The sequence below is a fragment of the Parus major genome, chromosome 9 (assembly GCF_001522545.3).
Source record: "Parus major isolate Abel chromosome 9, Parus_major1.1, whole genome shotgun sequence".
Lineage (NCBI taxonomy): Eukaryota > Metazoa > Chordata > Aves > Passeriformes > Paridae > Parus > Parus major.
Window position 1 is genome coordinate 8322777 of NC_031778.1, and position 71939 is coordinate 8394715.

The 71939-nt window shown below is 43.6% G+C and overlaps 2 protein-coding genes across 5 annotated transcripts in view; both read right to left on the reverse strand.

Moving 5' to 3' along the window:
* The window catches only part of WDFY1 (WD repeat and FYVE domain containing 1), a 23571-nt gene extending 16485 nt beyond the window's left edge, over positions 1-7086 (reverse strand). Inside the window, exons 1-3 of the mRNA XM_015638080.2 lie at positions 6866-7086; positions 824-891; positions 24-97 (exon numbers count right to left, since the gene is read on the reverse strand). Coding sequence (XP_015493566.1) covers positions 24-97; positions 824-891; positions 6866-7002 — 279 coding nt within the window. The 5' untranslated portion in view covers positions 7003-7086. The remainder of the gene's footprint in view (positions 1-23; positions 98-823; positions 892-6865) is intronic.
* A 7204-nt stretch (positions 7087-14290) lies between these two features.
* SERPINE2 (serpin family E member 2) lies at positions 14291-37846 on the reverse strand. 4 transcript variants are annotated; one of them, XM_015638105.1, is made up of 10 exons: positions 37786-37829; positions 24246-24520; positions 22926-23042; positions 21547-21774; positions 20420-20617; positions 17728-17926; positions 17503-17603; positions 16411-16497; positions 15742-15825; positions 14291-14959 (listed from the first exon to the last, which is right to left on the reverse strand). In XM_015638105.1, the coding sequence occupies exons 2-10, from the start codon at positions 24499-24501 to the stop codon at positions 14922-14924; spliced, it is 1308 nt and encodes a 435-aa protein (XP_015493591.1). In that variant the 5' UTR covers positions 24502-24520; positions 37786-37829; the 3' UTR covers positions 14291-14921. The 4 variants fall into 4 exon arrangements, with proteins under 4 accessions (XP_015493591.1, XP_015493589.1, XP_015493590.1 ...); XM_015638103.1 differs by having other exon boundaries at positions 22926-23045; XM_015638104.3 differs by lacking the exon at positions 37786-37829 and adding an exon at positions 24677-24776 and having other exon boundaries at positions 22926-23045.
* Positions 37847-71939: the final 34093 nt, after the last annotated feature.

The following is a 71939-nucleotide window of genomic DNA, read 5'->3' on the forward strand; positions in this document are numbered from 1 at the left end:
AACCTACATTCAGAAGAACTTACCATGATAGCTCCATTATCCTGGCCAACAAATATCCGTCTGCTGTCATGATGATAAGCCATGGCAGAACATGGTGCTGTCAAAAAAGCAAGTACATTACAGTATTTAAATAGAGGTATTAGGATACACATGACTTTAATAAAAGTCAATTCTTTCACTCAGGACAAAAGCTGTTTAAGTAGTTTGATAGAAACTAGTCTGCATAGTTAACATCCCTTGGAAAGACAATTCAATTCCCACGTGTGAAGCTGAGGACAGGAACATGACTACTGTAACTCAAGATATACCAACAGGAATCATATGCAAACGTGATTTCCTGCCACAAGGTGCAACTTAGCAAGAGGAATTTTACACAAGCTGAAAGCTGAGCTAACAGCAACAGCTAGTTACACTTAAGAACTTGAGCTCACTAAAATGATTTCAAATGGAGATCTGAAAGAGAAAAATGCACACCTTGGAAAACAGAATATTCTTATGTCTCAACTTTCAGTTAGTGATTAGAAAAGCTCACATAATTGGGAGACAAGTTATTTGCCATCATCTGAGGCAACTCCAGCTGCAAATCCACAATGATTTATCTGGTGAAGGATGTGGTTCTGACAACACTGCCACAGATCTCAACCACCATGCAGCTAGTTTCAAATCAAAGTCTGAGCTAGACTTGCTGCAAAGCTCCCAAAATCAAAATCATTGAGGAAATACAGCCCCTGGGGAAATGAGAAGGAGGTATTCATACACACAGCACAGGTACAAAACCCATACTATGCCTGGCCACCACTTACCACATCCATATTGTACTTACATGCCATGGTGTGATAGATGCTGGGCCAGTACTGCCCACTGTCCCTCTTCAGCCATACTCGGATTGTCCTGTGTCATGGGAAGAGCAGGGAGAAGCCAGCTGTAAGTGCATCATCCCTTGCACCACTTCATTACCTATGGATCACTCCACTCCCCTTAGCTTTTGTGCTACTCAAATATAATAGAGGAACGACATAACAGAAATAACAGCACTCAAATACTGCTCTAACGTAACAAGAAGATTAGCACTAAGAATAGACACCACTTGGAAAAGTTTTCTTCAAAACTATTTACACATGGAGTTTCAGTAAGTATGAAATGGAAATACTCTTTCAGCTCACCTCAGAAATTGCTACAAATTGCATCCCTTTACTTCCTTCTTGTCTCTGGTTTATGTAAGTCAAATTCAAACTGCAGAAACTTTCTATCTTTTGCAAAGCAAACCACAGTTTGTTTATAGCAGATTAAGTGTCTGATACGTTTAAAAAAAAATTGCAAGTAATTTAATCATGGAAGTCCAAACCTTTCCATTTTTACAGCATCTCTGTAACTCACCCTTCAGCAAGCCAGATACAGAATATTAATAACAGAAGCACCTCATCTTCTAAACCAGTACATTACTGACATCTCCATCCCCAAATATTAAGAATATCCAGAGGACAGCATATCTAACTCAGTATTAGTTCCTCTAAGCCATGCCTTCTAATCCCTCATGTAAAAATGCAAAGGACAAGCAACATTAGTTGCTGTTAGTTTGCCCTGCTTCTCTTCCCTAAATATGATCAGGATGATGAGCCAGTCAAATGGAAGCCAAAAAGCTGACAAGATGATTTGGACAGAACGCTACGATTCTTTATAAAATTGGCTTTAGTTTGCAGTCTTCCAGAATCATCTCTTGGAAGGAAATGGTAAGTGGTCTTGAGAATATTTAGCATTTTACTACTCTGATGACTGTCAGATCCTGGGTGGAGGGATATAAGAGTATCAGCAAGGAAGTGGAAAGTATTGTCAATTGAAAACATTCCTACAACAGACACATCAAAGAGACTCTACATCAAGAAGAGCACACATATAAGACTGTGTTAGGGGTAATTTAAGTCCTCTTGAAATTTCCTCTCCAAACCATTGTTTGCCTTTTTGTTACTATTTAAATCGAACTTCCTCTTTCCTAAATGATTTGTAAATAGATGTACCTGGAAACACTGTCAAGAGGCTTCACTGAGCTGTTCTGTTTACAATTAGCTAATAAAAGTTCTGGTATTTAGAATTCTCTAGAAAAATACTAGGGGACTGATTAGTTAAACATCATGTAGGATCAACAATAAAGAGTTAAACAAAAAGAGCATGGGAGGGGACCAGTGTCTTGCAACACAACCAGAACTTTTCAGAACTTTTACTGCTGAAGACAGAACATTAGCATTCTAATTTTGCTATCCATTTAAAGGCTTTTATTTAAACACCGCTCAAAAATGAAGAAGAAAATACCCACCCTTAATGTACTACTTTTTGAAAACTTGAAAACAATACAGCTGAGCATATACTGCCCCAAAACAATGATTTTCAGATTTTAAATCAAGTTACTTTTTTACCAGTTTTGGGGTGTATGTACATTAGTCCAGTCCACTAAGTATTTTGCATCAAGACTGTTTCTTAGAAGCTATCACTTCCTCTTTACAATAATCATCAGCCTGCCTAATGTCAGTAAGTCACCACTTCAGAAGAGCAGTTGTTACTTCTTGGTAACATGAATATGGGAAAAACAATGTTTTCAAGTCATTCTAATGATGCCAACCTACCCACCTTCATCAGCTTTTTAGCTTGCTTTTTAAAGCAGCTCCATCATACTCAAACTAATCTGAACATCTCAGATGGTGGCTTCCATCCTTGCTAATTTAACTCTTTCACTTCTAGACAAAGTAATGTAATTATTTTTTGTTTTTTAAAATTACATGATAAGTTATCATGGTGATCAAAATCATGCATTGCTTTTTCAAAAGTAGACTTAGCTTCCTCTCAGTATTGTGGTTAATTATACTGAACTAAAGGAAGCTAAGATTCATTTCTTCTACAAAATTATTTAATGGGAGCATAACTCCTGTGTTGATCATCAACAGTACAGTCTCTCAGTGAAGTCGAGAGTCTAAGCAAATAGCTGCAAGAGTTAGCAAAATTAACTTCTGAAAGCTTCTTATTTTGGTTAAGTAAGATTTAGACTCTGCTCGCCTCATGCTTGCAAAGCTGTCAGACAGCTTTATATCTAATTATATAAAGCTCTGACTGAGCAAAACTTGAAGAGATCGTTTCACAGTAGTCAGCGAGTGACCTGTGCCAAAATGTCACTTCTCCCTGATTCTCTCTCCTACAGACCTATTTTTGTGATGCATCTCCTTATGGTAGGACAAATTAATTTGTAAAATACTAGTTCTTAAAAGAAGTCCCCCAGTAATGCTGCTCCCACTATCTCCTTCAACCAGTCAATTGCTTTGTTAGAGCCTTTAGCAGTTTCCTCAAAACTTGGTCTTTATTTAATGACAAATTCTGTGCTCAGTACTTGGAAAGAGCTGGCTACAACTCATTTCTCCTTAAGCATTCCTTACTAAGGGTCTAGGAAGACACCTGACAGCAGTCTCAGTAAGGATGTAAAAATGCTGAAATTCATTAAGGAGCAACCAGAGATAGATACAGGCTTTTTAAATTCTAGACTCAGGTCTCTGAGAGTGGCAGGAGGAAGCCATACTTTAAAAATTAAAGATTAAAAATTACCTCCAAACTTCCCTAACATTCAATATTGAACCAGAAGCTGCCTTCAGCTGGGCAGCATAGACATTTATACAAACACAATTCAAAGGAGTTTTGGCATAGGATTTTTTAATGTAATATAAGGAAAAACACTCAAAAGCCATCTTCAAGCAACGCTGACTGTGGCTTTTCCAATTTCTAAGAGTTTTTATTGTTTTCAATCGCTGTTTCATTTACAGAGTTCATTTCCTTAGCAGTGCTAGAGGAAAAATTTGGAGTTTAAGAGCAGAGACAATGCTGTGTTCCAACAGCGCCTGTGCTCCTGCCCCCTGCAAACCAACAGCACAGGTGCCAGGGAGGGAGAAGTGATGAAAGACCAGCAGTCAAATCCAAACCTGTTACAATACCAGCACTGCTGCAAGGTTACTACACAGCTACACCAGCCCTGTTCCCACTGCATCTTCCTAACTCCTTCAAAACACCAACAGCTGCTTTCCTACCCAAAATCAAGCACTGACAGTTATTTTCCTAGCAAGGACAGAATTCTGCCTCTTTCTGGTAGTTTAAATAAATCAAAAATATTTATACTGTTATCAACCTTGTTCCCAAAACAAAATTAGGAATCTGGTTTAACTGCAGGGCAATGGAAGCTCAAAGACACAGCTGATAGTTTTTATCAAATTTCTGCTAAAACTAAAACATGTTTTGACCAATATTTAAGTTTCATAAGCAAAAAAACAACAAAAGCTAATACTGTACTTTAAGCAGCTACAATGGTCACCAAACACCAGCAATGAAATGTGCCAGGACTCCAGAGCTCCTGTTAGCATGTAGTAAATACATTACTTTCATCTTGCATTTAGGGTCTTGTACACAGCTTATCATCTCTGAGCATTCCAAACTGCAGCTGGGAAACACTCCTCTTGCCATAGCTATTTGTCTGCTGAGGGACACACTGCAACAATTCCCAACATTGTCTTGCAGCCAGGGTCAGACAAGATGCCAGCAGGGACACAGAGTTAATCATCCTTTCTAGATAAGTTCTGAGAAAGCTTCACAGATGGCAAGTGTCCTGCTGAAACATCCGATTGTGGAAATTAACTCTTTGTCTCCTGCAGGTACTCCTGTTTCTTTTTTCATCTTTAAAATGAAAAAAAAAAATCATGGAATTTTGTTGGCATTCACAGATCTACTATGAAATTTTTTGTATCCTCTGAAAAAATAAAATCATTACTTTCCATTCTAGGAAATATAATTTAAAATAGAAAGAACTACAATGAGTAATTCTAACAGGAGAATAATCTGCAACATTCACAGAGAATGTTTGTGCACCAATGTTTTCCTCACTACCCAACTTGTAAACACATTCCTCTGACTGGTTATTATGAAATACTTGACAGCCTTAGCTGCATTAAGATGTAATAAAAAAATACTTCAGCTCTACTCTTAGTACACAACACAGCAGCTCTTTTGCTCCTTGTACTCTGCACTTTGCCAGCAGCATAATCAGTTTCACAGTATTAACACCTACACCCCACTTGTAGTGAACAAACAGGGGAGCATTGTTTGACAACATGCTGAACTGTAGGTGAAAGCTTTGATGTACTGTAGGAGGTATCCCAGATTAGAGGTAATAGAGTGCAACAGTTTCTGAAAGTTTAAAGATTTAAGTAATTTCTCACGGTAAGGCGGGTGCCACAAATTCAGCCACGAGTCCTCATACTCACTTTGAAATTACACACACCAAAGGTGGGTGGTGGCCTCTGCTCTCCTTGCACAGGTCTGTATCTGACATCAGAGCTTGCCCAGATAAAGATGCAGCTCCATCCTTGGCTCTTATCAGCAGTCTAAGCATGCAGGCTGCTTAACCTTCGGCATTATACCTTGAGTTTAAACGCTGCCACTGTCTGCCACAGGCAAGCCTCTGCAAGCCTGTACCATGAAACTCTGTGAAGGCTGAACTCTGATACAGAATCTTAAAAATCACTATTTCCTCTTCTCTCCTTCAGGAAGCCCTTCAAAGCAATCTGAACATAACACAATCACACCTAAGTGACTGGAAGGAAAGGAAGCTGCCCATTCCCATCCAAAAGCTGCTATCCAACATGTACTGCACAAAGCCATCTCCATAGGAAGGGATGACACGAAATAACCACACAGCTGATCTGTTTGCACTTTTTGACCTAAAAATACATTGCAGAAAACCCAATTCAGATAATACCATTACTTTGCTGATTCTAAGCACTCATACCCTCCTATTTCTCACAAGGTCAAGCTTTCCAAACAAAAATTAATGCAAATAGTAATGCAAATTTAATTTTAGAAGTTTTATAGTATAACAGTAAAATTAGCCCTGCACCAAGCTACACCTCAAAGAATGCACTTTTGTACCTTTAACATCATTCTGTCAAACGGAGCCACAGTTTCTTAAGAAGCATCTCCCACCCCTCTTCACATTTAAAAGACACTTTCCACATAGCACGGGTGAAATTACATCTCTCGCTATACACTGTAGACCCCTCACCACTCTCACGGCCACAAGCCTCTGTACTACCTGCTTCCTCATTTCCACTTTCACCTGAGCTCATCTGTCTGCTTAACGACATTGCCAGCTTGTGGCACACGTTTTCACATGCTGTGCGAGCCAGCGCCGAGAACCAGGGTCAAACTCTAAAGACACTTTCCCTTCCAAGCAGAAAGCACCGTGCTCAGCAGCTCATCACCCCCTCTCCCCTCAGATCTGCCAATTCAGTCCCCGAGCGGCTTCAGCCACAGGGAAGCAGGTTTGGGACCAGCACACCGAGCCATCAGAATGGGCTCGTTCCGACCGGAGCAGCTCGGGGAGCTCCAATTCTCCCGGCAGGCAAGGGAAGCAGTGACACACCGCAAGTGTTTCAGCCAGCAGAGCGGAAGGCCGAGGGAAACATATTCCCTCACTCCTGGTTCTGCTCATAACCTCTGTAGGACCCATTCACACACAGGGCGAGCTGTGCTTTCCAGCTGCTCCGCGGGGCCAGGACAGCGCGCACGGAGCACAGCGGCTTCTCCCCGCCGGTGGGAAAGTGACAGCCCCGCGTCCCGCACCGGGCGGGCCGAGCCAGTCCTCCCTCGCAGCTGATGGCATCTTCCTCCCTGGGACGGCGTCTCCGCGGATTTCCTTACGGCTGCAGGAACCGAGTCCCTGCGCGCCTCCCGGCAAAGGCACAGCGCACACACGGATCTCCCTCTGCAGCCCCCGCTTCCCCGGCTCCCAGCCCAGCCCCACGGCCCGGCCCTGCCCGGCACGGAGCGGGCCCCGGGTCACCTGTCCTCGCCGGCCGTGATGACGCCGTCCTCCTTGGGGATGAGGAGCGCGGCGCTCACGGCGTCCTGGTGCCCCTCGACCTTGCTGAGCAGGACGGGCCGGCGGCTCTGCGGCCGCGAGTGAATCTCGGCAGCCATGGCCCGTAGCGCTGCGTGTAGCGGCGCCGCCCCGCCGGGCCGAGGTGTCCCGAGTAGCGGCGCAGCCCCAGCGCGCTCCGCTGTCGTCACGGGCGGGGCGGGCCCCCGCCAGCCGTATTCGCTAGAGAAGAAGGGCTAAGGGGCCGTATTTCGTAGAAGAGCGGAGATCTCAATCTGGCGGTGGGGGCTCCGGCCGCCTGCCCGGGGCGGGACGTGTCCCCTCCGCTATCCCCAGGCTCAAACACGAGTGTCCGTGGCCTGGGCCGCGGAGCTGGCTGTGTTCTCCCGTAGGCTCTGTCCAGGAAAGGTCGTTGCTGTGACCCCGACTCAAGGAGCCCAGCTCGGTGCCCATCCCCGCTGGCTTGGGGCCACCGCAAGGCAGCAAAGGAAAGGCTGATCCCCCTGGAGTAATTAACCGAGGGATATGGGTTGAGGCAGGATGTGTAGTCACAGGAAATACATTAGCTCCTTTCTGTCTGTTAAAGCAGCTGTAATCCTTTATCCTATAAATTCTTAAGCAGCTGTTTTCTGCTGTTATTTTTTCTGTGTCAACTGCGTGGGAATGTTGGCCACATAGCTGGGTAACAAACAGCAGTCTGTGCTTGGTTTTTGGTCTTATACCTGAACACCAGCGCTTGGACATAACCAACACACACTGGGTTTAACTGAAAACCCTCACTGGGAGCTGTGTATCCAGCTCTCCATGCTCTGGATGTCCCAGACAGAGCTGAGCCCAAGGACATGAGCTCCAAGATAAGGTGCAGACAAACCTCCTGGAGCAGAGTGCTGGGGATTGTACCATTTGATAAGCTGTCACAGACCATGTCACACACCATAGGATGAATGAGACTTCCCCAGGATCCTGAGGGAGGGCAGCAGATAGCAATTATCTTCCCCCAACCCGTCCCAAGAGAGGAATTTTGTAGCTGAGAAAGCCAGTAAGGGAGATTGGATCTATAGCTAAGGAAACAGACACAGGAAGAAGCTTGAAGCTTTAAAGATACACGTGGTTAAATGCACTTTGTTTTGCCTCAGTTTTTGCCTGCTTCCTTGTTTTTCCTTTGTATTTCCAGAGTGACTTGGTCACTGAGGACAGGAGTTATTACTCCAGGTCTGGCCTAGCATGTCATCCCAATCAACAGGCAATGATCACTTAAGTAAAATACCTGGTGTAGCTGGATCTAAAATCCTTCAAACAGTATTTCAGGCTTGACCACATTTGCTGTGCAGGGTTTCCCCTGGCGCCTGGCCCCAGAGGACATAACTAGTCAGAAAGATAATTTGTCATCCAAGCAGACACCAAAAGGCACCCTGACTGCCCAATTGTTGCCCGATCCGAAGAAAACACAAACAACCGAAGTCGTCTATGCGGTGCTTTATTGAGGGCCCAGGAGCCTCTGGACTAGCGTCCAAAGACAGAGCCCCATTTCACAGAAAAATCACAGGGTTTTTATATGTTTACTACAAGATTTCTTCATCACCACAATTTCTTACTTTCCTTTCACTACTTGGTACGATTATGTCTCTGACCTTTAAATTTTGCCAAAAGGTACATTCCTAGATTATCTCCTAGCTACACTGCTTACATTGCAATATCTGCTATATAGTTCATCTGTGGGTTACATGTGGCCTACCAAGCCTTAGCATAACTACTACTAATGTCAACTAAATCTTAATAATACAGTTTATTGAATCAAATGGCAACACAATGATCTGGTTATTATTCAGACTTGTACATACCTATTTCTCAGCTTTTTGAGCCTGACCTGCTTATCTCCTGCCAGTTGTCAGAAGTGAGTTTGGCTCTCTGCCTGGGGAGGGGAAGACAATGTTCTCCACATACAGAGGCTTCTCAGCAGGGATTCTGAATGAACGTCCAGCTGTAGGACGGCATATCCACAGGGAAACATTTTCAAGAACTACTATCCAAAATTTTATTTGATGACTAGCGGTTATGAGCTTTTTTTAACCTTCCATTTTTATCACATGAGACATTCCCTCTGGCCTCATCATCTGCTACTCATCCTGCTGACCTTGGCTAGGGACACATGGTAGTATTTCGGCTTGGAGGTACATCCTTCTACCCGCTCTTCCGTCTCCCAGGTGGGGACCCCGTCCTGCAGGAGCAGGAGATGTGCAGATCTCCGGTGGTTTCCTGCTCTCGCACCAGGGGCCCGCCGCGCCCCTGGCTGAGGGACCGGCAGCGGCTGAGGGACAGGCTGAGGGACAGGCACCGGCTGAGGGACCGGCACCGGCTGAGGCACAGGCTGAGGGACAGGCACCGACTGAGGGACAGGCTGAGGCACAGGCTGAGGGACAGGCTGAGGGACAGGCTGAGGGACAGGCTGAGGGACAGGCACCGGCTGAGGGACCGGCGCGGGACCGGCAGCGGGCTGCGCTGCGTTCTCTGGGCCGCAAGGGGGCGCTGCGGCCGCGCCGGGCCCGCGGCTGAGGGACGGATCCGCTGGGACACAGGGCCGGGGGTATGTGGGGGATAGGGGAATATAGGGACAGAGGGAGATAGGGACCAGGGATATAGGGGCAGAGGGAGATACGGGGTGATGGGGACAGCGTACTGGAACAGCAGGATATGGTGACAGGGGCTATGAGGAGAGGGGGACAGAGAGGCAGGAGGATATGGGGACGGGGAGAGGGGAACATGGGTAAGTAGGATATGGAGCAAGGGATATTGGGATAGGAGGACATGAGGAACCTCCTGCTGAATCACCACCTTGTGCAGAGGCCAGCCAGGCAGGAAAGTCACCTGTTCAGCCCCTCTGCTTGACCCTGGTGCTTAGAGGACACTGTTAAGAGCTACCAATAGGGAAAAAGCCCAAAAAACAGAACAAAACTGTTCAAATACCATCATTTTGCCCCAGAATGGATTTAGATGGGTTTGGGGGGCTTTTTTTTTTTTTTGGTTGATGGTTTTGTTGTTGTTTTGGTTTGGGACTTTTTAAGCCCAAGGTGGAGCATTGAGGGTGGCACTGCTTCTCAGAGGGACTGACAGTGCCCCGTCCCCCCAAAGCCCCATTGCTGCTGGGGACAGCTGGCAGCCAGCCTGGTCCAGGGGCAAGAAGGGCCAGAGGTGACACTGGGCAGCACTTCCCACGGGCACACAACTGCCAGCAAAGCCTTGAACAGGCCAATTGCAGTATCCTCACCTCAACCATTTCAGGAAGGGAGAAAAGCCCAGGTTGGTCAGATACAGCAAAAGATACATCTCTGCCTTCCTCCTTCTCCACCACCCGTTCTGATCCCAAACCAGCCAGCACGTATTAGTCTGGAAGTGAAACAAACGCTGCCTGTGATCCAAGGAGACAAACCCAGCCCTTCTGTCTAGGACAGGGTGGCTCACAGCCAGTGTAATTAACTGATGGCCACAGGCTCCAGGTGCTCAGTGCCCCAAAGAAAAATCATCTGATCCACTCCCTCTATTGCACAAACATCCTTCAGGAGCTTATACACTTAATTACAGGAACATGGTGCATTAGGAGCCCAGATCCAACATTCAAGGGAGATGCCATGGACTCAGCAACCCAAAAAGGCTTGGGGAAGATAATCCCTGGATCAGGGTTGATTGTGCATTGGCAGCATGTTGGAATGGAAATGACACCCTGTTAATGCACAATGCATGGCACATGCATACCAGACAGGGCCCAATCTTTCTTCCAATCTGTATAAGTTATCTTCACCATGGCCTTGAAAGCAAAAATTAGCATCCCTGGGAACTTGAGCCAAATCTGAAGAAAAGAGAGGACAGCACAGCACTGAGGTGGCAATACACACCTATCACTACTCCAGCAGCACAGAAAAGTGTAATTTAGTAAGCGAACAGTGCCCACCTGGCCAGAGCAGCAACCCCAGAAGCAAGAGCAAGGTGCTATTACCAGCACCACCCTTTCAGGGAAGAGGACAACTGGAGCTTCTACCTTTAGGTTCCCCTACAGCCTTTAATAGGGGCTGATCTCCTCCTGGGTGTCACATCCAATACAAGACCATCGGCGCATCCTGGCACCACAGTAATAATGGAAATTATTAGCGTTAGACAAGTTTCAACGACTGCAGCTATTGGTATTATTATTAATATAAACGCACACAGGTTGAACTGGTGGGGCTAAGCTAAAGGGCTTTTAAGTTCTTTGAAGCATGAGGGAGAGTTTTTAAAATGTTGCTTACAAAAGAGATATTTGAACTTCTTGCTCTTTTTCATCTTTATTAAGCCACATTGCTGCTGGGAGGCAATGCAGCCATGTTTTTAAGGGAGAGGTTGCTGTCAGAATAAGGCTGCCAGCAGGGAATGTGCTGTGATGCCAAAGGGTGAACAGCAGTTATCCTTTTACATGGGCTGAGGAACTGGTCCTTCCCTACACTCTTCACTCTGAACAGCAAACAGGATTTGAAATCAACAGTGTTAATGAAATGTGGAAGTTGTAAAAGAAAGCCAGCCTTTTTAGAGCTCTCTGAAGTTAGAAAAACAAAGTTAAGACATAGTTTGGCAGATTAATAGCCTGCTATTTTACCTGTTAATTACTTCATGACTAACTACTTTCTTCATTACATACAACGTATTGCAAGGTTTACCAGACTCTTTCTCCCTACTAATTCTCTAAGCTAAAGCAACTGTAATCACAAGCATTTTCCAGTCATTCCCTGCCCAGGGTTTCAGTCTCAGTGCTGAAGAGCAGTCTCTCAGGGCTTTCCACATGAGAAAAGTTTACAAAGGATGTGCTATCTGTGCTTTTAAAGACTGAGAAACTGAGGCATCTGTAGAGAGCAGCCAGGAACAGCAAACAGTAAGACCATTTTTAGCAGCAATTCTGCAACTCCTGCTTGAAGTTACCCATCCATTATTACAATAAGTCAAACTTTCCACATTCACGGTCTCTGTTCTTCCTTGAGGATAGTCCTCCTATCCTCAAACATCAAAGGGCCCAGGGGCCCAAAACAATCTCAGTTTTGCCAGGATGACAAAGTTTGACTGTCAAGCACTGAGAGTAAAGGAGGAATAGGCTCAACCAAGCAGCATGAGCAGAATTGACAATCCTAAAGACAAATATGAGCTTGAAAATTATCATGCAGCCTCTATTGACTGCAATCACATTCTCCAAAGCCTTTCAAGGGCAGCTAACAGACTGCTACACTAAGGGTTAATAGACTACAATAAACACTGCCTTAATGGTAAAGCATCACATTGAACTCATTACTCTGTCAAGTAAGACTGGAAATTTGATATTAATCAGCTCCCAGGGTGGAAGAGCACAGTGTTTTTACAGCACTATTAAAGAGGAAGTTTTTAGCAGCTAACTTAAGCCCCACCTTCCAAGGCTTTTAACTCATTTCCCTTCACTCCAAAGCTCCTTTACCCAGTTTATAGGCAAATACCACCAGCATCTTAGTTCAAACCTGCATTTAACTTCTCTTTTCCAGCACTGAAAAAATGGTGCTGCCTAGGAGTGGCAGAGCTGAAGTCCCTTTTTCTGAGTGGTGATATATTTTCACCCCTGTAGTGCACAAAATTGAAGCTCATCAGGAGTAGCTGCTATGTGTGGCATTCCCCCTCAGTTTGCTCAGAGCTCAGCTTGGGCAGGTAGTCCTGGCTCCAGCAGACTAAATAATCATTGTTTCACCTTTACCAAGCCACCCTCTTTACTGTCCACTTTTGGGGAAAAAACCACGCCTACTGTTCATGCTCTGAAGCAATCATCTTATTTTGTAAATTATTTCAGGACTAACAAGGGACTGACAGATGTTTACACAGGAACTGTGCTAAAGCAAACCTGAAAGTTTATGTCACTGCATTTTTTCTTGCCCAAACCTAATCCCAAACCTGCTTGCTGCCCAGAGCAGACACTGCTGCTGTGTGCAAGTCTTTTGGGAGTTCAGTTTCAATGCCAACCCTGTATTAAATAGAAGCAACTGGAAAATTCTCATATTGCAATTTTATTTTGATATCAAAACAGCAGCTGTTACTCTGAAATACAATCCCACAGTGCTCCAGAGCCCAAAGATGACATGTTGCACCTCAGTAGCCAAAAAAATACAATGTGTATGTGAATTAAGTTCAGCTCAAGTCATGTCTCTGCTGTTTCTATGAGGCAACATTTCTCTATTCTTGCAGGACAAACCAATGCAAATGTCACAGTAATTGTTTACAGCCCACTAACTATTCTGTTGTTACTCGTGCTCCTTACCTCCAAGAGATGCAAGCAACTGAAGGCAGGTGTGGCTGGGTTAGCCAGGAGAGCTCTCCTGCTCAGCACCAGAATCCTTAGTTGCATGAGCCTCATACTTTTTGGTTGTTGTTTTTGGGTTTCCTTCCCTACATGGAGGGCTTGCTTTCAACAAGATGGGAAGACGAGGCCATGCTAGTTTCTCCATTCTCCTATTGCAGGAGACCCAGCCCTCAGCATGCAGCAGGAGCATCCCTTTCCTAGCTTACATGGATTAGGTGGTAGGCAGCTCATATATCCCATAAAACACCTACAGATTTATTCTTCTTGATGATTGCAGTGTTCAACTCAAGCAGGAAAAGAGAGGCAAGCAGATTGCCTTTGTATCTGGCAGCATATTATGAGCTCTCAGCCTAGGGCTTGGACTAGGTTAGGACTGGCCACGTACAACACAGTCAGGTATTTTCAGCTGGGAGCATTTTCTCTTCATCTTGTTTCCTTAAATGAAAAGAGGCTCAACACTCATTCACCCTCCACTTTATGGACACATGCTACAGTCACCTATTTCCACCAGGGCTGAGTGTGCAGGAATTTCTCCCCTGAGACCAGCAGACTCTTCTCCCTGTGAGCGTGCCCTTCAGAGCTGCCAAAGACTTACCTCACCCACCCAGATTTCCTTGGTTGCCACAGAAGTAGTACAACAAAGACCCATCTGTGTCAAACCAAAGGGATTTACTGCTTATCTTTTGGACAGTGCTTTGCACTCAGTAGAGTCCTGCAAGGGGCATGAAGAGATGCCCATGTGCATATAAACTGTACCACAGGGAACAGGAGGAAAGGGCCCAAAGGTGCACTGAGATGCCCTCATGGGGCAGTTTTCAGCAGTAAAGTAATTTGGACATACAAAAATAGAGTTCTCTTCAGATACCAAACCTATGGATAATTCATCCACAGCAGATAAAAACTAACCAACACCCTCCCCTACACACAACAAAAAGGTCTCACAAAAGATCTCCCTCCTTTCACCCTTCTTAAAAGTAAATTTTAAACAATTACACAGTTTTTGTGTAATTCTGGACCCCAGTATCTATCAGCACATCCACAGTCCACAACACTGACTGTTCATAATGCAGTTTTATTTTTTTCCTTTGTACAAAAACAAATATAAAATTTAAATCCAATAGAAAGTGTATACTAGCAATGACAAGTTTACATTACAACGAGACAAGACAATGCGATGTGTATTGAACACCACATTAGTTTTAAAACTCTCAGTGATACATGCACTATATAAAAACTGCTAGAACTTTTACTCTATTTCTACCAAGAATATCCAGGTATCAAGATACTCAAGAACCAAAAGTAATCTTGATAGGTGGTATCTACAAAATTAGACCTTTTCCACACACAAGAAGAAACCAACATTAATAGAAACGATTATCATTCTTTGTTAAAATCCTCTCACAAAAAGCCATACATAAAATTCTTAGTAGATACAGAAAAAGCTCAGAAGCTGTTAGCATTGGTAACCATTCAGTAGTTTAGAGAATCTTTTAGACATTTTGAAGAGATACTGTAGTTTTCAATCTGTATTTTCCCCACAAAGCCAGAACTATGACGACTCCTGTTTCAAAACCTAGTCAGTGGTTAAAACTAGTTCTTGAGTGAAGTCAAAAAGTAGTGTACAAAATATTTAACAGAACAGGGGTGTGCCTGTTTACTTCTTGAAGAAAGTCTTTTCCACATTCAAGGTTTGTTTATTTGTCCCATAAACAAGATTGTACCTGAGGGATGAAACAAAAACAAGGATTACCATCATCTGTAAATAGAATTAAACTTTTCCATGAAAGCATTAAGTCCACAGAGCACAGCCAAGCCACCTCACCAGTTTTGTCCAGCCTTCCTCAGGTCTGTGAGCCCAGGGAAGAGTATGTTTGATTAAGTGGCCAGCTCCTATTTCTAGAGACACACAGCTCTGTTGATACTCTGTGGAGCCTTGGGATGGGGCCAGCTGCCAGCAGCCTGCTCTTCCCCCAGTGCTGGCAGCAGCACCTTGTTCCCCACTAACTGACACTGATCATACACATCACTGCAAGAAGGGCAGTTCTGCTCTAGGAGTCAGCCCATTCTGCAGAGAAGCTGTGAGAGCTTCTCTGAACACTTGCTCATGTTCAGAGCAGGCTGGAGCAGCACCCTGCATATCCCCAAACCCCTATTCTGCCTTGGCCCTCACTGTCTGACTGTCCAGAAAGCTGGGTGCTATTCACCAATTCACTATCAGTAAAGAGCTGATACTCTCCACTCAGGGGAGCCATGACTATTAAAGACTCTTCTTTTATACCCACAAACCTGCCATTCTTGTTTCTGTTAACTTGATAGCCAAAGTGGATTTTTTTCCCTGCTCCAAGTTATATTCCCCAATAAAATAATCTAAAACTAAAGGTATAAAAATGCACTTGCAGGAATTCTTTTTAATAGTTATTCAGTAGCTCCAGACTTCTTTTGTCACTATTACATAGCTTATACTCAACTTCTAAGCCAAAAAGTATTTACAGATGCTACTTACCTGTAGGATTGTGCCGGATGAAAAATACAAATGGTCTGTCCACTATGAACCAAGGAGGGGATGACCTGGCTATTAAAATTGCAGCTTGCAAAAAAAGTAAGGTGTAGAGTGAGACAAATCAAGCACCATAATGCATTACATACTCTATCAAGCACCATAATGCATTACATACTCTATCAAGTAAAGTTTCCTTGTAGATATATCTATGCCTGTGTGTATACATATATATATAGGCTTGGATAGGTGCAGACAAATGCCTAAAGCCTACCAACTTGGACATTTAAAGCCACACAGGTCCACATGATATCCTTACAGGAATCATTTAAAAAGACATAAGACCCACAGAGAGCTGGAAGTTGTGGGCTGTCACCCAAAGGCTGTAGTAGCTTACTCCTCTTTGTAACCTGGATAGCCAGAGCATGCTATCAATGGCCTAATGTAAAGTCTAAGCTATGAGAAGACACTTCTCTAGAAGTAAGCTGTTAGTGTTTCTTACAGTGATCAACACTGGCAAGCTAAGATCTTCCTGAGAAATTGCATAAAACCCATTAACTGATCTGGGTCTGAGCATATTGCTGCAGGGATCTCCAAGTGGGCTATCTTTGCCTTGTGCCATAGACCTCTAATGGAATTTTCCCAAGTCTGACAGTTATTGGTACAATTGCTTACTTGTTGCTGCAGAAGCTTTGGTTCCATCTTCACTAACTTCAATTTTTGTCTTTTGCAGAACATTAGATACATGAAGACCTTCTGTTCCTGAAAGACCCAAGGAGAACAGCACCTTCAGTAAAACTCACAGAGAGTCCTGAAGTACTTTGTAGCTAAGCAGCTCTGTCAGCATGGCTCAGAATACTAAAAGTTGCTACAATCCTGCTGAAATCCCAAAGCTGCAGTGCACAACAATGCCTTTGAATACAGTCACTGAGTAATTACAAAAATAAGAAATAACCTATTTTACTTCTCCTTCCTCCCCATTTACTAAGTTTTTATTGATGGCTTAAGTTAGAAATGCTCACATGAATTTTTAGTTGCAATTAAAAAAAACAACTGAAAAAAATTTGCTATCTGAATTTAAATTACACTCCCATGTGTCTCAATGTCAGGGGAAAAAAAACAGTTAGCAACATACCTTGCTTTCAGTGAAACACATGAATCTGTTTTCAAATTAAGCCAGCACAAGGTAAGCTTTTTTTGTTAGACAGTTCTAGAGAAGCTAATCAGGATTTTAATGAAAGCAGAGAAGAGAAATAAGATTACATTTTGCAGCCATGAGTTTAAAAGTATTTACACCCCAGTTTCAGGCACTAATATTTACAGCTCTGAGCTGGTTCAGTCCCTTAAAGTGTGAATATTTTTCATACATGCTTTCTTACAGCTCAAGAAAAAGTCACTAAACACATACTGAAGGGAAGATTTCACACTGTAGTTGCAGTGTTTGCTACAGACTAAGGTATGGTATTAAGTCCTGCCAGAGATTTCAGACAATGGCTGAGACCCTCAGGTTGCAGTATCAAAGAAGCTGACCAGCATGATTTACTGCTGTAATGTAAGATAAGGGGGAAAAAAAAAAAAAGCCACTGCAATGCTGAACAGAAGCAAGCAGTCATGCCTGGCTGGCTACAACATAAAACCAGCTCCAATGTCATGGCAACACTTAGCCAAGAGAAAGCAGACAACTGCACTGGTAAAGCAGCACTTTATTCAGAGCTAGCAACTATGAAGGACCACCATGAATTAAGACCAAAAAAACCCAAAACTTACTTGTTATTTTTGCAAAGTTTGCCTTTGACTGGTCAAACATATCTGTAATACCAAGTGCTTGCAGAGGTTCCTTTAAGTCTGTTTCTGCTTCTGCTGTAAATCTGGTTGGGAAAAAAAAGAATGTATCAGTCTTATGCAGGAAAGTCACCTGAAGTATTCCTTCTCCCATATCAGATAAGATACATATATAATCCATTCCTTCTTCAGGGAGTGTTAAGTACGTACTTCGGTAAAATAACCTGCACTCTTTTTGCTACCATGGTTGTCATCCAGCTTCCTATTGTTTTTGTGCTGATGTGGGGGATGATGGCAGAGAGTGGCGTTGTGCTTTCGGTGGGCAGTGCAATCAACATGCTGATCATTTCCCCATGGTATGGCAGCTCAATGATGTTGTACCACAGCTCATTTGGGGTACTTGTAGTGCCTAAAAAAATAGAAACAAACCCAAACAAACTAGTGAGCCATAGCCCTTAGAGCCTTAAATCTCTACCTTGATGCAACTGCAGCTAGGAGACTCTGTCAGGAAAGCTTTGCCCACCTCTCAAAACCAACTTTAATGACCTAGACTTCCTGCTAGGCAACCCTTCAAAAGGCACAGGCTCTGTAGGGATGCTAGTATGATGCAAAACACAGAAAGATGGTGTCATGGAGCAAACACTCATTTAACATACATACTGTTTCTCAGACAAATGTCACCAGCCCAGAGGAGCAGCAAGCCAGCTACACATTAGAAGTGACCAGGCCTATGAATTAGCTGGATCTTTGCTTCAGATCTCAGCTGTACCAGAACCAACTGTGAATTGAGAATTAAAAAAAAAAAAGCAAGGAATAGCAGCAGACTATCTTTCAAAACTGAAGAGATTTTGCAGACAAGCCTGTTCCTCCAAGAGTTATTGCAGGACCTCCTGGTTCCTGTCTGAAGTAGTCTGTTGCATTCACTTAATTTTCTTGCTTAATAAGGATCTGATTAGGAAGCAATCTGAAGTCTTTGGAGATGGTGGAAAGCAGCCACTTTGAGGCAGTGTAAGAGGCCAATTAGATGAGATGGAGGGAGATAGCAATGCATCCAAGTTACAGCAAGACTGTGAGCAACCCTCTCCTCCTCCAAGCTCCCTTTGCTTACCGTGGGATTTCTGGCATGTGGCTGGAAAGCAAATGCTTTTTATAGTAGTTTCAAGTTAAAATTTGTCAGTTTAACTACAGACGGTATTTCAGGCAAGGTTTTAGGATTAGTAGCAAGATCTTATTGTCTTTCCCCTTTCTTCATCTAAATCTGTACTTGTCAGTCCAAGCTGAAAATCAATGGCTGCATTACAAATTTCATCTTGTCGCCAAGGGCCATGAAACCTGCCCTAAAATCATATTGCTAAATATGAGTTTATTGCTAAACAAAACTGGCAGTACTGCAGCTCTGCTTTGCAGGAATCATGTCAAAGTTGGCAGTTTCACTATTCCTTTTATTATGGCAGTAGTTCTCAGGCTGGAGCCTGCAGAGCTAACACTGGTTGCACAAGGCAGCTCCAGGACAGTCACACAAGGCAAACTGTCCAACAGGTAAGTGCTGCTTTCCTGATTTGCTACATGCTGCTATCATTACTGAGGCAAACTGAACAAGAGGGGAGCTTAGCTTCAGTCAGCTGATGGCACTGAAGATACTTAAGATAATTAAACTTTTAAAAATCCCATTGCAAGCACGGATAGAGTATAAACCCTGTGTTAGGAAATCCAGAGATACAAAAACTCAAGTGAATCCTCAGCAAATGGGTAACTCAACAGTATTTATTTTGTTCCTTTTTAGCCTTAATAGTTTCTCTAGCTTAAACATAGGCCAACATTATGGATATTATAACCAGCATCAGAAGCCTTTAAGATAATAATCTTGTTAAACTCCATCTTAAGTTATAACTTCTTTGAAACTCCAAAATTAGTATATACTGCAGTAGCTTTCCTACCTCCCCTAGCTCACACTTTCAGCAGCTGAAGTATTATATTACATCTGCTATAATGTACAGGTTTGGGACAGGGTCACAGCTGTTCACTTTAACATAAATCTACTAATGTTAGTGGAGCACTACTGACATAGTAGTGCACAAAACTAAGCATTTAAGAGAACAGCATCTCTTGCTTTTAGATTTCTAGCAAGCTGTATTCTCAGGGCTGTTTTTCAGACTGTTTCTAGCACACATGGAAGTAAGTTCCAGGCAGCACTTCTTAGAATGATGGAACACAAGTTTTTAATCAGAGCATCCACCTTACTTTGACCACTAAAATCCACATAAGGCTGCAAACTGAAGTACATTGCCAATCACATCAAGCTGCTGGTGTCAGCTCTGAGAGTCTCTGATGGAAGTCTGGCAGAACCTGCTGAACTTCTTTTCACTTGTGACTCAATCTGAAGAGCAGTTTCACACCTCAGGAGATATAGCCAACATTCTAATCCAGCTCCTCTGGCTCCCATAGGACTGGAGACTGTACAAGTCCCATTTCTCTATCTGCAGTAAAATATAAACTGATTCTACTCCAATCTTTCTCTCATATACAGCTCACTACCAGTAAACCTCTACCATTCTGCCTGTTGGCAGCTTTCCTTTATTCTCAGTCCTTATAAACATGTACTTTTATTTCTTACAGCAAAGCTTAACTAACACGCAAATTTCTCAATTTGGCTACTTCAGGCTTTCCCTTTTGAAGGCAAAAGATAAGGCAATACTTGACAGTATCCAACCTTAAGGCAACTGTTAAGTACCTTGCCCATGCCTCAGCAGCAGGAGACACTTCTGTAACAAAATCCATCTATAGCAGCTACAAGGAGCAGCACCATTAAACACCACATGCACAGCAAGCTCTTGTTTCAATTTGAAAGGAAAGAGAAAATTCTACACCCATTGTAGGTGGTAGTGAGAGTCACTGAGCTTACCACAGCGGAAGATGGACAACTGGGACAGCATAGGAACTTGGTAGGTCTTCCCATCAGCTCCATAAAATGGGCGTTTCTTTGTATTTTCAGGTCGAAATCGTGACTTCCATAAGCCCTTGAAATACACAGCATTCACTAAAACCAGTCTGGTCAAACTGCCTTCAATATCATCTGGAGCTACAACCTGATCAATCATACCTAGAAGAAATAAAGGAATTCTTGAGTATTTGCCATCATAAACACCGGCTGTTTTGAAGTACCTGGCACATATATTACTTTAGACCCCTTGACCTGTGATTGTGTCAGCTCCTAGAGGGGCAATATATTTAAAATTCTTAAATTCAATGGTATTCTTAGTCAAAGTAGACTTCTGGGATAACTAGAAATAAACATATCTTGTTAACTGATAGCCTGATGTTTTAACAACTAACAAGGCTTTGTCCTTTCCAGCATGCAAGCAGAGCTAAGACTACATGGAATACTTTCAGCTGAAACTCCTCCCCATTCACACACTGCTTGCAACATTGCTATGCAAAACTGGTGATGTGGTCGAGAAAGAATTTGACAGCCTCATTTCACAAATATGACATCCAATATCATTAACACACTCCTCACATCCAGGAGGGGCTTGTTTTAGCTCTAAAAGTTACCAAACACATAGTTCACCTAGACTGTGAACATGCTGCCAAACACCATCTCTGGCTTTAGTATTTGTAAGCTTGACAATTGGTTCAAGAGGCTTGAAGCATTAGGAGTTGTCTTTAGGGCAGTCAGAGCAAAAGTTGAACTGCCCTACAGCTTCCTGCAAGTCTGATTTACTGAGTAAAACAGCTGAGTTCCCTGAAATCATCTATGTTTGAGAAAGCATGGACCCAAGACAACTGTGCTTGGATTTCTCACCAGTTACATGAATGCAAAGAAAGTAAAAGCTGCTCTGATCCCTGCTAGGGCAACAAGACTGCTGGTTCCTGGACCAACCAGCTCTAAAACATCACACTAATGCCAGCTAAAAATTTTGAGCTGCAGAACAGAGCTCTCTACCTCCCTATCTTTCTCCAGTATTTCCATCTAAATTGGAGGTATCAGACACCGCCTTGTCATGCAGAAAGGCACTCACCAATACTCACCCCTTGTTTCATTTTTCACCCATTGGTTGATGGAATCACATGCTGTATTTGGGTCCTCAAAGTCCACACTCTCGACACTGCACTGAAACACCTCTTTGTTCCTTGTAACAAAAGGCACTTCCATTTTAAAGCCACTCTTTGCAAACACTGCATTAGCAATTGTTACAATGTCTTTATTCTTTTTTGAGACTATCAGCCTGTTTATCTTCTTTAAGGCCTTACCAACTCCTAGTTGGAAAAAACAGCAAGTTTCATTTAGAATAGCATGATAAACCAACAGTTACTTTATATGCAACTATTAATGACAAGAAAAGTCAGACATTAAGTGTTGGACTAGAAAAGGAAGACCAAAGCAAGCATTCTGAAAGGACTTCCAAAATACCCATTTCTGATGTTTCATCTGCATAACTCTACTGATACCCAGGAAAAACATGAACTTCCACTATGATGTCTACTGCACCTCTTGCTGTCACTCAGAATGTTACAGACAGTGCTTGGGTTTACACTGAGGTTCAAATATTAGTGCAGAGCTACAAATCATGCTCTTCCACAGAAGAAACTTTCAAAAATATTACATATCACATAAGCCAGGTCACTTGTCAGTTGTGACAATGACAAAGAAGTGGAAGGGTCAGCCTGCTCACTCTGAGAGCTCTTCAAGATTTGCATAACAAATGGTCTTGAGCCTCAGAATGCAAAGAAAAACTATTTTCTTTACTTCCTTTCCATTTACTGGTGAATAAATGAAGCTGTCAAGATTTTTATAATAAACTTCCAAGCTGAGTCTTAGTTTCCTGAAAGACTAAGTCCTGGCCTAAATCAGCTACAAGGAAGAGTTAGTCTCTTAACACATGGGCTTGCCTCTAAAAGAAGGAAAAGGGAAGGTAGTAGGTTCCAGTGCTTAGTCAAGATCCTTAGGACCTGAAAGCAGATTGTACAAAGTGCTACTAGCTCCTTCACTGTGTGTGAGGGAAAGCATATGGTAGCACAGAAGAACTGCTATGTTCACCATATCCAGTTCTCCCGTGTTATGCCTTATCAATGAGTGCTTGTCTACACAGGGATGCTACTGCCAGGCAGGCAACTTCATGTTCAACCACTGTATCAAACAGCATCCTTGGTTTGCTGTTATCAATGGGTTCCCTCTGTTTCACAGTACAATTTAGGCAGAAACATTTCCTGACTACTTTCTTATGTAGACAAACAAGAGATATGAAAGGAATAAATTAGTTCAGAGTTATTCTCTTAGCTGCATGTAAGAAAAAGCCTCAGATGGCTTTGCTGTTTCATGTATCATGAATGCTTTAACAGCACCACTGGTATGAATTTCTACATGTTTACTCTCCAATATTATGGGCAAATTCTTTTGGAGAACATACCATAACAGAGGTTCTCAAACTGTATTCTGTGGACCACTGGTGGTCCACGGAGCACTTGCTGGTGGTCCGGGGAGAGCTGGCTGGTCTCATGATGCTGGCTCTCCTCTTTGCTTCCAGCTGCTAAATTGCATTAAAAGACAGCTAAAGACATATTAAATACTTTTTAACTATTACCTTTCCAAAGAAGCAGTTGCTACAGTTGCCAAAGGACTTTAAGGTAGTCATGAACAGGAGCAGGGGAAACTTGTGCAAGAACACTGGTAGCATCCCATAACCAGTCTCTAACCAGATAGTGGCTACCTTCTAAGGTGTGTTTGAGAACCTCTGTGTCTCAGGATTAGGAAGTCTGAAAGCCAGATGAAACCAGTTGATATAATGCTTCAACATTTTTGCAAGTACTTAGATTTTGTGCTTTCAAATGTTCCTAGAGATAATTATCCCATGAAGAGATTTTAATCTACATCATTTAGATGTTAAGGTGTCAAATCATTTTGTTGTACTTTAAATCCAGGACCAAAACAGCAAAGCAAATGAAGACAGGACAACATGTTATATGACAACATGTTATATCACAATACTGCTCAAGATTTAAATGTGCACTTACCTCCTGGAGGGTTTTCTATTCTTGGAATTAAGGCAGAATGCTGGCACTAAGATGTTAAGTCTTGCTGGCAAACACTCACAAAAATAGCATGCAAATTAAAGCAGTAAGAATCTTCAGCCTACTCCCTCTGGAGGGGCAGACATTGGCAGAGGAAGATGAACACAGATGCATGCAGTGTCAGGCACAGGCAAGCAGAAATGGCTGTTTCAAGAAGAGGGCACTACAAGAACTACACATACAGGGATTCTGACAGCAGAAACACAAGAACAAAACTGAAGAGCAAAGTGAAAGTATCAATTGTATGGTTAGTTTGCACCACCTTCATTGAGGTGCCAAGAAATATCCTCCTACCCTGTTATCTAAGGAGTGGCACATTAAAGGTTGTTCAGTACAGCCTGAAATGATGTACTGTCACCTTCCTGATCAGAGGGGTCACTGGACCACCATCCATCCTGTTCTGGAATAGCAATTTGGCAAGGACAAAGGCAGTTCTAGCCACAGCCCCAAAGTCATTAACCAAGCTGCTTATAAGCTAGTTTGGTTATATATATACATTCCCATGCTCAAATTGCCAATTAAATTCAAGCATGTCCATTTTGTGCTTTGGTAAACAGAGTTAATTGGTGCATGATGCAATCTACCACACTTTGAAAGCCATCTCATACAACATGAAGAGTCTCACAAAACACACCCAAAACCACCTTAGGATCACTGACCATTTACACTGTATCTCATCATAGTTGTCAGCTGCTTCTTTGTCTTTCCATCAGCTCCCAGCTGCAACACCCCCAGGACTGATGCAATCCCATGAGGAGAAACAACAACATTGTCCTGAGGCTTAGCTTTCACTATTTGATTGAAGACCTGGATTCCAACATCAGAGCTAAGCTCCTCCAGAGGATAAAAACTGAACTGGGAACATACAGACATTAAAGTCCCAAGAACAAAGAGGAGTGAAAAGTGCCAGTTCATGATTCCTGGTTGGAGATATCTGTAAGAATAGAAAACGGGAAAGCCAAGTCAGCTTTCACAAGTACAGCATTTATAACAAATTCTTATTTACCTAAAGAGCAAGCAAATCTCTCACACATGCCCCACACCATTCACAGAATGCCGGCAATGGGACTCACACCTCTGTTTTACTTACCACTACAAGGATTTTAGGTCTAGGGGTTTCCAGATGCAGTGATAATCATGACATAGCTAGATATCAGTGCCTATATGAAGGACAAAAGCCACCAAGTTAGGAGACTACCTCCCACCACGCCCAAGTTCCAATAGTTTTGTGCTTCAGTTAAATGAGCCTTGGCATTCTATTTAGCTTGCCCTTTAAGGTAAATGAGTGCTGAGAAGTGTTGTGCTATGGTCCACACCCACAAGTATGTGATGCACAGTACACCTCATAGATCATTTTCTACATGAACAGAAGCATATATAGATATATGCAAACAGACCTTCTGTTGTGGGAATTTACATCTGCCTAGAACAATAAGAGTTAGCTGCATAATTGGCATTCTCAATAACAGGAACGTAGAGGAAAATTTTAGATTTCAAAATGCAAATATTGAACTTGGATTTCAATCTGTACTTTTCCATTTAAGAAAATAGAGCACCTAATGAATACGGAATGAAGATAACATTTAAAATGGGCGTATCTTCATCTGCAGGTCTAAAACTGACAGAATTCAGTATCACTACCCTTGAGCTCCAAAGAACTGAGGCACAAGCAGCAGCAGCAACATTTTGTTCAGGACTCATCAAGCAACTGATTATAGAGAGACAAGCCCAAATGTCAAACACTAAGCACTGTAACTACTGGGCTTTATTTCCTCCTCATGAAACTGCTGTCAACCCTTTTTGTTAGGGGAAAGAGATACTTAGAGAAACATACAATAATCTCCAATTTCCTTAAATTATGTTCCCTGTTCACAACATTTTTAAGGCATTCCATTTGCACAGTTAAGAGTCCCGACTTCCATTTCCAGACCAGCCAGGAGCCTGTTCCCTCCCTGAGCTGACTTCAGAAGAAAGGCTGCAGAGGGTGTACAACGGAATGAAGTGTTATGTGCATAACAAATGCAAAAACAGGTCTCTGCTGCCCTGGAGCCCCCTGTGCAGCAAGTGTGGCACACTTGATCTTCTAGGTACAGCACCCCAGGGCACTGGGGGCCAGCAGAGCCATGGCCTTGTCACCCCCAGCCTCCTCCCACACACCCCAAGGAGCTGTGCCATCGCCAGCCTACCTACGCTGCGAGTTCAAACCATGCTGGAGCACTTGACTACCAGAAAACCAGCTGGTGTTTGTACAGATTCCTTTAATCATCTTTTAATAGCATGTACTCTAACTGTGCTAAAACACTTGAAAGGGACAAATACAGCATTTCCACTTTCTTCTACACCATTTGAGGGGACAAAGTTGGCTTTCTCAGATTTTGTCATTGCAGAATAATAAACCAAATGCTGAAAATGCAATAATGCAGGATTTCAGGCATCTTTCATCCCCGAACCCAACTTTAGTATACTTCTGACCAGAGAAACTTGCTGGACTGATTTAAAGTTATGCAAAAAAAAGTGAAAATGCTGTCCTACAAAGCGGGGTAACAACCCACCCAATAATTAAGTCTTCTCCATCAACCTATTAACCCCCCGAGCAGTTTGGAAGTCATTTAAGTCCAATTCCTTCCAAAGGAGTTTCATATCAGCCATCTACTGTTACTACTCAAGCTTAGTCCAAAATTTAGACTGGACTGAGCTAGCTGCAGCTGAGATCCACAGGAAAAAAGCCCAAGCACCACAGATCTGGTTTGCGACCCCCTGAGGTAGATTACATGTGTCATTCCTAGGTTTGTCTTGCACCCCTCACCACCAGCTACAGCAAGAAAACGTCATGGGGGACAGCCAACAGCCTGACAGGGAAAATAAACTTTCACTTTAAAAATAATAATTATAATTGTTAAGGAATATTCTCCAGTGTTCTTTAATACTAACACAAACCACCTCATTTTGTTCTCAAGGGCAAGCATTCCCTCTCTCAGACTGATGGCATTGCTGTCTTGCAGGAGGCATTCCAAGAAAAGCTGTGTTTAGGGATAGCTTTTAGAGTTTTTTTCTTTGGTGGTTTGGTGACCATCTCTTCTCACAAACCTGGAAACTCAAGGGGTAGTTTAGACAAATTCTTAATCCTGATATTAAGTAGACTTATACCTCAACCTAGTATCCTGGAAAAAAGAAACTTCAAGGCCCTAAAAATACTAAAAAGTCTGACTGGATGCACTTAGAAGCAAGCACCGGTTCATGCTGCTGCAATGTAGCCTGTCCCACATAGTGATGGACAGGAACAGTACCAGATAACAATCACAGAGCACAGTTTGAGCTGCAATTTGGAAACCAAGCTTTTCACCAAGGCAGTTCCACCAGACCCTGACAGCAAGCCACAGGAAACTGGTCTATTTTGAGGGCAATCTTGACACGTTATATGGCGAGAAGCATACTATGAGGGCAGAGACAGGAGTGACACTTTGAAATCAAATAAAACAGTGTTTCATTGTCATCTATATATTTCATCTGCACAAGCCTAACTGAAGTCAGACATTTCTTGACTTTCCCAGAATATATTGCAAGTCTCCAAGTTTTTCACTGATGACAGTCCCTGACAGAGTGACAGCCTTGCATTTTCCCCATGACATTGTGAAGCCTTGTCAAAACAACCCAACTCTGCTTCCAAGACCACTGCTGCAGAATTTTGGTGGTTTTGTTTCTACCAATTACCTTCCACATCTGGTTTCCCCAGAATTCTCCACATTTGCCTCATCTCTCCCCTCCTGACACACCATTAAGATGGGTTGGTCTCCATTTTGGAGCACAATCTCTAGCAGATACCTATTCAATAAGTGAAATAAAGTTGTACAGTGCTCTAAGCATGGAAAAAGAATAAAACCACTTTTGATCACAAGTTACAGAGCAGCTGCTTCTTGGCCTGGCACTGCTATGACCACGGCATAACTTAATCAGGTAACTGGGGAGATAACTAGATCTTTGAGAAGAAGTGGCATCCAAGTAGTTGAAGTTCCATCATGGATTTCAGTAAATTCAACTTCTCTGCAGTTCAGTATCAAGAAGTGCATTTGCATATCCTGAAAGAAACAGCTTAAGCACAGTGCTGGGAGAAGAAATCCAAAAGGATGTATGATGTGTAGGATGGAAAACAGCTGACCTGCTATACAGAATATCAACAAGCTTTCAACAAGCTTTCATAACACTGAAGCTAAAAACTTAGTGATAGTTAAATCTGAATCGAATGCTTCAGAAAACCAAACAAAAATACAAGCTAGGCATTTCTTTGCCTATGACCTTTATATTTTTTACAAAGTTAACTGAGAAGGAAAAAAAGTGTATAGGCAAATTCATTTACATAAATGTGGGCTTTTGAAAGATGCTGGATCAAAAAAAAGTCCCTCTTTATGGTAGGCAGCCCACTTCTTAGACTGAGCACTTACAGGAAGGACAACATCCACAATTTAAACTTCTCAACATGCAATAGAAATACTGTCGCTAACCCGAAGAAACGTAGCCAGTATTATCATACATTGCAATTTGTTATGCAAATCCAGTTCTTAACCCTAATGCTAGAGTTTCTGAGCAAAATACATCGGTGTCACACATTCCTCTATATGAGAAATGCCATTTCCACAGCAACTCCCCCTGCCTCACTGAACAGCACCACCCCAAGTCCTGTACATCCCACTGAACAACCAGTTAAAACTTTAGCTAACTGCAGAGCCCGGCCTAAGCCACAAAATTTTTAGACAACTATTCCTGTCAGGCACAGAGCTCTGGGGAAGGGAGAAGAGAAGAACAGCAGCATGCCCTATGTACAACAACAGCTCTGTGTTGTTTCATGACAGATGATGAAAAGTCTTCAGGCTACCAATCTTGGGATGAGCTCAGCTTCATGCTGGTGTTGCAAACACTTTCAGACAGACTGGGCAGGATACTCAACTCTAAGAAGGCTGCTACTCAGATCACCTCCACGGTACCTAGTTGAATTTTTTTTTGATGAAATGAAATAGAAGTAGGTATATCAACAAAAAGGACATGATGCTTTCAGCCTGCATTTATAGAATGCTTATTACAAAAGCAAAGTTATATTAATACAGACTGTTTAATCTGTGTCTAGAAAAGCATTTGGTGGAGCAGGGAGAAGTTACATCTTCAGCCCCAGGCACAAAAACCTACTAACAACGAAGATCCTCCTACAGCAAAAAAAATAGCTTAAGAAGGACTTCATTTTCAGAGAGCCAAACCAAGCTGCTGCAGTCTTCCCAAGAGGAAGAAGAGAAATTAGTTTGATTCAAGATCAGAAGCAAAGACATGATCTGAAAAAGTACCCATATTTAACATCTAAGTTGGAGAAAAGGCCTGTCCCAGAGAGGCTGAAGAACACTTTGTAGTGGATTGAGAATGAAATAATGAACTCTACATAGATTATTATATATCTATAACGGCTGCATTATTAGACACCTCCAAGTGTTTATTTTGAAGCCTGACTTCAACACCAATAATATATAATCCAAAAGGCTCCTTGAAGGTTGCAAGACTGATTCTGTAGTTTCTTTAAAGACAGATCAAACACAAGTAAGTTTAGACACCAGACTGTACTTCTGTGAATAGCTGTAACCAGACAGCAGCAAGCACAGCTAAAGGGACTAAAACTGAAGAGCAGTCTCATAGCATTGCTGGTCTCACTGTATTAAGCCCAAAACCTTGAATCCCCTGAGCCCACGTGGCAGGCACTGGGCAGCTGTGTGACCAGAGAAAGCCTGGAACAAACATTCAGGGATCTTTCCAAGTCTGAGATGTTGATGTTTCCATGCCACTGTCATCTGGGCTACTAATTTAAGTCTTATTTCAATTGACATATGAGCTGAAAGAAAGCAGCTTCACTTCAGGCATTTAACCAACTCTCTTCAGCAGGACTGAATAAATACTCAACCAAACTTGTTAACAGTCATTAAAGGAGCTGGCTGAACACAGAGCAATTGTTTCTCCCAAGAAAGGAGACCACTCTGGTTGCAGTGGGAGGGTCATATGCTGGGTCCTGTTTTTCAGCTGATGCCCACTCAGCAGCATGGCAAAACACTCCAGCCCTCTTGGTAGCCTTCCCCCCACTTCACGTCTTCCTGGATCCCCTTTTGCCTAAGCCTCTTACACACCAAAGCTTTCAGCTTCAATATCCTCTCCTCATCCTCAACCTGAGTTCAGCCTGCTGAAGTTCTTCCACTTGACAGATCTGGGAAATGTTTCATCTTCCTTCCACATTTTCTGGTATGTCCTGAATGTTGTCTCTCTCTTTTCATCTAAGAACTCCTATTATTACTCAATACCTGGATAGTTTCGTATATGCAGTTTCCAAGAAAAGATGATTGCTAGGTTTTAAACAGCTCAGTACTCACATTGCTCTGAAGAGGAGTATGTTACTGTCAACAAGATATAAACTTAACTTGTACAGTGAGATAAGCTGGAAGTGATTTTTTTTTAAAGAAATAATTTTATATCTTAAGACATTGGTCTGTTTTCAGGCACAACAGCCAGCATAGCACATGAACACAAAAAAACATGGTACCAGTTCTGAAGATTTCCTCTCCCAACCTTAACCCTTTCTCTGCTATTCCTATTTCTCTCATTTTTAGTGAATTCTGGAAAGAATTCTGGAAAGCCTGTTTAGCTGTGTCCAACCAGCCTCCCCTGCCAAGTGGGAATTTCCCTGCAGAGCACCAGCTTTTAAAACCAGCTGGTCCCACACAGGAACCATCTCTTTGTCCAAACACTGCTCCCACATGAGCAGGAAGTTATTAGAGTTCAGCGCTTCTTTATGAGGAGTCCTGACTGCCACCACTTTCTGGGAGTTTCTGTTAAGCATGACAAGCTTAATTTCAAACTGTCTATAGCCTCATGACCAGGGTCTCCAGTTCACAAGCCAGACTAATTTTTCTCCCCAGTATCTATCTTCTACATCATTGGGTAGTGGTTCATGGTAGTAAATTAGAAAGATCAATTTCATAACATGCAAAGCTGACCAGAGGTTTTTACTTCACCACTGAGATGTGGCTGTACAACAACTAAGAGGCACTATTTAGAGTTTCAAGGACATAGAAAGGCATTTATCATTTGTTTTTACTTCCATCCCTCATTTATACATGAGTAAAACAGCCAAATTTAGCTCTGCTTCATGAAGCAAACAGTTGACAGGGTAGGGGGCTTATGGAGACAATTATGGTACTGCACAGTTCTATCACCATTTTCAAATTTTATGTGTTCTCTTGTTACTTGTAGGCTCAACTACAATTGCTAAAGCTTCTAGGTATTATTTACTCCTGTATTTAAAGTAGTTTCCACAGAATTCTCCAAGATCTAGTATCAAGTCTTATGGTATCAGAAAGACTAAAGAGAATTGGTTTTAATTTACTGGTGCCCTTTATTAAAGAAGTGGTTTGGTTGATCTTAAGTCTTTATGCAATGTGGGTATTTTAACATAATGAAGGAACAAGCATGGGACAGTCAACTCATCAAGACTAATGCTGCAGAACCAGTTTCCCCAAAAGAGGGAGCACAGCAGTGTTTCACAACATGGTGGGGAGGCTATACCCTCTTCTCTGGACTCACTCCAGGAAAGAGAACAGGGGTTTGACAATCACAGCATTTGCCTAAACTCAAGCTCCCTGAAAAAAACTTTCACTTTTTTTTTTTTTTGTGCAAGAAAGGCCTCATGGAACCACAGTTCCCATATTTATTGTACATTAACAATGCTCACTATGCAACCACAGGCTTGTTACGAGCCAAAGGCAAGCATTGCAAGCTCCCATTAATAAGGTACAGGGCATTAATTCTTTGGCAACTGGCTGTGTAAGAACAGATTTATGAAGTAAATAGTCCACTGCTGCTGGACTAACAATGGTTGGTGTCTTATCAGGTACCTCACCAACACCTTTACCCTAAGTCCCACCTCAACCTTAGGATTTTATCTTTTTCCTTAAAAAATATTAAAGGGTAACTCAGTATCCTTATTCATTTTCACTTGTTGCAGGCATCTTTGTGTCATCTGACAGCAAGTCTCTCACACCACTACATTCCTGCAGCACAAACAGATCTGGTTCTCCTTTTCCCAAGTAAAGTTTGATCTTTTAGCCAGTGACACATGCCCTGCCTCTTGCACCTACTAGGCTGGGAGAGTAGAAATAGCCTAATGGAGATGCTCCATGGCCACCTGGGAACTGTGCTTGGAGAAGACAGAATGTCAAGACCTTTCAGGATACATCCTTCAGAAGGGTTAAGACATGAGTATCTGTAACACTTGGACTTAAAGAAGTGTCAAGCAAAAAAAAAAAAAAATCCTGTGTAAAAAATAAAGAAAACTAAAGGTATAGAATTGAGTCCTCAAGCCAATAGTTAATATTTCAGAGTTTTGATAAGGCACGTGAGTTGCTGCAGAGTAGAAGATGAATGACTCTTTGCTTTCATATTCTACAACTTTTAGGTTTATGTTACTCTACAAAAGAGGTACTTGTATTTCCAACTAAACAATGCTACAAAGCCCAATTCCCATCACTCCACACTCTAAGGTTCAGTCAGGGTTTGCAGCATAACTGAAAATTAGGCTTTCTGTGAAGCCATACTATTTTTCTGTTACTGACATATTTTTATTCCTGGGAAGCTAAAAGAAGTGGCAGGCTCTATCAGCCACACAACTTCCAACTAAAGCTAATGCATGCTGAGTCTAGAGATGCCCAACTAGTAACAAAAGATGGGGAAACAGTCTCCCAAAAGGACTTGAAGAACCCTCACCTAAAATAATGCAAGTAATACTGAATTACTTGCATTATTTTAAGTTTTTATGTATCCCTGCCCTTTCAAGAGGAAAGTAAGTGTTGGCAGCTCTCTAGAGTTACAGTCATTTCACTATAAAAATTAATTGGAACTCCAGTATTCTCCATTCATAACAAGAACATTTATAAAAACTTGCACTTACACAAACTCATTGACAGCCAAAACCTGATACTTCAGACATTTTAAAGAGAGAATACCACCAAATGACAAAATACTTGGAGAGATCAGGAACACTGTTCTAACCATTTACTACACTTGTGGTTGGAGATCTGGAGAGTAACAGATGACTAGCCTTTTGTTTATTTATTAATCACACTGTACAACATTAGCAATCAACCACTTCCTATCTGCAAGCTAATTTAGAAACCTTACCTGAAAAACTAGATAAATATAACCCTTAAAGTGTAATGTAGCCAAGTTGTTAACATTTAAGATGAAAAACATATATTGATTTTCTCTATCCAGGACAGCATCACCGAAACAGACCTAAGCTCACAGGAATATGAGATACCAGTTTTTAGTGGCCTTTTCTCCACCATTCCAGCCCTAGCTTGAAGGCTTCCCAAAAAGGGTAAGGACATTCACAACTCTCTTCACAGCACAGACATTTACTTATATACATCTTTTATGCCCAGAAAGCTCCAAAAGCAGAACTAGCCAATCACAAGAGTATCAGAAGTCCCAGATGCTGTAAGGATGCAGGGATGAAGCCCTGTACTATGCTCAGGTCACACCTCCTCAGTGATCTGCAAGACTACTTTAACCAGTTAATAAGAGAATTACCAGCTATTCAAAACCCTGTATTTAAGAAAACACTTTTTGTTAAACTGATCTCACTTCTGATCCCACTGGCTTTACTGCAGGTTTCTGGGAAGGTAAGACTTAAATTTCCATAGTAAAAAAAAAAAGAGACAACTGAGTATGAACTATGCACAAGAATTCTCCAAGAGCAGGTCGTGACCTGGTATATTAAACTGCCTGATTCAGTTCAGCTTGAGAGTTTGTAGGCTGAGTTGTGAGCTGCGTTGGCTGAGCCTCCACAGAGTCCATCACTATTTCTGTAATGCAGATGACGAACCTCTGCAGAGGAAGTAGGCAATTAGCTGGGAAAGCAACCTCTTCAACCGAGCTGCCAGAGCAGCTGGAGGCCTCAGCTTGTTCAACTGCTGAGAAAGAGATGTTCACATGGCTTTCTGGAACAGGAGGGTGTATAGCAAGATGAAGACATATAGCTAACAGATAATGCACTTCTAATAGCATTTCTTAGATTGCTTAGGGACATCAAGTTATAAGATAACAGAATGGAAGAGGAAAAATTAGTTATATTCAGTTTTCCTCTTGGTTTTGTACCTGTAACCTGCCAGAGGCAATGGGAAACTGCCCCTCTCCCATTCAAACAAAAAACCTCAAACCCAATTCAGCCTTGGGCCAGCAGAAGTTTACAGTTTGCACCAGATGACAGAACCATCTCAGAAATAGTGAGAAACACCACTAAATACCTTAACATGCTCTTCTGCAAGAACAGAAGCTTAAAAAGCAAGTAGTTAAAATAATACAGAAAACATTTAAGTAAAAAACAGACTTGGTCAAAGCTACATAGCTGATGAACATAAACTCATATCCCCTGTATATCAGCCAAATTAAGGGACCTAGAATGTACCAGCATTTCTCACTAGTGCTTCTGGAGACTCCAGGGAGATTTACTATTGCAGCTTACAGTCTCTTGGCAACTCATATTTCTCACAAACCAACCTACCTGCATTCCAAGGCCACTACATATACACAGCCTTGAAGAGGCTTCTTCAGTTCAGCACCCACTGGCCATCAGTCCTGATGCCTTCCACAGCTGCTTTCACAGTCCCAAAATACTGAAGAGAATTTCAGGCTGCTGTTTCTAAAGCCCAGGATGACAACAGTAGACTGCCTGAAGCCCACACTTTATATCACATGGCTGAGCATGGTCAGCAAAACTGACATTTTCACCATGGGGAGATAATTCCACAAGATGAAAATGCTTTCATACTTAAACTGCTTTGTGGCATAATTATCTGACCCCAGCATAAGGCACCTTCTGATTTCAGCCTGAAAATAAGGGATAAAACATCTTTCTGGGCATTAAAAGTGAGCACCATACCACAGAAAAGATACAGCAGCTGCCAAAACACACGTTTTTCCACAGACACTGCTCAAGGAGATGTGCTAATGGATTTAGAAAGCATTTCAGTTAGCACTTAAGTGTATTTCAAGGCCATGATAAACAGCTCAAGAACCTATAGTAGCACTGCCACTAAAATTGCCCCATACTTTTCCAGCCCATGATCACTGGCTCTCACTTCAGCAGACTTCAGCTCTGCTTGCAGATGTAGTCACAGAAGTCAAGTATGAAGTGGAGTCTATCCCTAAAAAGAGACAGGAATAAGCAGAACACAGGACAGATTTTTTTTCCCCATAGCATTCCAGCCTAAACGTTTGTGTAGCTCCAGCTGTAGAATGCTACCACCTCTTTCTGCTCTCCTCCCACCACTTTAACCATCACAGAAGAGACACACCTGAACATATACATGGTCGTACATATTCAGCTTTCTAGTTTTTACACAAAGAAGCTATCTACTTTTAAAATAATAAAAAAATTCTTATATTTTCATAGTTCCTTAACTTACACTGAATCTTTACATTTACACTGAATCTTTAAATTTATATGTAGGCAATTGACTAGTCCATGCTACCACTACCTGCTCTTCAAAGCCAAAAAGAGAATTCTTTGTATCATTACATTATTCCAAAGATGTTTATGGCTAGTATAGGTGTACTGAATTACATGGTTCTTACAGGGCAGCACTTTGCTAGCATGATTTGCTAGCTATGTCACAGGTGATTGGGAAGATGCCCAGAGGCACGTAAAGATGACTGTATCTAGAACCATCACTTTACAGATCAGTGACAAGTATCCATCTTTTCCCTGTCTTCTCATGTATAAAACCTTGGACCCTAGAAAATTGTAGAATTCAGTTAACAAACCAAGTTGACTGGAAATGTTTTGATGATTAGAATTAATTTCCCCATAATTAGTATTACAAAAGTGTGCTCTTTCATGCATGTTTGTGATTAAGCAATTCATGCAGCCCAGACAACCCTCACCCCAGCTTCCAAGAAAACCCTTCCACCTCAGCTTTTTCAACAATGAGCACATTAGTTCCTATCAAGAATTCAAAGTCACAGCCAGCTGCACAAGCCGGGTAGATACTGTGCCCATGATCACAAATCTCCACCCAGAGCTCCCTCTGAACTGATCATTTGCTGTGGATACACGCAATTTATACGCATCTCAATTGCAATTCCTAGCAGTAAGGTGAGGTGGTTATTTTTTAGCATTTATTCAGACACAGTCATGTCAATCTAGTCTAAAAATACCTGGTGCAACTTACTGGGCTCCCTGCTTGGCATTTTTCTGCCTAACAGATGCTAGTAAGGAACTCTAGGTTGGGAACACGTTTCTGCCTGTGTGATTTAGACACTCAGGCTAAAAGTCTCCACATGCCACTAAGACACACTATTCTCCTGGTTGTCAATGACAACACCAAACAGAAGCTTCGACACTTCTGTATACACCTTGAGACAAAAACACTGCAGGTTTCTGTTCTCTTTTTTGTTCTGACACGAGTTTCTATTGCCTCCCACATGAGGTACATAGAGCTGTACATCAATATAAATACACATGCAACTATAGTGATGGCCAAAGCAAAGCTTTATCTTCTACCATCCTCATACCTGGGGAACACAGAAAACAGGAATGCCCAGAGAAGCTGCTTTCCTGCATATCAAGAGCACTTGACACAATTGCTTATAGGTTGCCTGACATACAGCTTGCCTGTAATTGTAAAAAGCTGTGGGCTAGCATTCATCACTCAAACTTTGCTTCTGTGCCAAACAGCTGCTATTCTCATGAGTTTAATCACACCCCACAAAATGCTAGCTCTCCAACCTACTACATCTTATATGCAGTCGAATTAATCTACTTTATAATTCTGCCTTTTTATTTGCATTGGTCTTCACCTCACGCTCCAAAGACTCATCTGAGCACTCAGCAGGCATGCAGCTGCTTTTCTCAAAGGATGTCTGCACTTTCCTCAAGGATGTCTGCAGCTTCTCCGGAGCTGTACACGGCAGCACAGCTGCTTACACCTACGTACATTTTGTGAATAGTCCCGACGAAATCGGGTTTCTAATGAATTCCTGTGGCAAGCTGGGGACAAAACATTATTTAATGTTCACACCAGAGAAAGTGAAGGAATAGGAGGTAATTTTTCAGTGCAGTGAAAAAAAAAAAGTAATTCTACCAGGTTTCTCTTTCAGGAAGTTACCCAAGAATGCGATTACAACCACTAAAGCCAAACCATGTTCAGAATCATATGCAGGCATGAGAAAGGGGGAGAAATAAATCACACTAAGGCCTCTAATCCATACACACATATTCCCTAGCTTTATGGGAAGTTTGACATTTTAACACTTATTTGTTGGTACAATTGTTTCCCCAAAGGTATTTTTCTGTTAAGATCCTCCAACATTACACAGTACTGAGCCAAAATATTAAGCACCATTTTCACCAAGAGACAAAGGACTCTGCATTTCCAAATCTTCCCAGAACCCGATGCACAAAGCAGCTCTCATACAATTCCAAGTGAGCCGAGGTCAGAGTTTTGGCTAACCAGTTCTCCGCTTCAGCACACAACGTGATGCCATCAGCCCTATCCAAATCCTGTTAGAGTATCAGAGTATCACCCCTTCCTCCCCAAAAGCCAATGGCCGCAAACGTTTCTCCCCCCTTACTCTGTCATTCGAAATGCCAAGAAAATGTCAGTTACTGAATTCTGATTTATTACTTTTATTTAGCACAACACCAGCAAGCTCTCTGTCGTAGCAGACAAGAGACACGAATGAAAGCGAGCAACTTCCAGTTTCCAAGCTCTCCCAGCGCAGCCGGTGCTCGGGCAGTGCCACCTCTCCCGCAGCCGGGAGCGCAGCGTCTCCCGCGCCGCAATGGCGATGCTGCTCCCCGCGGGCTGCTAGCCTTAAACCCCGCTTCTTTTGGGGAAGAGCCCTCCCTGCTCTCAAAAAGCCAACACGCAGAAGAAACTCAGCGCGCCAGAAGCCCCGCTCCCGGCACAGCGCCCACACACCCGGTGCTGGGAAACTTGTGAGAGCAGGTAACAGGCAGCGCACACGGAGGAGCCGCCGGAGCGACCCCCGCGGCCTCCGGGCTGTCAGCAGCCAAACTTTGGGTGCCCCGGTTCTCCCGCCCGGCGTCCCGGTCTCTCCCGCCCTGCCCTCCGGCGCGGCCCCGCTCTGCCCGCACGCTGCCGGGGGCCCGCTCACCTCCCCGGCCGCTCTCCGCCGCTGCCCACGCCGCCGCCGCTGCCCCACCGCCCCGCGCCGCTCGGCCGGAGCGCGGCGGCGCCGCCCGGCATTTATAGGGCCCGCGGCCGCCCCGCCCGCCCGCCCGCCCCTCGCCGAGCGCCGCGGGCCCGCCCAGGGCAGCGCCGCCGGCCGGAGCGGGGCGGGGGGCGAGCCCCGGGGACGGGCGGGCCGTGACCCCGGACCCCATCGCTCAGGCCCGGGGACGCCCCGGGGAGCTTCTCGTGGCTCAGCGGGCGGCGCACCAGTGGCGGGGAGAAGGGGAAGCCGAGGCACCGGCGGAGGTGTCCACGGGGCAGGACACCCAGGGGATAGCGAGGGGACAGAGACCACCGAGGCCAACCCCGTGCGACCCCTTCCCGGCAGTGGCGTGGTGGGAGGTTGGAGGATTTTGGTCAAGGGACACCCCTCCGCAGCAGCCAGGCTTCCCCGTGAGCTCCCCACTCCACCCATGTCCTCACTAAGGGATGAGGAGATGCCTCCGGTCGGGACCTCCATCCCTTGTATGGCACCGGGGTTTAATCTGCACAAACAACGGGAGGGATCTGACGGAGGGAGCTCGTTGTTCCAGCGTAACAGCACAGGCTCAGAGCATCGTGGCAGGACAGACGTGTAAACCTGGGAAAACACATGTTGACTGTAACGCTGACTGACAGCCCTGGACTCCTTGACTGACAAAGCACAAGAAGGAATTTCCACTCGTTGTACAAAAACAGTAGTACTGACAACTTCAGAGAAAGCAGCAGTATGTTGGTGAGGCAGTGGACAGCACTGCCTTGTCAAGTCATCGTTTCTGCTCCCAGTTTCCAAAAAATTTTCATGCGTGGCACAGTTCAGCTTTGAAGGAACAGGATGAGTATGCAATAAACCACATTTCTTCCCTCAGGAGTTTGAACTTCTCTGGATATAAAATCAAAACAACCCATCTCCTGGCATGAGCTGGAGCAGCAGCTGCTGCTGGTCTTTAGGGTGGAGAGCCTTGTGTCCATCAAGGTGGCTCTCTCAGTGCAGGGACCCTGTGCCTGGGCAAAACTGAAGTGATGGAAATTTGGATGAGTGAGGTGGCACAGCAAGGCAGTGCACAGAAGCAAGGAGCTCAACCTCAGCCAGGGCATGGGGTATTAGACCAAGATAAGGTGCTGGTGCTTGAAGGCTGGGCTGTCCAGGAATGGTTTCTTCATGGGAAGCACCAGCTGAGGTGGACGGTTTTTAGGCTATTTACTAAGCAGCTCGATTTTTAAATTTTAATTAAAATTTAGCTTGTAGTCTGTCTTGAGCAGAAATGGGACAGGGAAAAGGAAATTTTGTTCCAAGCAAATGACATGAAATTGTCCAAGTTTTGATTCCACCCAGTTTGGACAGCACGCTTCCAGTCCAGTGAAACTGGAGCTAAAGAGTAAAAGTCTGAAGTGCAGTTCCTCCCCTTAGTTGTTGCCACATTGCCCACAGCTCATTCAGTTCCTGGCTGTGGGTAACCACCTCCCACCCAGGCAAGAAGTCACTGTTCCTTCTCCTTAGCAAGTGGTTTAGGTGATCTAATTTGTGCCCACTGAACAGTTAACAAGTCGGGCTTTTTGGAAAGAGTGAGGCACCACACCTACTAAGTACTTTGCATCAACAAAGAACTGATTTGTGGAAATGAAGCAAAAATAGCTGAAGTCAAGAAGAATTTGAGGTGAACCTGCCTGAGATTTTCCCACCCAAGCAAACAGCTGCAAAAAGGAGAGCTCTTCCATCCCCTCCTTTTCCCCCTACCCTGCTCAGGCTCTCAGAGCCTCACCAGCTCTGCTGACTGCCCAGTCCTTGTGTGAGGCATCTCATCTTGGTAGGGGAAAAAAACCAACAATGAGCCTTTTTTTCTGAATTTATTCTCTGATTCCTTTAGGTGGTACACACTTGGTTGCTACTAGAATTAATTTCATAGATAAGTACCTATGCACAGAGATGAAAGATGGATACATGAAAGCAAAATTCACTGACAAGTTGTATGTGCTGTGAGGCTATACTTAAAAGCAGAAAGATTCTTCAGATGGTATCTCACCTTAGAAAGGGCAGATTTCAAACTGTACACCACATTGCTAATGAGGATACAGGAAATCTCATCCATTTTTTCCACTTGATGCAAAACATCTCTTCCCACAAAGGGAAATGTTGATGTTTCCCTGTATGATTTAGGCTGAAAGAGGAAGCTGACAGGCAGAAAGTCACAGTGAAACAGAAAAACTGGATCCAACACAAACAAGCCTAAGCTTGACAAAATAGGCTGTAGTTTTAACAAGCAAGTTAGAAGAAGACCAAGGCGGTGGCCCTTAAAGAAATTTACTGCCTTTTGAGGCCAAAAATTTGAAAGTAATATTTCTCAAGCAGTTCAGATAGGAAACCCTACATAAAAAGGGGAAAAAGAAAAACAAAAAAAACCCCTCCCAGTTCTCATCCATGTTTTATAAAGCTAAAGTAAAAAAAAAAAAAAATTGTGGTAAAAGTGATAAGCCTAAAGAATTTATTGTTTCATGTATGGTTTTGACAGGTTGCCAAGAGAATGGTGCTGCTCTATGGAGAGTAGAAGAAATGACATTTTCTTTGCTTTAGATTGTTATAACATTTTCAGTTCTTTACAAGCCCCCAGATGGTTTTTATAACCCCTTCAGGGGTTGCAACATATTGACTGAGAAATACCGATTTATACAGCAAGCTCTACTCTCTTTCTGCTGGCAAAATTACTGCTTTGTATCTGTGTATACACACAGTGGCTGAATATAAATAAAACCCCAAAAATAATGAGATCTGAGGCAAAATCCACCACCTGGCAGTACATTAGTCGGATGACATTTCCCTAAATTTACACTGGTGTAAATAAGAGGAATATTTGGCCCTAAATCTTTTAGGTGAATTTGGGATTGAGGATTAAAAAGATTGTACTCTGTTTCACCATGCAAATAAGCAGGCTGCCTTCATCGGTGTCAGAAACAGGGAAACATTTCCAATCAACAATTCTTCCACTTTTTATTTGCTTTCATTGTGTTCATCTGCAGTGTTTGAAGTGGGAAGTATTGGTGCCTTGAGACACAGCAGGATTACAAAAGAGTCACCAAAGAAGGTGACCTTAGCACCTCAGGAGGAGCAGCTCTGAAATGCTTTACCTGTAATGAGCAAATAATTACTGAAGTAAACAGTGTGTCCAGTTTACTGGACACCACTATAATCATCTGTATTTTGTATATACATGAGGGTATAAGAGAATTCTTACCGAATGGTGACTTCACAAAGATGTCTAAATCGAGAGTGGACCATGAAGAGCTCATATTCCTCAGGGGACTAAGCCTGAGCTTTTGCTCTTGCCCACACTCCTGTACAGTCAGGCTGCTGGTTGGGCTCACTGGGTGACTCTGGTCACTGCTGAGACTGCCCAGGTAAAAAATACCACAGTACCTGGTGCTGTGCTCCAGCTCACAGCTAGGGAGGAGGTAGTACCCCATTCTTCCTGTACCTCAGGGCTAGGTGGTCACTTGGAACACAGGGAGTGTGATTTTAATTCCAATGAAGGCAGAAGGAGAGTTGCTGGTGTTCCCAGGAGAAGTGTCTGTCCACCCTATCTGAAGTTTTTCTGGAGAAAGAGAGATTTTGGTGCCTTCCTGCTCTGCATTAAAGAATTAAAAATGCATTTGAGCAGGCAGAAGGAAAGGAAGAACACGGCATCGTAGCTTCATATTTAAATCATCCTTTGGGAGGGTGGAGACTGCAGTTCTGCTCCTGGCTTGCCAGGCAGAATACTTTTGTATTTTACATTAGTCAACCAGTGGATAAAATACACGAAGAACCCTTAGGCTGGCCAGAAAGTTTAACTGATATCCTTGTATTCAGCATCTCCTCTGCTCCTTTGCATTGCAATACCTCACTCTTCTTGGAGCTGAGCCTTAACCTGTGCCCTGTAGCTCTGCACGGGAAAAGCAGAACTGCCGCACTAAACTTTCTGGCAGTTTTCATTATGCAGATTTTGAAACCTTTAGATCACAAACTTTCTCTGTCAAGGCACGCACACAGCTCCCAGCTCCTTCAGCCGTCTCGCTGATATGAAAGCAGCAGTGAGCTGCTTCCAGATTACCTTGGATTTGTGTGGATTTAGGGCTAAGTCCCATCAACGAAGCTGCTGCTTAAACTTTTGTGCACTGCATTTAAGTTGTAGGACCCAAGTGAGCAGAGCTGGCGAGGTTTTAGTGTTGGTTCAACTATTCCTGCGCACTTGGACAGCTGTTAAAAGAGCAGGCAGCAGAACAGCTCCAGACCTGAAAGAAGGCAGCAAAGCAGACTTGGCAGAGGGAAAAAAGCACAGGCAAGTCAGCTGGCTCTGGGGAGGCAAGTCAGAGGAACGAGCCCAACGCACAAACAAAGCAAATGGCAGCCTTGAGGCTGGCCCAGGTCCTGGTGGGACAGAGCCCAGCCCCAGCCAAGGCATGGCTGCTTCCCAAGGCCCAGACAGGCGTATGTCAGCAACGGGGTCGGCGAGGGCCATGGTGTGAATGAATGGCATCGTTTTTTGGCTGAAATTTGCCTGTTCCTCCAGGCTAGAAATAGTGCCATTTGCCATTGTAAATCCCCTATTCAAAACCACGGTCTCTATGGCACTCAGCTGAAGGACTGAAGATCTCATCTGCAACTCCTCAGTGCTAGGAAAAGCCAGCGCTGCTGCGTCAAGCCTAAATTAACTTCCCTGGTGTGGGCAGGATGTAGCACTTAAACTCCTTTGACATGTATTTCCTAGAGACAAATGGCAATTCCCTCTGTGGCCCATCATTTGCTATCTACATAAAAGCAGAAGGAGATGATTAGAGTGGGGAACTGCCCTGCTCTTGCTATATTTAGTGCCCTGTCAGCTCAACCTATAACACTCTGCTCTTCAGTTGTAAATAATACTCTAAGGAGGGGAATAAAATTAATATCAAACATGGAGAAGCTGGTATAGAAAAGCAGACAAAAGACTGTAGGTCCAGGATACACAGGAATAAACCTTCTACTTGGGTTTAAAAGCTGAAGGAGGCATTAATGGAGCTTATCCCACCTCCTGCCCCACGGCTGGAGAGATAGAGGCTTGCAGTCTTTGGGGTCTTCCAGCAGAAAGCTGAATAAATCAGTCTGGCTGGCTCCTGCTGCCTGGCACCTGACAATATGGTCTGACGGGAAGGCTTCCAGCACTATACCTAAAGGAATTCTCACATTTATATTTCAAAGAGTTCTGGGAGGCCGCGCATATTTCTTCTACATGTATGTATTTAAATCTATTCAAATTTGTTCCTCTTAAGAGTGAATTCCTCATCATAAATTATCATTGGGATTTATTAGCTTAAACTCTACACACCACACACTTGTAAGGAGAAACACAAACTGTATATATGCCTTGAATAATTCTGTGATTGCTGGACGTCTTACAGCAATAAATAGATTTTCTAGCAACAGCTTCCTGAGGTAAAGTGGAATATTCACATTTCACAGAACAGTAATGGAGATAAAGTGGTTAGTCCATGGCTGTTCAGGAAATCTATAGAAATTACCCCAGATCTCTAGTACTTTAAAATCTTTGCTAACCCACAGGACCAGCTTCTTCTAAAACCAGATGGAAAGGCAATGCATAAAGGAAAAAGAACAAAGAAAAGGCTTTGGTTTGGTTTGTTGCCAATGAAGAGTAAAAGAAGAAAGTCATTAACAGAGCATTTTCCCATGTGATTCAAATTAGGGCAGCCCATAATGGCTGAAGACAATTGTGTTTTTATTCTTTTTCAGTGATATTTTCAAATTTGGGAAAGGTTTTGTTGTTCTTTTGCCATTCAACATAAGTAAGTTGAGTTTGGTTCCACCACCAGAATGATTCACTGCACTGAAGAAATTCAGAACATCCCCAGTAGAGGAAGTACATTACTAAATTTTAAATCTTGACCACATCAATACAGATTTTTCTGTGCTGGGAAACAATTTGTCTACAGTCTAGAGGAAATGTGTTCTAACAAATGAAAAATGAATCCTGTATTGCAAACCCAAGTTCACTGGGTTGTTGGTTTTTTAGTTTTTTTTCCATGAGTAAGAAATGAATAAAAACAAACAAACATCCTTTTGGATATGAACCAAAAAGACACATAAAACATTAGTCAGGCTTTTAGCCATAACCTACTTGGAGATCCACAGTCTCAGTGAGTATTTGGTCATGCTCTTCAGGAAACACATAGTTTATTCAAGATAATGCAAACAGCTCAAGGCATTTTGGTTACAAGCTGTAGGTTTCTTTATTACTGACTCATTCTTCTGGATACCTGGTGCTGGCTCTGCATTCTGCCTGAGACTGGTTTTTGCAAATTTTAGTTTCTTCAGTTCTTTCAAAATGAAAAAAACAAAAAAAAAGGTAAGAAGAAAAAAAAAAAGAAAAAAAAATCACACACAAAAGAATTTCAATCTTGAAGTTTCTCTTCAATGTTTTATGGCTTCTCTTGTCTGAAAACTCCTAAAATTAAATTTTTAAAATAAATATTTATGAAACAAGCATTTGCAAAATTTGCCTGCCAACTCTAATGAATACTTACTGATTAACTATTTTTCTAAGAGTACCTGGATGTTTTCATACTCTCAGTTCATAATACAGTTCAGTGCATTGCCTTCTCCAACAGCTCCCACTCTGAAGCAGCAGCACATGAAGGCACTTTGCATTTGTTTGAACAGACTTTGGATCTGTTCTGTTCCATATGTTGAACTGTAGAACATGTTTGCATAATCTATCTGCAGGAGTAAACCAAAAAGCCTGGAAGAAAGGACATTTGATATGATAAATAATGGGAAGTTGTAGAGGTGAGGCATTTAGGACTATTTCCTGCATTTTACTGAGAGGGAAACAATAAAAAGCTAAAATTCTCTCCAGAGATTTACAGATTAAAAATTCAGGTTTTTGGTTTGGGCTGGTTTTGCTGTGTTTTATCCACCCATTCAAGTGGCTTTTGGGGCTAGCAGTACATTGTATCCTCTGAAGATAAGTTCTGATACTCAGCCCAAGAATATTAAATCAATTTTGATTACTGTTCTCTTTCAGAGGCCTGTAGAGATGGACAAGGTTTGTTCATTCATTCATCTAACAAGGGTTTTGATTTCAACCTGCTCAGATGAAGCAGGCTGCTGCTGAGCCTGCTGGAGACAGCAAGCCATGGGCCTGCTTAGCCAGCAGCAAACACCAAAAGGACAAAGAGAGAAGAGAAATGCTCTGGCTGTGATTCCCCAAAGGGTCGAGCGCCCTGTGCAGTAATTAGCAGCTGCAGCCTGTAATCACTGGGGCAGGAAGGAAAGCCAGCAGCAGCCAGGGCACAATGCAAATGTTCCTTGCTGCTGCAGGAGCCACCCTGGCTGCACTTTGCTTGCCCCAAACATGGGACTTCCACCTTTCTGTTGCCACAATCTTCTCTCATCACAGGGTTGCCAGATCTGACACCTCAGCCAAACCTCAGCATCTCACATTAGCCTGCCTCTTCCCAAGGCAGCTTCTGAGTCTGCAAGCTGAAGTGACACACACTTCTTTGGTAGTGTTGCTAAAATAATGTGTAAGATGGGAGATCAGGCAGCCTGGCTAAAATGAAAGGTTTTTTGCCTTTCCACTAATAACCATATTTCAAGTCTTGCTTTAAAAACCCTGTTATTTCTTAGCAAGATATTTCTGGTCTCTTTATTTTCCTGCCTGCACTTAAACTCTAATCATGCTAATGATCTTCATCTTCTATTCCTTCTGTCATGTTTTTTTGTGGTTTCTCTAGGTCTCTAGGGCTTGGCAATTAAAAACTCAGCTCTGGGTAAGGTGAGGTTTTATATATATAAAACCTCATATATATATATAAAACTTATATATATATATAAGTTTTATATGTACAAAACACCTACCATCATATTGATAAATATGATGGTATTCTTTTTCTATTTTCACCATTTCTCCAATCACCACCTCTGGCGTATTTGATGCCTCAGGGTCTTGGGTTTGCCCACTCCCTTCTGCATTCCAGCATGAGCTTCTTCCAGGAATCCCCTCTGCTTGGGAGGAGAGATGCTTGCCTATGGTTCAGTCCAGACACCCTATTGAGTCAGTTTGTGCTACAACAACAATAAAGACAGGATTAACTGGTTTAAAGCTTAAAGAATTAATTTAAGAGATGATGGGAAATGTCCTTTACTGTGTCTCTTTCTTAGAGCTGGATTCAAGATAACAATTTCTTAAATTTCTGAAGTTTGTGACATTTCATTTCAGAAGTCACCTGAATGGTTCACAAATCAAACTCATTCTTTCAGAAGAGGGTGGACTTTGTTTTAATAATGATACACTAATTTGTGAATTAGTGTCTCCGTTTTCTGAGGTACAAGAGAAGTCTGCTTTGGAGGAGTGGTATGTATATAACAAAAAAAAAAAGATTAGGTCAAATCTAATTCTTTAGGTTTAGTTTTTACTGTGCTTTATGACTAAAAGACCAACTACACACTATCAGTCAGTCAATAAGAAAGGTTTAATATATTACAATACATGATGAATATATAAAAACATATGACAAATTTTGTTTGGGGATTGGTTTGCTTGTTTGTTTGTTTGCAATTAAAAGGTAAAACTCAGCAGCACTATGGGAGACAGATATTCTTAAAAAATAGAGAAAGAGTAAGGTTCAGAAAATTTTTTACAACTACCAATAACAGAATAAGCACCTTTAATCACAAAAGACATTTCTTTAGTACAAACAGCTAGACTGAAGCTTAATACATTACATATGCTCAGGTCAGTGCTCAGGGAATGATACCACAAGGGAAAAACAAAGGAAGTGGGGGACACACAGGATGCTGAAGTGTTTCCCAGGCCTCAGCAGTGCCATTCCCATGGTGTGTGGGTGTTGTGGACAGATGCAGCCATGCTCTTGCCCTGTGGTTATGCTCCACAACTTCCCACCCGCTTCATTTATTTCTGTCCCTTTTGGTGGCAATGCCAGCTCAAACTCTGTCCAGATGGCCAGGACCAGCCCCTGCCACACACGAGATTGTCTCTGCTGGTCCCTTCCCTGCTGCACCAGCACAAACTCCTTCTCTTTCTGAGGCTTCAGCAGATGCAGCATCCATGAATCCTAGCACTGCTAGGAAAGCGAGGGAAGATGCTCAGCCTGTTCCAGGCTCATCTCCTTTCAGCATGCCTGAAGTTGGGAGTCTGGACAGTTGCACCAGCCAGTGGTTCCCCCTGGAAGTAATTAGGCACACTGAGGTGATGGTGTGGGGCTGAACAGCTCTGGTGGAACACATTTCCCTCCCAAGTCTGAACCTCTGGCTGGTGCCCAAGTACCAGGAATATCCCCTCCTGAACAGAGGATGTTGCTACAGTGATCCATCTTGCTGTGGCTCCACAAAAAGTGACTTTCCACAGTTATCATAACAGTCCTGGGGGTGTGTTCCAGTCTCCAAGTTGTGTATGCTGTCTGCACTCTGAAACCACATGTAAGTTGGTGGGCTCATGGATCAGTCTCAGAAAACCTCAGTTCTGCACCAAAGTCTCTCTCAGGGTCTCCCCTGGGTCAGCACCTTTTCACAAAAAACACAAACACACATAGCCCAGCAGACCAGAGATCAAAGGCACCCCTTAACCAAGTGAACCAGAGGCTGCCCCACATCTCCTTCTAAAAGAAAAACAAACGTGGCTTTTTCTATTTTTGTTGTGCTGGATAGATAGCTCTGCCTTCCCCACTGTGTTCCAGTGTCCTAAGAGGGGACATAAATCAAGGTCCAAATTCCCAAACCTTCTCTCTGCCCATCACTGCGTGGACTACCCTGGCCACACAAGAATCCTTTTTTTTTTTTGTTTTTTAACTGGGCTGAGATGGTCTATATTTTATTTGCAGCTTTTGTTTTGTTCTAGTCCTGGCTTGCCTCCATCCACTTTTGTCAGCCAGGATTTTGCTGCTTTGTTTTCCAGTTGCACCATTTGGGCCCAGTGGATAAGCTGTTCAGTCAGAAAGCTCCCACACAGGCAGCAGCATCCTTGGCTCAGGCTTGCTCTTGCCCCATCAGGCTTGACAACACTTCAGAAATGATTGATGTGGTAGCCCCAATGTTCTCAGTTGGGATGACAGCACTCAGGAAATTTGTCAGTGCTCAAGGAGAAGGGATCACCCCAAAAATGACAGCTTGTTTCAGCTGATCTCCAGAGTCACTTACTCAAAGATTATAAATACATGGATTAGGGTTTCTGCATTTATGAGTTCCTGGATAATTGACACTGAGAGCTGTATTTCTGAAGTGGAATGTGGATGTGCCTCCCCCGAGTAACAAATGCCATGAAGCAGCCGATATTTACAGTTCACTTGGTGCAGTCTGTGGTTCAGAGGTCATGGAAGGCCATGTAGAACATCTGCCCAGATTCAAACTACTGCAGATAAGTCTCCTCACAGAGGATTCTTCTGACTGTGCCTGGAGTGGCAAGAGGCACATGGTGTGTGAAGCAACAGGAGTCAGACACCTTATGTTACACTGGCCTTATGTTATCATTCTCATGCCCTGTGGCAGCAGAAGAAGCTATTTTTGGCAATCATATCATCAGGAAGGTCCAGGAAGGTGATCCAGATGGCAATGAGCTGCATAAAGTAAATTCAGCTTTTCTGAGGAATTTCCCACTTGTTTCATGCAGTAGACCAAAGGTAGTGTTCCTACCTGGTGCCTTTCTGCCTGCCCCTCGTGACTGGTATTTTTCAGGCTGAACAATCATTTGTGTTAAATAAATGGCTCATATCAAAGCACTGGTTTTAGTAACTTGTAAGAGAAAAGCTGGGTATTATGCCTAAGGTAGGTTTGAGAGAGCTCAGAGCACGAGTATCTCACATCCATCCATTTCTTCCAAGAGCACTTTAGATTCCCTGTGCTTCTAGAGAAACCATTTCTCACTATCACATCCAGACAGGCCTGACCTCAGAGGTGCTCTGGACTTTGCTTTCTTAGGATGGCTATTTCTGTCACAGAAGGATTCTTGGTAGCTTGCCATGGTTTCTCTCAATAAATCTTCACATATCCAATTTTTATAAGCTTTCTCTCCATGTTAAGTGTTGAGCAATCTAATATTACATCATTTGTACTGAGTGTTCACTGTCATCAAGAACAGAGAGCTATCTACTGGTTATTATTTCCTTTCAGAGACAAAACAGACATTTTTATTAAACCTGAGTGTTTCAGTCAAATACAGCAAGTCTGACCCCAACCTTTCACACCTGTGTAGAACCAGTGTCAGGCAACCACCAAGCACCACAGATCTCCCCTGCTTTTCAGGAGTGGTCTGTTCACACTTGCAGAGCAACACAGGACAATTGAATTCCAGTTCAGCAGCATTTAGAGTCGCTTGCATAGCAACAAATAATTACCCAAGCATCAAAGGCAGAGAATTAGAGTCCAGTATCCATATGCTCTATTCAAGATGCACAGAACCTTGCTTTTTGTGATCATTAGGACTGGCTTGTTCTAAGATGCTATTATTAAACAGATTCAAGGTACATTACATTTCTGGTAATGACCCTCATACCTTCAAGACTCGAGTTTTGAGTTAGCACTGGCATAACAACCGTGCACACAGAAGTGGCATCTGTGCACACACATGGCCAGCTACTTACCAGATGGACTTGGACCGTGCTCCCAGGTGGGACACACAGCTCCCTCAGAGCAGTTGACTCCTACTTTTATTAATATGCTGCCAAAACAGTGTGGTACTAGAGCAGCAGAAGCTCAAGCAACAAAACCGAGCTTATGGATCACTCAAGCAGTGCCAGCGGCTCCTTTGATTCTGCATCATCTTTCCTAAACACGCTGCATTTCAGCAATTCACACCTCACACCTAAGGCTAAAACATTTCTTCTCTTGTACAACCCTCTTGCCAAGTATCCCTCATATTTTATTACCAGTTCCTGTTATTTGGATTGTTATTCCCTTGGTATGACTGCCTGCCTCCCAGCTGCCTCTGACACCAACAGAGATGAAGTGGGGGAAACAAAAGCAGCAGGTACTCTTCCTTCAGTCCATACCACACTTACTGCCCTGCACTCACTGCTCCTTCCCCAGACCTCGCTCCTCTCTCCATCCTTTCTGGATCTAGAGAGTGGGGAACTGCCACTTCTAGCAAGTGGGATGGTGATAAATGCCATTTTCTTCTTAATTCTTTATAACAATCTCTGTTGCAATGTTTAAAAAATACAAAATCAAAACTAAAAAAAAAAAAAAACCCTAAAAAAACCAATACCATTTCACAAACCAAACCAAATCAGCCAAATTGCACTGCCCTCAGTAAATCTCCTTGTCTTCAGGCTCTTCACATTTTGCCTTTTGGTGCCCATTTAACATAAACTCCCTTAACTCCTGGCAATTATCATGGATTTTGCTGTGTCTGACTGGAAATCTCTAAGCAGTCATTCGAATATCAGGCACTTTAAGATACATTATGACAGCACCATCTCTATTCACACTTCTCCAATATGCCCTTGATAAATCATCTACTTTATTTTCAACTCCTTTTCTGGATTGGCATTCAAACCTTCACTTGGTATTTCTGGAGTGTTAACAGCTGTCTCCCTATTCCTGGTGAATGCTTAGTGAAGGTTCTTGAAAATAATCTCAAGCACCCGGTGATCTGTTCCTAGGGCTGCTCAAGTTTTCCACAGATGCTCTATGGACACCATGAGGGGCACTGCTGCTGCAGCCACCCCTTGTGACACTGGTATCTGGGTTTGCTAAATGCTGCTTGAGATTAGAGATACACTTATAGGAGACAATGCAGAGGTGGGATGGGAGATAAGTTGTAACATAAAAAGAGCAGATGGGGAACTGAGGCACGCTTGGCTTTCAACCAAATATGCAGAGCATGCTCTATATAAAATACAAGAGAACGAGGAGGTGGCACTGAAAACCCTTAAATCTGTCAAAGGAGAAAAGAATAACAAATCTGGATTATTAACAGTGACCCATTTCAAAATTCAGAGGAAAAAATAAAACAACCCTCCAGTGGCCAAAGATTTAGTTAGTTCTTTGTGGACTTGAGTTCAGTCCCTGACCAGTGAAGAAGCTCTCAGTGCAACCTTTAGGAAATCACTGCATTTGCTTTCATCTACCTCCCTCTCTGTAAAATGGGAATAGTGACATTTCTTTACTGTGGTGCCAGACAGCAAGAATTTGGAGCATGGAGATGCTCAGATGTCAGAGAGTCTACTACTGCTCCTAAAAAAGTTGAATATTCCTCATCTTTTTGAGTGGTTTTTGATGTGCATGCAACAGAGGATAGCTAGCAAAATGAAACAATTAGTTCTGTGACATTTTAAGCTGCCTAATGAGTTTCTCTTCTGCTTGTCACAAAAGTGTTTCAGAATTGGAGCTTGTGTTACCAGTTCTCAATATTTTATGCTTTCTCAGCCTGAAATTCAACAGCTGTTTCAATATTGCAGTTGGAGCCAACATAATCCATATAGAGTTTCTTCAGTATGTTGCCATTTTTTAAAACCTTTGCCATGCCTCTTTGCTTTTCATGGCTTGTTCATGGCTACCTCTTCATTAGAAATCTGGCAGCTGAGTTTTTCTCCTACAAATGTGTGAACTGAGTTTGTTTTAATGTCAGTGAGAATCATTTCTCAGAAAACTCAGGTTTCTGTCCCAGCACTTTCCCCCCACTCTACCAAGCTGCACATCATGTGCTTGTTAGTCAGTTTTCCACAAAAATACCACAGAAGTCATGCACAATACTGCTCTTTCCAGCCTTTCTACTTCTCTTGCTAGGTCCAATAAGGTATTGCATTTATCACACATGTTATTGGAGGGCTTTTTTGTCTTTGGTCCAGACCTTGTTTCTTGGAGCTGGTCCAGAAAAAAAAATTTCCTTATGACAGCTCTATATCCTATTGTTGTTAGTATTATTCTCTCAAAAGTACTGTACTGCATTGAGGACAAGCCTCCTTTTTCACTCCTCCTGACACAGAAATCTCTCTGGTGGGATCTATACTCTGAAACTGGCCTTTCTCTCCTGTCCTGAACTAATCTCCCACTTATGGTCCCTGTCCTGACTTCACCAGCTCTAATGACAAGGTATATAAGTGTCTTGCTTCCTGCTATTAGAAATCATTACAATGTCTGTATTGATTTTAAAATTAAATTATCTTTGTCACCTGTACATAGATAAATATTCTTTTGAGCTTTTAATTCCTGCTGTGCTGCACAACCCACAAAAAGGAGCCCCTTTCTTTGTTGGAAGGACTCTGTGCAGCAGATCCATCACTGTCCAGAGCTGGAACACACCTGCAGATTATTATCTCTGAAAAGCTTTCAATCGTATGCTTTGGGCCACTTGAAACAGATTTTTTTTAATACAGTATTTAGGACAAAGAAAAATATACCTTTGTATTTGATAGTACTTGAAAGTACTTTGAGGAAAATGGGAAAAAGTACCTCTTGTGTAAGCCTTCCTTCACTGCTGGATGCCTTTTTCCCTTGGTTCCTCCTTTCTGCTGATGGGATGTGCTCTCCCACGAGTCCTGCCTGCCCAGCCTTCTCCTGCCGCCCTGGGGCTCCAGGGCACAGCCACAGCCCAGCACCGAGGAGCTGCCAACACAGAGAGCCATGCTGACCCACATCTCCCCAGGGCTCAGCCAGGCACAGCAAAGGGTTAAACCATTGCGAGGGATTTCTCTGCGAGCCATGGAAAGGACTAAGAAAACGGAAACCAGCCTGAATTTAAACTGAGGACCCCATTCTTCCGCCAGGCCGTTCGGTTCCTTAATCAACTGGGGCCTTGTTCCACAGTCAGTCATCAGAGGCTTTAGAAAGGCTTTCAGACAAATCTGTAAGGGGAGATCCACAAAGGATGTCTTTTCTGTGGCACTCTCCACCTAGAATATGCAATGCTGGGGACACGGCTGCCCTCAGTGGTGCTTCTGTACCGTGGAGCACAATGCACAATGATGCTATAGGATACTTCCACTGCTGAGCTCCTGCTTCTTTAAATATGCATTTAATTAAGGAAAGTACTGTAGGAAATTAAGCAACGAGCTTTCCCAGTGGTACTTCTCCTCCTTCCTAGGAGAAAATCTTTCTCAGGTTTCGGAAGTGCTGCAGTCTGCTCCAAGTCAGACCTTTCTTTCTCTCATTAGCTGTGCAGTCCTGTCGCTTACTAGATTTCTAGCTTCTAAGGAAACAATTCATTTTTCTTTTTTCTTCTCAATCTGATAATGCTTTAAATGATTTCTGAGAACTACACTTTTATTACTCATTATTATCGAGTCAGGAGAAAAAAAAAATACCTCACATAATAGCAGAAATCTGATTATTCTGGGAAACTTTGAAATTCCCTTCTCCAGTGGTTTTCTTTGATGTTCCTATTAAATAAATAATGATTTTTACATCTAAGGTTTATCTTACAGTGCAAATACACCATTATCCTCAGTGTAAAAACACTGTTCATTGTTAGCCACCGTAAACATGGGCTGAAGCTGTGATTCAAGAGTGCTTGAAGCTGACCTGCCCAGGTATGGGGCAGGATAATTTTTTCACATTAACAACTTGTGAAGGAGAAATGGGCCATGGAGACAGAGACACTGCAACAGGGGGAGGGAAAGAAGAGGTTAGATCAAAATAGAAATGTCATGCAGGCAAAAAGAAACTCACAGGCACTCTAAAGACAGAAACACATCTGATTAGAAACAGAATATGAGTCTTTTCATAAGATTTTTCAATCACAGCCTCAGGCACTTTGTATGACAGCGGGAAATAGGATGACATTTCTGGACTGGTACAGAATTAAAAATAATAATAAGATCAGAGTTTACTGGAGAAGGAACTCACTAAAGACTTCAGTGACGGTACATGCAGGACATTACTATGTAAAGCCACCTAAACTAACGTATTTTTATGTATTTACTTGGTCTGATAATGGCTTTTACTCCTAAGTGTGCAGTCTGGAGTCCAGCACTGCTCAGTACCTGTTCAGCTCTCTCCAGGTCTGCCGGACCCGTGCTCTGTGCAGTGACTTGTTCCCTGTCCCCCTGGAGGCTGGGAATTGCCTGGTTTGCAGCTCGGGATGGAGCTGTGCCATTGTGGGCAGGGGCAGGGCCAGGCTATCACCTGAGCTGCGACAGAAGAGCTCCTGTAGAGCCCACAGGCTTTTGTGTGTTATCTGGGCACTGAGAGAGCCCCAAACCTCCCTTCATCACCTGACATCACCCACAGCATCCTGGCGTGGGGAGGCCCCTCCAGTGCCACACACAGTCCTGTGTTCGCCTTGCTTTGGGTGCCTACAGTGGACATCATTTGGGTGCTGGGCTGGTGGGCAGGACGCTTCTGGAAATGCAAGGGGCTCCCAGCCCAGCTGGCTGAGGTGGGACCCACCTGGGCAGCCTTTGGCTGTGTGTGCCAGAGAACATTCCCTGCAGCAGCACTCTGAGCGAGGGGGAGCGTGGTGGGAGCAGCACTGCAGGGAGAGTGAAGAGCAGCAGCACACCAACACCGAGCACAGGGAGAGCAGAGTGGGCACGACAGGGTAGGAGAAGCTGCAAGAAGAACTCCCATGTTTTTTCCAGCTTTTATCCACACTTGTATGTCCTGATTTCTCTGTGGTTTTGCAGGGATTGTTTGTTTTTTTTTGTTGTTTGTTTTGGGTTTTTTTTTGTTTGGTTTGGCTTTTGCATCACAGATTAAACCCAGAAGTTTTCTCCTGTCTCTCAGTTCCCACCTATGTCTTCCCAAAATTTCCCTGATCTGCTGCTCCTCCCAGAAGTTTTGTAGCACCTTTTGTTACCATTCTGCAAGCACGCTCATCAGACAAGACTGGGAGAAGCAATCACCACAGGTTTCTCAGAGAAGCAGTCTTGTGCTCTGGAAGCAAGGCCCCATGCAACAGATTGCTGGAAATTGGGAATTTTTAGTCTCCTGAGCTGCTGGATCCAGTTCAGCCCTGAGCATTATCCACTTCTGTGCAGTCCAGTTTCTTTTTATGCAATCCAGTCTAAGTGAACGCTACCAAACAGAGCAGCATTTCTCCTTCAGCCCTACCAGATGGGGCCTCCTAGGTCAGATTCTTGCATGCATAGTTATGGCCTGACACAAACTGAGCCTACAGTGGACATCATCTGCTTGGTACTGGGTGAACAACATGGTGCGAGTCAACCTCACAGCTTGGGGATACCCAGAGGCAAGAGAAGGGAGAGGGTGGGAATGCACATGTGGGATGTGAGGAGGCCACCTCTGACAGAAGCAGCTTGCTTTTAACTGGGATTAAGTGTTTCATGAATCTACATCCTTAGTTACACAGGATTTAGCTTCCAGGCCACTCTGAGTCATCACAGGTTGCAGCGTCCTTCCCAGAGGCCACTCCACAAGCTGTGTGCCACAGCAAACCACCATTTCCAGCCCTGCTGCTCCCTTGTTTAGCCTGGAAGCTGATGGAAGGGTTTCTGCACGTCAGCCCCACTAATTCCTTACCAGTCAGGCCAGCCAAAGCCGTAGCTGCTGTGAAGACCCCTCTGATGCTCCTCTCAGACTCAGGAATGCAGTAGCCAAGGGAAGCCTTGGCCCTGGGGTCTGTCCATCTCACAGCCCAGCCTGCTGTGGGCAGGAGTGACCAGCCCTGATGACACTGCTGCTGCCATCAGTCAGCATCAGCCCAGCTCCAGACAAACATGTTTAGCATCTCCAGAGCAAGCTGTGATTATATCCTGGGCAGCACAAAGAGCCACAGGCAGGTAAATTAACAGAACAAAAATTAGCTCCAGTCTGTGTGGCTTGCTGAATGGTGTTGGTTTCATATCCTCAACTGAGTTCAAACACTTTAGCACTTCCCAATACCACACAAGACTTAGAGAAAGCCCTAAACCTGGCACGGTGGGGATGGCAGCTCCTGCTGTCTCAGAGGATGAGCTAATCAAATTACACAAGAGGAAGAGGGAGGCAGTACTCAACTTTCACCTTTGCCGAACTGTTGCAATTTTTCCAGGAAGGGTGTTGGCTCTTTCAAGAAATCCAGTCATCTCCTGTAGACTCACACAGTGAAAGTGCTGGCAGGTGCTCTTAAGAAGCAGCCATGGGCCACATGTGTGGTTCTCAGCCCCCAGTCTGCTGAACAGCCTTGCTTCTCCTTTTCATCTGTGGCAAAGCACATTAGCACAGTTCAGCAGAGCTCGTGAGCAGGCCCAGAGCTTTACCCAGCTGCTTTGGCTGCAAGTCTGTCACTGGGTGAGTGAACCTAAAATCAACACCACACTGATCCTCTCCTTGCCCTGGCACTGGCTGCACGCTCCCATCTCTCTTCCTTACATCAGTGGTAATATTTATCTGACCTCTGGAGCTGAGTGGAGCTCCAGCCACCAGCTGGGCAGAAAGCTAATTCCATGAGGAAAAAAAAAGATGTTTTTGCTGGTTTAAATCATAGCCATAAAACCAGAACTGATCTGAACCCTCTGTAAGACAGTTTCAAATGATAAGTTACTTGTAAATGTAGGCTCCTCTTGTATTATCCTGCAAGGTGTCAGATATGTTTCACAACCACAGACAAATTTTTGAAAACATGAGTGTATCTAAATACCTTGCTCTTCAGGAAGTCTTTCTTAACTCAGGGGGAAAAACCCAAATCTGCTTCAAGGAATTTCTTTTTTGAAGCATTTTCAGGGAACAAAACTTGCAAGATTATTACCCCTCTTCCCAAACAATGATAAACAAACAAAAAGTAAAAGGAAAAAAAGAGAAAAAAAAGAGAGAGAAGAAAGAAAAATTCAGTTTCAGAAGAAGCAAAAATCTTGAATAATTTCCCATAGTCTTTTACTGGAATCCAATAAACACATTACCAAATTACACTGTATATTTCACTAGGCTAACTTATCTCTCTGTGTATTAGAGGCACAGCATGAAGAAAAACAATAAAAAATATTAACCTCCTTTGTATAACTCGGTAGAGTTATAAAATATCTAATTGAATAAACTACATTTGACAAGAACAAATGGTGACATTTTCATGTAATGTTGTCTTTTTGGCTTCCTGACAAAGAAAAGCTTAAGGAACCATGAGTTTTGTTTCCTAAGGGCAAGTTCTTCTACTTGTATCAACTCAGCAATCAATAATAAAGTATGAGCATAAGCAGTTTTAATTTATGAACTGTATACTTTGAGTGAGCTTAATAGTTTAATCTTACGCACATTGCTGTGTGTTTATTTTTGTTGTACTGCATAGAACTGCTTAATGGAAAATACTGCTTTAAAGCAGTAAAGAAGCCATATATGTAGAAAAACAGAAAAGGAATAATTAAGACATAGTGAAATTAATACTGTGCTGATTTCTTGTAAGCAGAAGTGCACCATTACATTGAGGGGGAGCAAAACCCCAAACTGGGAGCTTGCACTGATGTCATCTCTCAGCAGAAGAGCATCAGATAACCAGGCTTCCTCTTCCCTGGCAAGCCTTTGTCACTCTTTCCATCAGAGAGCAGAGTTCAGCACTCCTGAATTTTGGTATTTGGCTTGGGTGCAGTTTTGCAGCTAGTTCCCAATTCTGTCAATGTGGCTTGTTCAGCACCACTCCAGTGGATCTGCCAGCTTGCAAGAAGCTGGGAGCCAGCCAGGAGGGGTTATGTGTGTTTAAACTGACCTAGAAAGGGCTTACCAACAATAACACCTGTCTATGAAAATATTGCTCCCATTTGTCCCTGGGAATAAGGAGTGGACTTTATGAGACTAGCTGTGGAGAGAAGCACTGCTGCCCATTACTCACAGCTGAAATTGGATGTGACCTGCACCTGGTGTTAGGGAGACAGTGGCTTTTCCCACCCAGCTCTCATTCAGACCTGATAAGGATTTTCACAGTGTGTATTTATCCTGTCAAAAGCACGCTCTTCCACTTTGGACTATTGATGTTAGGCACAGACGGGCTTCTGGTTACCATGCAGGTGGTAATATTCCAGTGAGCTTCAGTTAATATTAAATGGAAAGTGGCTCAATCTGCATGTCTCTCTAGAAACAACAAACCAACCCTATTGAGAATCAATACTGGTAATACTCTGAATGTGAAGCAAAATAAACACAGCAACAAGGAGCACTTGTCATGTGGCGTCTCCAATAGCTGTAAAGACACTGCAATATCGTGCAACAGGAAAAGCAGGACATTTAAAAGAGACAACTCTTCAGAACTGTATTCTAATTAAGACCATGCATTGATTATCAGATTGCAGATCATCTATACATAGGCACAAGCTTTACCTGCCAAATCCATGTTCTGTGTTAGATGAGCACCACGGGCAGGAGCAACACACAGGAAGAAGAGGCAGAGCCATGCCAGCTGCCATGTAGATCATGGATGTCCTAGGAGCATTCAGGGGCTGGAAAGAGCCCTCTCACCCCCTTTGGCAAGTGAACACAGGGCTGAGGCAAACCTACATTTGCATTATTGGATGTGGGGTTTTCTTCTTGGCCTATGAAAATAATGATGAGGCAAAGCAGCAGGCAAGGAGGGTCAGTTTTGTAATTCTATTTCAACCCACATCACACACAATGAAGAAAAGAGATACTTGTGCACTGAGCTGCTTCAAGCAAGGATAAATTGCTCATGACCATGTGTGGGCTCAAATAGCTCACGTGGACCTTACCTTTCTCAGAGAAGTTTAACTTCTCAACATGGTTATGCAGTCAGCAATTCATGGAAAACTGTATTATCTGCCACTTCTACACCAGCCAAAATGAGCTCTCTGGTAGCCTGCTCTGTTTTATTAGTGTCAGATTTCTTACTTCTAATTTATGGAGGAAAGCTTCTCAGGAAAACCTAGAATTATGGTCCCATCCAACCCAGAGTGGCCTGGGTTGGAAGGGACCCTAAAGACTATCTAAGTTCCAGCCCCCTGCCCTGGGCAGGGACAATTTTCATTAGACCAGGTTGCTCAAAGCATATAGAGAGTATATTTCTTAGCTTGTTATATATTACCAGTAGCCTGACTTCTGCTAAGTGTTTAGCTAAAATAGATTTAAATCAACTCATCAAAACAGAGGATTGTTTGAATAAAGACAGTTGGTGTGTCTCATCATACAAGCAGGATTCTCTTTTATTTAAACATGAATGTGTGTATGTGTACGTGCAAGAAAAAACATTAAATTGCTATGTTCTAAACAAATTTAAAGCAAGCAAAACCCACAGGAGACAGAACGAGGAAAGACATCCTGTGGCTGGTTTTGGATCTGAACCAAGGGAAATGCATTTTGGCCTTTAGTTCGTCAGTGTGCTCATCCCAGAAAAGTCCATGTTTCATCCTAAGCTTCTCAGTGTAGGACAGCACTGAGATTTTGGACATGAGTGAAAGATGAAATATGTGCAAAACCACTGAACAACTGGCAGTGCTGGGGCAAACCCTGGTTCTGAGGCTGGAGGCAGGCAGCCTACTCTTTTCCTGATGAGCATCTTCATTATCCACATGCAAACACAAGAGAGGGATGTCACAAACTAACCTGGAATGTAGAAACAATTTGTGCATCACTTAGCAGAGGGAAGAAAAACAGTACATGAGTGATTGCAGTCCTCGAGGAAGGGAAAACAGAGAACAACGTTGTCAAAGCTTAAGTAGAACACGACTGAGAGTGTTTGTGTGTGCCCTCATCTGCAGTCACAGCTCTCCAGCCAGCTTACGCAGGCTCACCCCTCATTACGGCAGCGAGACGAGAAAAATCATGTGCTCAGCTCAATATGCCATGATTTAATGCCCTAGAAAACAACTTAACTTTTAGTATTTTTGTTTAATAGTTTGCAATTTCAGTTTGGACCAGATCGGTTTTTCAAAAAGATCATCACAGTTTTACCTTTTCTAGTAAGAGTGAAGCTATTATGGATGCAAATTATCACATTATAGTCGTTGCCACGGAAATAAACTGCAATGTTATAAGCACAAAAATAAAGAGCCTGCTGCAAAAGAAGATGTGGCAGCCACAGCTTCAGGGAAGTGCTTTTTTGGTAGCAAATGATGAACCGATTGCTCCAAACCACTTGAGCTACAGGAGGTAATACAGCAGCCCCATTTTCCATTTATATAGGACTGTGCATAATGCCTGGAGTCATTTTAGAAACACAGTGCCACCCAGCTCATGGCTAGAGTTTAAAAGGTAGTTTTGTCATACCAGGAACTCATGTGGGACCTTCTGAAGGGTCTTTGCACTACAGCCTGTTCCTCCCACGCTGAAACACAATCCCAGCAGCATGGGTGCCAAAAAATCAAGTCTCTTTTGTAGTGATAACGTGCACGTGTGAGTGTGACTAAGACACCTTACAGCAGACCCATCCTTTCAGGATTTCCCCTTAGGCAGGAAGATTTCTCCACTGGCCATATCCTTTGAGCCTGTAGACATGTGACATCCCAGAAATGTGTAAGGGGGCCAGAGGCTGATGTGATTTAGGGACCCATTTTAAAGGATGAAAAGAAAAAAACTCATTAAAATCAGCACTGCTTAGTTACTCCTGCATGGTGAAGGCAAAAAACACATGGTCAAAAGAACCTTACAATCAACTAAAGACAGGTTTTGAGAAAAGCCACCTCCCAGTCTTGCTCAGAGGATCCAACAGAGTGCTGGGAGCACCAAGCCCTACAGACAGGCAGGGCACGGAGGCAGCAACGTTCACTGCAGAGAATTCCTGACACCCAGGAGAGCTGGTTTGGTTCTTATGGATGTGACTCCAGGGCATGGGGAGTAAGGAGCCCTGGGTTCAGCTGCTCTCCCAATGCTGCCTGCTCACTGGGTGGCTTTTCCAAAGGGCATGTCTGGGACAGGGGACAGTGGAGTGAGAGAGGACACAAGCCCACTGCTCTCACCACAAACATCTTCAGTTAACAGAGACACAAAGAGATCCCCAGTGTTTTATTTTCTTTCCTAGCCCCACCAGGGGAATCAGAGGATCAGGCTTGCAGTGGCTCCCATCCACATCCCTGCCTCACTTGATGCTAACCCACCCTCTCCAGCTGGGATTCTGCCTTCCTTGGGCACGGCTGCGAGTCACCAGCCCAACCTGCACGGGTGCTGGGCTGCTGGCCAGCCCCACCAGCCACCCTCCTCCGGGGAAAAGAGCATCCCTGGGAGGCACACGGGCAGGGACAGCGGGACAGAGCCAGTCCCTGGCTCCTGGAACATCCAGAGCTGCCGTGGCAGTGCTGGGCACAGCCAGAGCCCACTGCTGTCCACGCTGTGGGTGCACGCAGACAAACTCTGCTTTCCCAGTCCCAGGCAGAATCATGTCACAAACAGTCAATTAGCTTTGTGGAAGTTAAATAAACAAACAGGAAGGAGATTATAACTGATTAACTGAAGGGCAGGAAACATGAGAAGCTGGTTTGCTAGAAAGAAAAGCTCTTGTGCTGAGATCTCCAGTAATTAGCAGCAACAAGACCTACAGAAATTTATGAGGGGAAAAAAAAATCCATGAACCCTTCCTGTTTAAATGTTCTCCTTCCCCATGTTTTGCTTGGAAAGTTAACTTAAAACACAAACACAGACTGGGTCTCAAGTATGGAATAGATTCATGTTCTGCAGCAGTCTTACACTTGGATTGCAAAGCAAACGAATGTGTATCAATGCAAGTATTTTTCCCCCCCCCCAAATTATATATTTTATTAGCAACTATCAGATTGACAACTCTATCCCTCCCTCCAAGCACCTGGAAGGCAATTTGCTGGCAAATGCTGGAAGTGCTCCTTGGAGCACAGATGAAGACTGAAGGCACTGGAGAGCCAAAGGCCATTGCCAGGACTGACCAGTGAGATTCAGGAATAATTCAGCAATTCCAGTTCAGCAATGGCCTGTGTGACCTGTTTACCAGTCTGCAGTGGAGCTGCTGTTGCTTATGCAGAACCCTACCTGCTGTCATTATACTGGCCCAGAAGTGTCCTCCACCTGGTTCCTGGGGCAGCAGAGTCTCCCCAAGTCATGTAAGGAAATCCCCAGGCAGAGCTGGAACCTTGACCTAGATTTCAATGGCTCTCCAAGCTGTATTTATGCATCTTCAGCATGGCTGTGTTTACTCCCTTAAATTGCAGATAAACTGAAAATTAAAGAAAGCCCTGCAGACTCATGTCTGCTTTGCAGTCCTGGCTTTGCCTTTCTTTGTTGGATAATTCAGAAGAAAACTGGAATCAAAACTGAGACTTGCTCAAGTTGATTGCAAACCTTAGCATACACTTGGAAAAGCAGCATGAGCAGGCCAGCAGTGATTTCATTGGGAGGGAGGATGGCAGCTCTGATCCTGACTGGATCTCATTAGCACCAAGTTATTATTCTGCATTATAGTGTGTCCCCAGTGCAATTACAGCTCCAGGATGCAGCTCTCTGCACATGGCTAAGGATGGTGATTACACTCCAATACAGAGGTGAAGGAAAGAAGTACTATTCTATTTCCCTGACAGCAAATCGCAAAAATCTCAAGGTAAATCTGCATATCAATGTGAGGTAACATAAAGAAGCAGAGCTATGTGGCCTAATAGCTCTGGAGAGCCCATCAGCAACATTGCTGGGGTGTCCTGCCCTTTTCCTATACAGGGGAGCACATGGATGCTCAGATCTGACTTCCAGAAATCACCAGCATCAGTCAGACACTTCCTGATCAGATATCAGATTCTGAAAAACCTTCAAATACAGTAGCCCTTCTTCCCCTTCCAAAAACAACCAACCATGGATTGGTTGTTACCTCAGTAACAACCTCAGTGGCTGCACAAGGGGAGCACCAGGCTGGCAGCAGGGCCCTGGGCAGCTCTGGCAGGAGTTTCCTCATGGGCCAGGAGAGTGTCTGAGCAAAGGGCTGAAGTGCAGACAGGTGCCTGGGCAGTGGGTGCACCCTCCTGGCCCTGCAGCTGCCACAGGGGCCGAGGCTGGAGCAGTTCCTGCCCTGCTGGGAACAGCTGTGGTCCCTGGGCAGGGAGTGCACCGGGGGCTTGCTGTTCCTAATGCTTACCTGCCTTTTGTGCCTGGGAGATGAGTGACCAATACAAGCACACATTGACACACTCAAAAAGAATCAGTTGCTTGCTTAAATCTGTAGCTTTTAGAACAGATGGTTGCTGTAGGACCTTACTGTTTCAAAAAAGCAGGGTACAGAGAAGAAAAGACCATTGCTGCCCATGTGTTCCCATCAAACACACACAGTGCCTTTTCTTTATTCTGGAATGGCACTAGAGGACCACGAGACCACTGACAGACCACAATGAGCTGACACTGCTGGCCAGGGTGTGGCTGCATTTATTTACAATGCCAGTACCTGCACAGTGCCAGGGAGGTGTGCTCAGGGAGAGAGAGGTGTGCAATGCTCCAATACCCTCCCCACACTCCACGGCCTCTCCCAGGGTGAGACCACTGTGCCAGGAGCCTTCCTTTGGCCAGGAACCACTGCTGGCATCAGTGGCTGGGCCCCCATCCTGGCAGGGCTGCCCTTCCTCACCAGCCCTGGCAAGTGCACTGGTGGGGGACTCAGCCTTCCAATTAGAGCTGCCTGAGAAAAGCAACATGAATGAACAACAAAGTACCAACCAGCAGCACTTGCAGATGCCCTAAAGGTGATACAGGTTCTTTTATGTTTTCCTAAATTAGATTCATGGGAATTCATTTGGCAATGCCAATACTGCAGGCTGAGGAGCACTACATCATCCTTTATGGGCACACTAATATGGGTTTCAGTCTCTGTCACATTTAGTATCAGCAATTATTTCACACACAGCTGTACATCAGCTCCCTTTTGATCACAAACTGCCACCCTTTCCTACCATTCAAATTTATAGCAACATTAATAGTTCAAAAGTAATAGTGTTTACTGTGTACTGGGTTTCAGTAAATTAGGAGGAAGCAACAGTTCCTAAACAAAGACTCCAGAAAGCACCAAAGATGAACTGAATGTAAGCTTTTTCACCCTGATTAACACATCCTTGTCTATTGGCAGAAAGTTTCCATTGCAGCTGTGAGAAAATAATTCCATGGATTATGTCACATCAATTCAAAGTGAAATTCAAAGCCAAAGAGAAAGCAGAAAAGTATTCCCTGTGTTCTTACAGAAAATATCACTGCTTCAATTAGGTGCTACAGATGCTTGGAGAAAACATGTTTTCCACTGGTTTTCTTAGAACCATACCCACTTAAATCTCCAATATTATTCTGCATGTTCATTTCTCATCCCAGTTTAATACCACACCTCTGGGTGTTAGTGGTTCATGGGATACTGCCAAGCAATGAAAAGCAAGGAAAGCTGAGATAAGAAGGGAAAATATGGCCTTTATATAGTAAATAAAGTTTTCAGCCTTCATGTAATGGTGGCTGTCAGCATAACTCAGAGGGGAAAAAAATAACTCAGTGCTAGTTGTACTTTTCAGTTCTTGGATCATGTGAATGTCCAGTTCTCCAGATTTGAACCTGCTCCAAATCCAATGGAAATAATGCAAACAATTGAGCATTAAAGCCTCTAATAAACCTCATCTTTGTGCTGAATCCCTGGGATTCAGAACAAAACCAAAACTAGATAAGACTTCTCAATATTTCAGGAAACACCATCCCTTTTTCCCAGTAAAATCTCAAATTCTAGGAAATTTATATATCCTTTTGATATAACAAGCATGGAGCAATGAGGCTGGAATTGAATCATTGGGTAATTAATACATGTGAACTGACCATGAATACCTGTCACACATATATGGATCTCTTCAAAACAATAACCACAGTTTACATCCAAAATATGAATGCTCTGGAAGATACAAACCTCCTCTCCCACCAAAGCCCTTCCCAGAAAATTTTCACCCCAAGTTACTACCATGTGTATCCTTCCCTTGCAAAAGCATGGGCAGAAGAGATGAGGGGAAGAAATCACTGGCTTTATAGGCGTTATAAACTGCAGCTTACTTTAGAGCTAAAACATCCTGGCAGATGGTACTCAGCATCTGGGAGGATGCAAATGCCCAGATATAAAATTTGTTTTCTTTTATTCCTCTTTATTGGGACTCTATTTGGTTACAGTGTATTGTGGTAAGATCTATTTCCTATGCTTGTCTCTTAAATGTAAATCTCAAAGCAACGTTTATAAACATTACAACCTATCAGTTATTGCTGTAGTGCAGTATCAGTGATCTGAATTCAGATCAGCAACAGTGTGCATAAATATGTCACATAAAAATACATCTAACAACACTTTCCCAAACAAACATCTAAGAAATTTTTTTTTAAGAGATGGCAGAGGAAGAACAAAAAATAGATTACATTAGCATACCTCATGAAAACAAATGGTCTGACCTTGTAGGAATAAAGGCAGGAACAGCTCCATTAGTCAAGTAAAACCCCCTAAAATTATAAAGGTTGGCTGTCTGGGGGGCAAGAACCATCTGTCTTTATTCCTCCTTGACAGCAGCAGGCAGCACAGGCCATGGGGAGCTCTGGTCAGCCCTGCAATGACCCTGTGCCACAGGGCTCTGTCCCTGGCAGCAGGGCAGGATGGCACAGCAGTGGCCCTGAGCCTGTCCCAGCTGGTCACCAGTGAGCTGTGGGGTCCCAGTGGGGAGCAGACCTGAGATGACACCGGGCTCCTGCCCAGAGAGCCCTGCAGGTCTTGCTGGGGTGCAGCAGCACAGCAGGCTTCCCACTTCTGCCTTGTCCTTTCCTGTAATTAACTCTGCTCTGTGTAGGTGGGAAAATCTGGGTTTACCTGCTCTGACTGCTGCTGCAGCTCCCCCTGCCCCCTAGGAATGCCACGCAGATTTTGTTTTCCATCAGAGGTGCTGGAAATCCACAGGACCTCTTTGTTTAGGATAGCAGGTCAAGGCTGTTCCCAGCTGAAATACTGCAGGAGAAAACAACACTCAAAAGGATAGCTTCTGCCCAGCTCCAGCACCATGCTGAGAACATTCTGTACCAGTTTTTCCAGGGCTGAGGTGAGTGAGCAGCTCTATTTTGCTTGCTAAATTAGCAACTAGGGTATCAAGGGCTATCTGCAACAGCTGTACCCCTGAAAAACCTCAAAAATATTCCCAGCAGAGGCCTGGGAGTAAGAGACCTGGAGGCATGCCTTTTAAAGTTTGGATCTCTCCTTAGTATTGCTCTCCTCTTCTGCCATAAGCACAGGTGAGAGCAGGCAGGCAACAGGAGGATGCTGGTAAACACAACCTGCTGCAGAACCTGCAGATGATCCAGCTGTTACCAGAAATGGAGATGGAATGGGAATATTTTCTTCAAACCAAGTAAAACCTAACTCTAGCAGTTTGTTTCTGCAGCCTAATGCCCTTTGTAGCTCATTAGCTCCAGCCCCTTCCCTCCCCACCGTTCTGTCCATCTCCCAGGGGCTCTGTGGAGAGGCAGCATCACTCCTGGGCACGGGCTGCTCCCCATGCAGAGGCTGCAGGTTTCTTTCATGTACCTGAAGGCCCTTCCTCCCCTTCTCCTGCCTGGCTGCTGGGCTGGCTCAGCTGCCTCCACCTGCTCTGGCCAGTCTCCAGCTTTCAGATTTGGGTGGCAAGTGTCAATACCATAAATAAAGATTAATGAGAACCAGGGCTCTTACCCATTCCAAAGCATTTGGAAGTCATGTTGCTGCACTATTTGTCTGATTCTGAACACCTCAGCTATTGACCAAGTTATTTCCTTACTGCTGCCCTTGTGTTATTGGTAGTAGCTGTAGATTTCCTTCCTGCCCCCCATAACGAGGTGGTTCTCTCCTCCCCTCAATGGCATCTGTCCTGCCTATTGCAGCACTTTGCTGGGAATGCCCAGCACCAGGTGCAGATGACCCCAGGCAGTCTGGTGGAGGAATCTGCAGCCCCCCAGGTGTCCCTCGGTGCTGTCTCAGGGCTATTGCTGTTCCCACGGGTGTCACAAGCTGCAGTAAAAGGCTTTACACTCCATACCCACAATGGGACATTACTCTCCAGTGAGGTCAGGTATTGTCCAGAAATTTTCCCTTATCTTTGGCCAAATAAATAGTTGCATGTATGGAAAAGACAGAAGAGAGATATTCCCTTTTGCAAATGTTAGTCTGGTCTGCAAGAAATTCATAGGCTGATGAGATAAAATGAGAGTGTGCTTTTAATAGCAAAAATATGTTTTCTTTGGCCTAAATGCAACCCAGGGTTTTCCAGTACTCAAACTTAAGCTAAAGAGACATTAATTATTTAACAGACATAAAAAGAGACCTTGGGAAATTATTCCTTCTTCCTCCTATTCAGTGTGAGGGTACAGCTAGCCCTGGGTCTGGCATCACAGGTATTTTTCATCTGTTCTGAAAACATGAGTTTTAATTTTCCCTTCATTTCCTTCCTGCTAATGATCTCCTTGGTGCACAAAGCCTTGGAGTTTATCCATGTTCTCTTACCAGGAGCACAGCTTTGGGGGAGCCCAGTCCATTGCTCAGGCCACAAAGTCAAACACCATCAGAAGTGCAGCTGGACCACACCAAAAACTGATGCCAGAAGTCTCAGTTCTTTATCTGGGGTCAGGAGAGGGGTGTGGGGTGGAGTTGCTCCCTTCTCAACACCAGGTAAATGCAGTTTGCCAGGAAGGTTCCCCAGGGACTACCAGGGAGGGTGCCAGAAGGACCAATGTCCATCAGGAATGACCTCTGTCCCTGCTGTGCTGCCCATATGCCAGAGCCTTGGGCTGGTCATCCTGGTCACACCTCTGGCCCTGCTGATTAGAAATACAGGCAATTAATCTCCTGCCTAAACTAACAGCAAATTCTCCCTGTCATGGCACAGGAACTGCTCTGAGGGATTGTCCTGGGAAATGAACAGCTGTAACAATTTCCAGAAGCCAGTGAATGTACAGGCAGCTCCCAGGGCAGATGATTCAGTGGATTCACCTTGTGTTTCATTCTCATCCTCTCAGCCCCTATCACCAGAGCCCACAGAAAAAACCTTTTGTCTCAGCCTTTTCCCCACAGCTTCCTGGCTTTACACCTGGCATGAGACAGCTGGGAAGACGCAGGGGAGTTACTTTTCACTGCACAGGGCAGGGAGCAGCATCCCCTGCACAAACACCAGTACTGAGCTGGCACTGGCTTCAGCCAGGATTTTACCATCACCCCCTCAGCCTTGAGCTGGATATTGGCTGACTGTGAAATGTAATGCTGGCTGCATTTTTTTTCCACAAGAGTTTGCACAAGCTGGGACTACTTTAACTCAATTCTAACCCATATGGTCAGAAATCACTTATAGGAGTCTTACTCTCATTTTTCAAGCTGTGTTGAATAAGATTTTCTCCACACATAACTAAGGTGGAAACAATGTAGATTTGAGGAGGAGCCCTTAGATAAAGCTGAGGCATACTGCAAAAGACAGACTTTGCAGGAGAAAGGAGCTGAAGCTGGGGCAGAACCAGACGAAAGGGATGTGTTCCTCATTTAATTTATCCCACTATTTTATCAGATGCAGTAAGAGAAGTTAGCTTTAAGAGCTGTCTGCAACAGGTCATCCCAAGGAATTTTCAAGAGAAATCAGTAGAGTTTCAATTTGATATATGGGAACTTACTTCATATGCTGTACAAAACTTCATTTCTATTCATCCCTCCTAGTGGAATATGAGTGGGGTGGTGCTGGGGTCTTCTTTTCACCCACTGGATCAAATTTGTTATCTTTTATGACCCAGGTATAGGATTACTACTAAGGGAAAATAATCCAAATGTATCCTGTAACCCAGCTCCTCTGAGCTGTAGCAAACACTTTTGAGGTGGTTTTGGAATACATCAGTGCTGCAAAGACCCCAGTGAAACCTCACAACACTCACAGCCAACACTACAGCAGCCCAGAAGAACCACAGGGAAACAATGAAGAATCATCTCCTGCTTTAGCACTGGGCAGAAAAGCTCAGTCTTTACCTCCTGCCCAGCAGCAGCCATCACACAGAGAGCAAGGTGGGATGCCACTGCTTGATCCCCCTCCTTCCCAAGCAAGTCTGTGATATTCTGCTTCCTGCACTCCTCCAACCCAAGGTTTAGCACCTGCCCCTCACTTGCCCCATGCCCCTACTGCCCAGCCTTGCAGCCCCACAGTGCAGAACAGCCAGGGACTGCCCCAGCCAGGCAAGGCCATGTTCATGGGACAGAGGTGGTGATTAAATACAGCTGTACTATTTATTGCTGTAATGCTCTGCAAGGTGGGAATGCTCTGCAGAGGAGAAGTCAGAGCTGTGCTGCTGTCCTTAGCTGACACTGAACTGTTCTGTCTCCTCAACCCATGTGTTTTCTCTTCATTTAAAATCACAGTGCTTCCTTTGAGGCAGAGCTGATGACAGAAGAACAAGCTGCCCTGGCCATTTCTGTTGCAACCCTTGGAAAATATTTTGGCTGTCTCTAAGGGCCACTGTGTAGCTGTGTTGTTAAGCCTGACTTACAACACCTTAAGGTGGGCCATGGGTGATGGTTCAAGAATCCCTGGGCTTTCCCATTTGTGCAAACTCCAGTTGGCTTTGTCCTAAAGCAGAACATAAAAGGTCATGGTTTTGCAACCTCCCTTGAAGCGTGGGAGCTCAGAACATTCTTGGCTTAAATTTTGCTTGTGGGGAGTCAGGCACATGTACCTGCTGAGAGGAGGAGCTGCAGGGCTGGCTCAGAGGCCCCTGCTCTCAGTGCAGTGTGTGAGGAGCTGGAGGCACAGCACCTGCCCAGTGGCAGTGAATCACTCACAAATCCAGCTACTGGGGCTAAGCCACAGCACTGGCCCACAGCCACTCTTGTAAAAGCAGACAAGTATCAGCATTTCATCAACATTTCCCAGAGGAAATGTCTCCTCCTGATTTCCTTGGTAGAGAATTGAATTCTCCTGCTCCTCCAAATCAAGTGCTGGATTTTTCTTTCTTAAAAAATAAATAGAAACACTACATTTTAGTCAAGAAATAGTGAGGGATAGTGAGGTTGACCTCCCAGCCAGCTCAATGTTCTGTACAGCCCCTGCCAGCAAGAGACACAGGCTTTCCAGTCAGGAGATGTCTTTCCAGCCTGGCACACCACGCCACGCTGCCTTACTCTCATCAGAGCTTCACCTGGGAAAAAGCATGGGAAACCTGTTACACAAGCACATGGGTGTTTTCCTATACCAAGGAAGGTCCATGACCACATTCAGAACATGAAAGGTACAGAAGTTTCTCAGAATTTGTATGAAAACTTGTAAAAAACAACAAAAAAACCCAAAACAAAAAGAAAACCAAACCAAACCAAAAAAACTCAAAACAAACAAATAAAAACCCCAAACAAACAAAAGAAAAACAACAACAAAAACCCAACCAACCAAAAAAAAAAACCCAAACAAACCCAGCCCTGAGTTTTGCTTGTTACTCAGCTTGGTCACAAGAGACCAGATGTTTTTAGGCTGCTTGAGAGAGAAGGCAGTAGCAGGTTCAGCTCAGTGTCAGCTGTGGGTCTGAAGTACAGGCATAAGGATGCAAGTGCTATGGACAAGATCACCTCATGTTTCTAGATTAGGTGATGACTTGAACTCAAATATCTGCCACGGTTAAAAGCAGGTTTTTTGGATGAATGGAAAGCTAAAGCAAAGGGATATAATGCTTATTCAGTTAGTACAGACTGCCCTTTTAATAAATTAGCAGACTTGTAAGAAAGATCTAATTAAAAGGCTCTGTACACAACAGCACTTCAGGAAAAAAACTTGAATGGAAAAACACTTCGGGAAAAAACTTAGTGGTGAGTTGGAAAAACCTTGACTGTTTGACAGGTATGATGATGACTTCCAGAGATCAGTGATGGATGTTGAATCATGGACATTTTGGCATGTTTGAATCATGACATTGTTCTTATCAACATCTCTTCTGGGAAGCCAGGGCCTTTATACATCTTCGTGTTCTGCTACAGATATTGTCCTGCCAAGTGCCCAGACAGGTAATTGCCAAACCTGCAACCACTCAGAACACAAAATGCACTTTGAAAAAAGGTGATTTTAGGAGAAGTAGCAAGGGAGAACATAGTAAGTGTCTCCTTTGGAGCAGGCTGCACCAATGCCATAAAGCCTGGAAGCTGATCTTGGCACTGAGAGCAGGAACTTTGATTTTTAAAGGCATAACAGAAAGCAAGAGCCTCACAGACATGTAATTCTAGGAGTGATGTGTGCTGAAACCTGTGCTAGCCCAGGCACAGCACATGGAGCCTGCTGAGCCAGACTCTCTAGGAGGTTTCCTTGACCTGTGTCTAAAAGCTGAACATGAAGAACACCAGTTTTGCAATATGTTAGTTGTACTTGTTAAAAACTTTCCGTAACACATACAGATGCCATCTTCTGTCACGGCCTAAAAAACACTTTAAACAACAGTTTCCTCAAAAATCAAACAAAAATTTATATCAAGCTGAGAGATGATGACAGACTTCTGTGGGATTAAGCAATTTCTCTCAGCATTTTTGTGGGTTTAACTAAACTGAGAAATTACAAGCAGAAAGGAAAGAACCACCCCCAGATTTTCCATTAAAAAAATAGTGAGGAAACAGTCTGAAAAAACTATAGAAGATAAACAACTATCAGACATGATGTACCATAGCCTTGACCTCCCATCAACAATTGTTATTCCCATTCAAATCAATTGTTGATATGGTTTTCCTCTCACCCAGCAGCTCCAGACGTTTTTTCCTGAACATTCCTTTTTGCCAAAGGAGAGCATTCACAGGGAGCAAAGGGGAGCACAGTAAAAGAACCCCAGTAAAACCTTTGGCCCTCTGAGCACCAAGAGACCAACCACACCTGCAGAATGTCTTCCAACAGCTCCTCAGAGCCAAGGCTGGCCCAGCCAGTCTCCTGGGAGGGCACAGCAGCTCCACACCACTGCCTGTCCCTGCAGCCAGGCTTGGGGTAAGGCAGGCAGGGACTGACCTCTCACTCACCCTCTGAGAGGAGCAGAAGCAGGACAAGCATCACAGATAAGCAGGCTGTTTCTCCAGAGCAATTCAGGGAAGTTGCAATGAGTCACTCCTAGTCACTGAGGGGAAAAAACCCACACAGAGGTATTAAGAAGTCAGCTGGATTGATTGCACCATCTTCATAATGGGAATCCTGGATTAAAGCACCTCACCTGCTGCTTCAGGAGCACTGTACAGCCCTCCAGACAGCAGAGTTGGTTATTTTTAATGCATGGCATGTATGATTGATAGG

Excerpts from the sequence above, each read along its gene's own strand:
- SERPINE2 (XM_015638103.1), bottom strand. The coding sequence starts at position 24,501 with ATGAACTGGCACTTTTCACTCCTCTTTGTTCTTGGGACTTTAATGTCT. Across the intron at positions 17,604-17,727 it reads GTGCAGGTTATTTTACCGAA|ATTTACAGCAGAAGCAGAAA; the intron begins GTACGTACTTAA and ends TTTCCCAACCAG. Across the intron at positions 15,826-16,410 it reads CAAAGCTTCTGCAGCAACAA|CTGCAATTTTAATAGCCAGG; the intron begins GTAAGCAATTGT and ends TTTTTTTGCAAG.